Genomic DNA, 72,089 nt, shown 5'->3' with positions numbered 1-72,089 from the left:
TTCTCAACCACCTATTACACTTTTGAAGGCCCTGGAGTACCAGGACAATGGAATTTCCCATAAAATGACCCCATTTTGGAAAGCAAACACCCCAACGTATAATCTGTGAGGCATAATGAGTCTTTTGAATGGTTAATTTTTTTCCAGAAGTTTTTGGAATATGTGGAAAAAAATTAAAACGCATATTTTTTCTTTACACAAAATTGTCAATTTATGAGATATTTCTAACACATAGCATGTATATAGCAAAAATTACACCCCAAAATACATTCTGCTACTCCTCCCGAGTATGGCGATACCACGTGTGTAGGACTTTTACACAGCCTGGCCACATAGAGAGGCTGAACATTGAAGTAGTACGTTCAGGCATTCTAGGAGCATAAATGACAAATCTCATTTCATTCCTACCCATCACACTTTTGAAGGTCCTGGACCACCAGGACAGTGCAATTACCCACAAAATTACCCCATTTTGGAAAGCAAACACCCCAACGTATATTCTATGAGACATGGGCTGCAAATAGGTACTCGGGTACTCTGATGGGATGGAGATAGGTACTCTGATGGCCTGGTGACAGGTACTCGGGTACTCTGATGGCTTGGTGACTGGTATTTGGGTACTCTGAAGGGCGGTGACAGGTACTCATATGGACTGTGACAGGTACTTGGGTACTAAGATGAACTGTGACAGGTACTCGGGTACACAGATGGACTGGGACAGGTACTCGGGTAGACAGATGGACTGGGACAGGTACTCGGGTACTCAGATGGACTGGAACAGGTACTCGGGTACTCAGATGGGCTGTGACAGGTACTCGGGTACCCTGATGGACCGTGACAGGTACTCAGTACTCTAATGGACCGTGACAGGTACTCGGGTACCCTGATGGACTGTGACAGGTACTCGAGTACCCTGATGGACCGTGACAGGTACTTGGGTACCCTGATGGGCCGTGACAGGTACTCGGGTACCCTGATGGGCCGTGACAGGTACTCGGGTACCCTGATGGGCCGTGACAGGTACTCGGGTACCCTGATGGGCCGTGACAGGTACTCGGGTACTCTGATGGGCCGTGACAGGTACTCGGGTACTCTGATGGGCCGTGACAGGTACTCTGATGGACTGTGATCGACAGGTACTATGAGGGGTGGTGACAGGTCCTCTTTATTGGGGGGGGGGGGCAATCAGTATGATTGGTGTACACTGTAGGCGGTAACGAGATGTTACCGCAATCTCCTCCTCACACACGATCGGTGTGTGAGGAGGAGAACCCGGTAACATCTCGTTATCGCGGTTTGTTTACATTTTAGTGATCGGCTGTGAAAGGATCACAGCTGATCACGTGAGTAAACAGCTGGCCAATGGCTGTTTACCAGCGTCGGTGACAAGCAGTGTTCCCGGGGAACACGCCGTCACCGACGTGCACGCGCAGTGCGCTCATGATCGCGTGCATGCGCCATGCACAGTCGGGGTGTGACCATCTGTGATCGCGCGCATTCCCTGTTCAAACGGGAGGCCGTCATATGACGGCCTCCCGCCACAATAGGTTGCGCTGCCTGGCCGTCATTTGACAGCCGGCGGTCAGCATCTGAAAACTGGCCTGGTACGGGAAGGGGGTGTAAGTGCCCGGTATTGAAGTAGTTAAAGTGGCAATCGGCACTTCCATTAGGATCTGTATTCAACATTTACAGGCTGGAGCGGAAAGGTGCTTTAAAAGCTACAATAAAGCCTGCTGAAAGCTCTGCAAATGCTTGCTGCTCACACTGCTCTTATACAAGCTGAAGCCCATGTAAAACAGGCCTTGGTCTGCTGTAGGGTTGCCACCTGTCCGGGATTTACCCGGACAGCCTGGGTTTTGCATCATGTGTCTGGGTTTCTATGCCCCTGAAACCCAGACAAAATATTCAGACAGGAGCGTGGCGTGGAACAGGGCCTGACAGGAGGGTTAGGGGGCACTATGCGCCCTGCATTACTAGTCTCTTTGGAGCCCCCAGAGATGTCCCAAGTCTGTTATCCTATAGTGCAGGGGTGGGCAACCTGGGGCCCTCCAGCTGTTGTGGAACTACATTTCCCATGAGGCTTTGCAAGGCTGGCAGTTACAATTACTCCCAGAGGCATGATGGGACTTGTAGTTCTGCAACAGCTGGAGGGTTCCAAGGTTTTTTTTTAATTTGACAGATTCATCTACCTATTATTTCAGTGAGGTTCAGCATTCAAACTTTTCTGAAGTTCACTAAGCCCTGCCGGAACCAAACCCAGGGTAGTTTGGCTCATCACTACTCTTGAGACTGGTTCCTGAATGGGAGGGGTACAACTTGTGAATGGGAAAGGTTTGATTTCAGAATGAGAAGCATCTGATCCCTGAATGGGAGGGTCCTAATCCTGAATGTGAGGGGTCTGATTCCCTGAATGGGAGGGTGGGGGTCTGATTCAGACCCTGCTCTGGATTGCATGGTGCTGTATAAAGTAGTGCATGCGCTACTTTTGGTGCGGCCCGACGCGCTTTCAGCCCATTCAAATTAATAGGCTTTCTTTTCATTTGGTCGGTCCTAAACCACTGCAGATCGGGAACTTCCCACAAGAGCTGCAATTTTGGAGTTTCTCTGACCCAGCCGTCTTGCCATCACAATTTAGTCCTTGTCCAAGTCGATCGAATTTTTACGCTTGCCGATTTTTATTTTTTCCTGATTTCAACACGTCGACTTCAGGGACAACATGTTCACTTGCTGCCTTATTGTTATGGCTGATCAGTATATCATTTAATAGTTTTTCTTCAAAGCTGAACTCCAGGTATGGCTTTTTGCTGCAGTTACATTGGTCCAGCTTAGACCAATGTCTGTACACACAACCCATCCCTGTGGAAGCTGGAATTCAATGTAGTAGTAGTGTAGTAGTTTAGTAGTTGGAGCCGTATTCCGGGTCCCGTGCTGAGCGGCTGCCCTGCTGCATAGTGAACATGGGTGAGTTGCTTGCTCGGCACGGGTGCCATTCACAGAGCACCTTGCATTTTTTCCTCAATGAATACAAGACTTTCTCTGATTGGATGAGGTGGAGAGGCGATGTCACGATCTTCACGTCATCCGCTCTTGTCTCCGCCCCCTCCTCTCGTTTTCTGCAGTGGGTGGAGCCTGCTGGGTTCCTCCCACCGCTCTGATGATGTCATTACAAAGTCATATCTGGTGCACACGAAGTGGATTTATATCCTTTTATGGCAATTGAGGAAAAAATTTTATTTAACCACTTGCCGACCGCGCTATAGCCGAGTGACGGCTACAGTGGGGTCTCCACTTGCGGGAGGGTGTCTACTGACGTCCTCCCAGAACCACGCATCCTGCATGCTCTGTCCTTTTGGAAACGGCTGATTGCAGATTGGGGTAAACGGCCAATCACAGCGGCTCTTTACCACTTGATCAGCTGTGTCCAATCAAAGCTGATCATGATGCAAACACACTTGTTGGTTACTGGCATTTCCTCACGCTGTCACAGTGTGAGGAGATAGTCAGTAATCGGCAATGTCCTGATTATTCATGCAGCCTCATTAGTGCCCATTGGTGCAGCATATCAGTGCTGCCCATCAGTACCTGCCTTATCAGCGCACATCAGTGAAGGAGAAAAAAGTTTGCAAAATCAGTGCCTATCAGTCCAGCCTCATTTAGTGCCGTCTCAGTGCTGATTAGTGGCCATGAGTGCCGCTTATTAGTGCCCATCAGTACAGCCCCATCAGTGTTGCTTCATTAGTGCCTATTAGTGCAGCCCATCAGTGCTGCCTCATTAGTGCCCATCAATACAGGCCCATTAGTGCTGCCTCATTAGTGCTTATTAGTGCAACCCATCAGTGCTGCCTTATTAGTGCTCATCAGTGCTGCCCATCAGTGAAGGAGAAAAATTACCTGTTTGCAAAATCAGTGCCCATCAGTGAAGCCTCATTAGTACCCATCAGTGCTGATTAGTGCCCATCAATACAGCCCCATCAGTGCCTATTAGTGCAGCCCATCAATACAGCCCCATTAGTGCATCAGCGCTGCCTCAGTAGTGCCCATCAATACAGCCCCATCAGTGCTGCCCATCAGTGCAGGTGAAAAATTACCTGTTTGCAAAAAAAAAAATGTTTCGTTTGTTTAGCGAAAAATAAAAACCCCAGTGGTCATTAAATACCACCATTAAAAAAAGCGTTATTTGTGTGAAAAAAATATCATATGGGTACAGTGTAGCATGACGTCACAATTGTCATTCAAAAGCCTCGTACACACAATCGGATTGTTGGCCAACAAAACCGTGGAATTTTGTTCAAAGGGCATCGGCCCAAACTTGTCTTGCATACACACGGCCACACAATTGTTGGCCAACAAACACGAACGTAGTGACGTACTAGACGTACTACGAGCCGATAAAAAGGAAGTTCAATAGTCATGTGCCACCCTTTGGGCTCCTTCTGCTAATTTCGTGTTAGTAGAAGTTTGGTGAGTGTTGATTTCTGCTTTTCATTTTGTTTCTGAACGGCCGCTCGTCAACCAGCCATATTGCGGAATTGGAGGAAATAACATATTTATTATTGGCCTTGGAGTTATTGCTTTGACATTATTTTTTGGTTGAATAATGATTTGATTTGGTATATTTTCTATATTTGTGGATGCACATAATGCACTTTTTGGTTAAGTTCTATTGGCAGATATTTTAATGCACAATATAAAAAATTGTGTAGAATAATACTTGGCTGTGTGTTTTACTTCAAATGACAGTTTGGGAGTAGGCAGTTACATAAAAGAAAAAAAAAATACAATGTAAAATTAACAAGGGACACCAACATAGTTGTATCTTTGATCTTATAAACTACAGAATAATGGTGTTGTGGTAATTTGCCCAAATAAAAAAAAAAACATAATAATATTATTCTTGATATCACTAGAAAAAAAAAAAAAGCCTTGGAAAATTAGTTTGCAATAACTCCATCAGTATCACCAGCAAAGCAGCTTCATTATTATCCCATTAAGGCCGGGTTCACACCACAGCGATGCGGGAACGCCGTGAATCCGCGGCGTTTTCCCGCATCGCATGACTCCCGCCGGCAGTTCACACTGCCCTATGCGGACGGCTGGGAGTGTCAATGAAATGTTAATGACACCCCCAGATCCGTCCGCATATCGCAGTGCGATCTGCCGACTCGCACAGGAATCGGATCGCATGGTGTGAACCCCCATGCGATCCGATTCTGTTGCGGACCAAAAAAAGGGTCCCGTGCGAGTTTGCTGCGGGAGCGATGCGAATTCAGCCATACTATCTGTATGGCTGAACTCGCATCGCTACGGAGATCGGATGTGATTTGCACTGCAGTGTGGTGCGAATCACATCCGGATCTCCCCCCGCAGCAGTGTGAACCCGGCCTAAAGAAGAAGATAATTGTGCGCATTTCCACATTTCATAATTTAATTCTCGAATGTTAATTCCGCATTATGAACGCTAGTTTACAAGACCGACCGCTTCCGGCTCATCCTTGCTTCCGAGCATGCGTGTTTGTACTTTGGACTTTTGCCCGACAGACTTGTGTACACACGCTGTCCGCGGAAAATACGACAACAATCATCTGATGGAGTGTACAAACGGTCGGATTTTCCGCCGACATTTTGTCATCAAACATTGGAAAAATCCAATCGTGTGTGCGAGGCTAAAGTGTGACGGCGCTGAAAGGTAAAAATCGGCCTGGGCAGGAAAGGGGTGAAAGTGCCCGGTATTGAAGTGGTTAAATAAAGGTTTTGGTGGCCGGAGTTCAGCTTTAAGTTTCTATAAAGGGGGGCAGGGAATGCACAGACGTCTCTACCTGTTGACATGTCAAATGATGGCTGCGGATATAATTAGGATGTCAGTTCTTGGAGCGTCGGGAAAAGTAAACATGACACATCAACCATGGGGGGGGGGGTATCATTCAAATTGAACTTCCAGGAAAAGATTAACCAGCCTCTCCCTCATGGATCATTAGAGTGCTCATAACTTCAGATATATTTTGCATGTAGAGGTCTGAGCCCAGCGTTGGGTGAAATGCGTTAGCAGGAGGTTCCAGGTGGGGCTTGTCCTGGAATAATAAACGAATGCTGGACGTTGTGGTGTGCCGACGGCTGTTTTTTTCTTAGAATGGATTGTTCCTTGCTGGTGCATTTCGCTGGCGTTGCATATAAACGTTGCATACAAACGCACAGCGCTGTGATTAAGCCATGAAGGGGAAAGCAATTTTTATTATTTTTTAAGAAGTAGTTGTTTATAGCAGTGATTCTTAATCGCCGGGTCAGAGCTGCAGATCCCTTAACCTCTCACAGTGCCTCCCGGCTCCCATAGAGCCTCTCAACCTCCCACAATGCCCCCCAGAGAGCTCTAAGCCCCCACAATTCTGCCCAGCCACCTACAGCTTGCTGCAGATCTTTCAGCCCCCCTGTAGTGCCCCCCAACCACCAATAGTGTCCCACAATGTACTCCAGAGAGCTCTAAGCCCCCCACAATGCTGCCTAGCCACCAGCCCCACCGTAGTGCCCCCCCAACCACCAATAATGTCCCACAATGCACTCTAACCTATATCCATGTCCCCCAGCTCCCATAGTGCCCCCAGAGAGCCCTAATCTCCCACAGTACCCCCGATTCTGCATGTAGATCCTCCAGCCCCACCAGTTTTCTGAAGATCCTCTAGCCCCCCTCCCCCCACCGTAGTACCACCAACAATGGGCCCCAAGCCCCCTGCCCTAATTTTCTGCAGATCCTCCAGCCCACCATAGTGCTCCCCAACCACAAACAGTGTCCCACAACGCACCCGAACCTCTATCCGTGTCCCTCAGCTCCCATAACACTCCCAGAGAGCCCTAAACTTCCACAGTACCCCCCCACATACTGCTGTAGATCCTCCAGCCCCACCAGTTTTCTGAAGATCATCCCCCTCCTAGCCCCCCCACCGTAGTGCCCCCAACCACCACCAATGGGCCCCAAGCCCCCCGCCCTAATTTGCTGCAGATACTCCAGCCCACCATAGTGCTCCCAACCACCAACAGTGTCCCACAACGCACCCAAACCTCTATCCGTGTAACCCAGCTCCCATAGCCCCCTCCCCCAGAGAGCCCTAATCTCTCACAGTACCCCCCCCCCCCAATCTGCTGTAGATTCTTCAGCCCCGAAAGTTTTCTGAAGATCCTCCTAGCCCCCCCCCCCCAACCGTAGTGCCCCCAACCACCAACAATGGGCCCTAAGCCCCCCGCCCAGTCTGCTGTAGATCCTCCAGCCCCACCAGTTTTCTGAATATCCTCTGGCCCCCCAACAACAATGGGCCCTAATCCCCCAAAGTCCCCCCCCCTTATTTGCTGCAGATTCTTCAGCCCACCATAGTGCTTGCAACCACCAACAGTGTCCCACAATGCACCCAAACCTCTACCCGTGTCCCTCAGCTCCCATAGAGAGCCCTAATCACCCACAGTACCCCCCAGTCTGCTGTAGATCCTCCAGCCCCACCAGTTTTCTGAAGATCATCTAGCGACCCCCCCCCCCCCGCCGTAGTGCCCCCAACCACCAACAATGGGCCCTAAGCCCCCCCCCCGCCCTAATTTGCTGCAGATTCTCCAGCCCACCATAGTGCTCCCAAACACCAGCACTGTCACACAATGCACCCAAACCTCTAGCCCCCTCCAGAATCCTCGTCCCCCGCAGGGCCACCAAGTCTTCTCCAGAGTCCTCTTAACTTTTTCCCCAACCCCCATGCCCGCCCCCCAACACAATGACACCCAGCCCCATCCAGTGTGACTTTATTTAAAAAAAAAAAAAAAACTATTTTCCTATATACTGCACTTAGTTGGCGCTCTCTGCTGTTTACAGCTCCATCCAGAGCCTTCCAGCATTTCTGTTTCAATATGTTTATTGTGAATTTTTGAAGAAGCAGTAATAAACAAAAGAGCATAATCATCTCCTTGTGAGCCCTCACAGGGGCCACTCATCACAAATATAAATCCAAAGGGCTAACTATCACAATATATTCCTGATAAACACAGGAAAAAAAAAGGGGGAGATGAGCAAAAAATGGGATCTAGACTGATTCAGTGTCAAACAACTCGTCTCTTAATCATGGTCTGCAAGTAAGCCCTGTTCCTGCCACCCCCGTCCATGGGAGGTAGCAGTTTTTATTTAGAAATATGAGAGAGTACTAATGAAAGAGAAAAGAAATAGGGAACAGAAGAAAGAAGGGTAGAGAGAAAGAGAAGACAAAAAAAAAAAAAAGGGGGGGGGGGAAAGGAAGGGGGGAAAGCTCGGGCTCGGACGCCCCGCCAGGAGAATTCAGACCAAACCCAGGCATGCCGCTTGGAGCGTCGGGAACTCATAAGAGATCCACGGCTCCCAGATCTTCAGAAATTTAGCATGAGAATCATGGACAATACTGGACATACGTTCTTGAAGTAACATAGCAGTCATACGTGTCTTAACCCCTTGAAAATCTACCCGTGGTGACTTCCAGGCTTGGGCAATGGTCCGCTTGGCCGCTATAAATAGATAGGTAGCCAGCTTCTGTTGAGGGCTGCGCAGGCCAGGGACCGGGCAGTGTAGGAGAGCTAGCCTAGCGTCCCTTCGGATCGTTAGATGAAAGAGTGTCTGCAGTAAACCAAAGATCCTAGACCAGAACCCCACCAACCTTGGGCAAGCCCACCATGTGTGCATGACATCACCTCGCTGACCACAATTGCGGAAGCATCTGTCAGTACTCCCAGGGAATGCCCGACCGTGTGCCAGGCTCTGTTCCAATCCTCAGGGTCTACTGGGGCCTGAAGGTCGCCTTCCAGCATTTCAATACATATTTTGCATTCCCATACTATTATTGTCCAAGTATTGATTTTTTTTTTTTTTTTATTGATTTACTTTCTTCTTACTGATGGGGCATGGAAGGTTTTGGAAGGAGGTTATTGGGACTCAATAAGGTTGGGAATCCCTGGTTTACAGCACATGGTGCTTTAGCAAACTAAATGTCATTTAGTAAGGGAAGTTATATTTACTGTGCTGTATTTCAGGGGGAAAAAAAAATAAAAAAATCTTCCTGTGAGTCAGGGCCTTTCCCTGCGGCGGGGGTTAATGTTCTCCACTGGCACACACCGCTTAGCTTTTAATCACGTTAAGTGAGGACCTGTCATCTTCTCAAGTACAAAATGGAAAAAGTCAGTCCAAACATTTGCTGCTATTCATTGCATGTGACTCACAGAGCTCTATGTATGGAGGCGGCTGAAGTGTCAGCGCTGATAGAGAGAGAGAGAGAGACCGGTGATATTAACAGTCGCTGACAGCACCATAATAGGGGCCTTGTGTGCCCGGCTCCCAGATGTACCTGGCACTCCCAGTGCCACCCTCACCACCATCATCATCCTTCATTATCGAGAAGAGCGAGTTACTAATAAAAACGATAGGATTGTCCCTTGCACACCACATAATATAGTGGCACCCGCAGCAATCGAGGTCAACCAATCTTTGCTGTGTCCTTTGAACCCTTTAAGGCCTCATGCACACGAGACGCAGTTAAACGCGCGTTCAGATGCAGTTGGACAGTTTTTTCAATGTTATCCTATGTGTCCATGCACACAGTCTCGTTTTTTTCCGTTTATATGCAGTTGCGTTTAATCTCGATTTTCCAGAAGCAAAAAAATGCGTTCAGAAACAAAAATTTCTGCGCTTCAGACGCAAAACGCGGCTAAACGCGGCACTCGCGTTTAGCCGCGTTTGCGTTTATATGCGTTTTTAAAGGTGCACTTTTTTTTTACATTAAAAATCTCAAAAATGATTGCAAATGATGAAAAACCATTAGAAAAATATTTTAAACAATTGCAATTGCAAGTGGACAATCCGCAACTTGTGGCAAGTGACATGGCAGGTGGCAAGTGACGTGGCAAGTGGACAATTCAAAACTTGTGGCAAGTGACATGGCAGGTGGCAAGTGATGTGGCAAGTGGACAATCCACAACTTGTGGCAAGTGACGTGGCAGGTGAAGTGGCAAGCGACGTGGAAAGTGGACAATCCACAACTTGTGGCAGGTGACGTGGCAAGTGACCTGGCAGGTGACGCGGCAAGTGACTTGGCCGGTGATGTGGCAAGTGGAAAATCAACAACTTGTGGCAGGTGACTGGCATGTGACGTGGCAAGTGGACAATCCATAACTTGTGGCAGGTGACGTGGCAAGTGACCTGGCAAGTGGACAATCCACTTGTGGCAACTGGACAATCCACTTGTGGCAGGTGATGTGGCAAGTGACGTGGCGAGTGGACAATCCACAACTTGTGTCAGGTGACGTGGCAAGTGGACAATCCACAACTTGTGGCAGGTGATGGGGCAAGTGATGTGGCAAGTGGACAATCCACTTGTGGCAGGGGATGTGGCAAGTGACGTGGCGAGTGGACAATCCACAACTTGTGTCAGGTGACGTGGCAAGTGGACAATCCACAACTTGTGGCAGGTGATGTGGCAAGTGGACAATCCACTTGTGGCAGGTGACGTGGCAGGGGACGTGGCAGGGGACGTGGCAAGTGGACAATCCACAACTTGTGGCAGGTGATGTGGCTGGTGACGTGGCAAGTGGACAATCCACATCTTGTGGCAGGTGACGTGGCAGGTGATGTGGAAAGTGGTGTGGCAAGTGGACAATCCACAACTTGTGGCAGGTGATGTGGCTGGTGACGTGGAAAGTGGACAATCCACATCTTGTGGCAAGTGACGTGGCAGGTGATGTGGCAAGTGACGTGGCAAGTGGACAATCCACAACTTGTGGCAGGTGACGTGGCAGGTGATGTGGCAAGTGATGTGGCAGGTGATGTGACAAGTGGACAATCCACATCTTGTGGCAAGTGACGTGGCAGGTGACGTGGCAAGTGACATGGCAAGTGGACAATCCACATCTCGTGGCAAGTGACGTGGCAGGTGATGTGGCAAGTGATGTGGCAAGTGGACAATCCACAACTTGTGGCAGGTGACGTGGCAGGTGATGTGGCAAGTGACGTGGCAGCTGACGTGGCAAGTGGACAATCCAAAACTTGTGGCAGGTGACGTGGCAGGTGACGTGGCAAGTGGACAATCCACAACTTGTGGTAGGTGACGTGGCAAGTGAACAATCCACAACTTGTGGCAGGTGACATGGCAGGTGAAGTGGCAAGTGACGCGGCAAGTAGACAATCCACAACTTGTGGCAGGTGACGTGGCAAGTGGACAATCCACAGCTTGTGGCAAGTGGACAATCCACAACTTGTGGCAGGTGACGTGGCAAGTGAACAATCCACAACTTGTGGCAGGTGACGTGGCAGGTGACATGGCAATTGACGTGGCAGGTGATGTGGCAAGTGACGCGGCAAGTAGACAATCCACAACTTGTGGCAGGTGATGTGGCAAGTGACGTGGCAGGTGATGTGGCAAGTCACGTGGCAAGTGGACAATCCACAACTTGTGGCAGGTGATGTGGCTGGTGACGTGGCAAGTGGACAATCCACAGCTTGTGGCAGGTGGCATGGCAGATGACGTGGAAAGTGGACAATCCACATCTCGTGGCAAGTGACGTGGCAGGTGATGTGGCAAGTGGACAATCCACAATTTGTGGCAGGTGATGTGGCAAGTGGACAATCCCCAACTTGTGGCAGGTGCCGTGGCAAGTGACACGGCAAATGCAAGTGTACAACTGCTCTCTATGCTGCTGCTGCTCACTCTGATCAAAATAGCAGAAATAGTTAAAAAAAAAATGCTTTGAGAGCTTGGGGAGGGTCTACATGATGTTATCTTTATAAACGCGTTTAAACGCAAACGCGTCTAAACGCGGCATGCAAACGCGGCAAAACGCGCGTTTCAGCTTTTTTTTAAACAGAGGTTTCATCTGCGTCTTGTGTGCATGAGGCCTAACACTGCAGCGTTTAACCACTTAAGGACCAGCCTTGTTTTGGAATTTAGGTGTTTACATGTTTATAACAGGTTTTTTTTTTTTTGCTAGAAAATTACTTAGAACCCCAAAACATATATTGTTTTTTTTTTTTTTTTTCTAACACCCTAGAGCAGGGGTAGGGAACCTTTTTGGCTGAGAGAGCCATGAACGCCACATATTTTAAAATGTAATTTCGCAAGAGCCATACAATATGTTTAAAACAAATTTTTTATTTTTTTAATCGATTAATCGACTAATTTTAATTATAACTGTAATATCCACGTCATCTCCCCCACTGTAATATCCACATCTCCCCTACGATTGTCTGCTTGCTTACCACTACACAGGCAGGCAGATCCACGAGCAGTTGAGGCGGGTGATGATGACGTCAGCGCGCCGCTCACCTAGGCCGCCGCCGGGTGTACCAAGATGGCCGCAGCTTCGGAGCTAAGCCGAAGCTGCGGACTTATCTATGGGCTCAATCCACGGATCGGCACACCACGCAATCCGCGGATTGAGAGATGAGAGCCCGATGCAGCTATCAAAAGAGCCACAAATCCGGCTCGAGAGCCATAGGTTCCCTACCCCTGCCCTAGAGAATAAAATGGTGGTTATTGCAATACTTATTTTCACAACGTATTTGCGCAGTGGTCTTACAAGCGCACTTTTTATTAATAAAAAAAAAATTAAGACAACTGTAAATTTTAGTCAATTTTTTATATTGTGAAAGAGAATATTACGCCGAGTAAATTGATACCCAACATGTCATGCTTCAAAATTGCGCCCGCTCATGTAATGGCGACAAACATTTACCCATAAAAATCTCCATAGGCGACGTTTAAAAAATTCTACAGGTTGCATGTTTTGTGTTACAGAGGAGGTCTAGGGCTATAATTATCGCTCTCGCAATACCGATCGCGGCGATACCTCACATGTGTGGTTTGACCACCGTTTTCATATGCGGGCGCTACTTATGTATGCGTTCGCTTCTGCGCGCGAGCTCGTCAGGACGGGGCGTTTAAAAAAAAAGAAAAAAAACGTATTTTTTTTTTTTCACTGTTTGTTTAAAAAAATATATTCGGTCACTTAATCCTATTACAAGGAATGTAAACATCCCTTGTAATAGAAAAAAAGCATGACAGGACCTCTTAAATATATCTGGGGTCAAAAAGTCCTCAGATCTCATATTTGGACTAAAATGCAAAAATAAAAAATAAAAAAAAATTGTCATTTGAAAAAAACAGAAAAATCTTCCTTTAAAACAGGGATATGCAATTAGCGGACCTCCAGTTGTTGCAGAACTACAAGTCCCATGAGGCATAGCAAGACTCTGACAGCTACAATCATGACACCCAGAGGCAGAGGCATGATGGGACTTGTAGTTTTGCAACAGCTGGCGGTCCGCTAATTGCAGATCCCTGCTTTAAGAGGTATGGGTGGAAGTGACGTTTTAACGTCGCTTCCGCCCTCCTATGGTATGGAGACGGGTGGGGGCCATCTTCCCCTCACCCGTATCCATACCCAGGACTTGAAAGAACCCGATCGCCTCTGCCACTACCGACAGCTCTGGTAAGCAGCGGGAGGGGGTGGCACCTCTCCCGCTGCCGATAACGGTGACCTCGCAATGAATCCGCCGGAGACCACCGTTATCGTAAAGAGAACCGGCTCCTGAAAAGATGGATATCTCGGTTGTGGCAGCAGCTGCTGCTGTTACCAAGATCTCCCTCTTCAAAGTGCCGACGTGTATGTACAGGAGGCGGTCGGCAAGCGCTTAAAAAAATGCGGTATGCTTTTTTTTTTTTTATCGCATTTTATTGCGTTTTTCAAGGCGTCTTTGGTGCAACATCCACTTGTGATACTTGGATATTTGACAAAAAAAAAGAAATGCACCATGAAAAACACCGTAGGTGCGGTTTTGATGCGGTTGTTACATTTCTTATAGAAATCAATGGGAGGTGCGTTTTTGGTGGGCTTTTGAAAAGTGCACCAAAGATGGCCAAAATGGCAACAAGATTCCTTTATTTCCGCATATTCATAAAACTGATACAGCAGGAAGAGTGAGACTTCTAATGTGCTTTATAGAACTAGCACACCTATAGTGGGGATCGAAAGTTTGGGCACCCCCCCAGGTAAAAATGTGTATTAATGTGCATAACGAAGCCAAGGAAAGATGGAAAAATCTCCAAAATGGCATCAAATTACAGATTAGACATTCTTATAACATGTCAAAAAAAGTTAGATTTTTATTTCCATCATTTACACTTTCAAAATTACAGAAAACAAAAAAAATGGCGTCTGCAAAAGTTTGGGCACCCTGCAGAATTTATAGCATGCACTGCCCCCTTTGCAAAGCTGAGACCTGCCAGTGTCATGGTTTGTTCTCAATCATAGTCTGAGAAGACCAGGTGATGTCAATCTCAAAGGTTTTAAATGGCCAGACTCATCTGACCTTGCCCCAACAATCAGCACCATGGGTTCTTCTAAGCAGTTGTCTAGAAAACTGAAACTGAAAATAGTTGACGCTCACAAAGCTGGAGAAGGCTATAAGGAGATAGCAAAGCGTTTTCAGATGTCAATATCCTCTGTTCGGAATGTAATTAAGAAATGGCAGTCATCAGGAACAGTGGAAGTTAAAGCAAGATCTGGAAGACCAAGAAAAATATCAGACAGAACAGCTCGCAGGATTGTGAGAAAAGCAATTCAAAACCCAGGTTTGACTGCACGATCCCTCCAGAAAGATCTGGCAGACACTGAAGTTGTGGTACACTATTCCACTATAAAGAGATATTTATACAAATATGGTCTTCATGGAAGAGTCATCAGAAGAAAACCTCTTCTACGTCCTCACCACAAAAATCAGTGTTTGAACTTTGCAAATGAACATATAGACAAGCCTGAGGCATTTTGGAAACAAGTTCTGTGGAACGACGAGGTTAAAATAGAACTTTTTGGCCGGAATGAGCAGAGGTACGTTTGGAGAAGAAAGGGCACAGAATTTAATGAAAAGAACCTCTGTCCAACTGTTAAGCATGGGGGTGGATCAATCATGCTTTGGGGTTGTATTGCAGCCAGGGGCACAGGGAACATTTCACGAGTAGAAGGAAAAATGGATTCAATAAAATGTCAGCAAATTTTGGATGGTTACTTGATGCCATCTGTGAAAAAGCTGAAGTTAACCACTTGAGATCCGCGCTATAGTCAATTGACGGCTACAGCGCGGATCTCCTTTTCCGGGACTACGCTCTGATCGGCGAGTCTACGTGACTCGCCTGATCACCGATCCGTGCAAGGGGTCGATCCCGACCCCTTATCACGTGATCAGCTGTCAGCCAATGACAGCTGATCATGTGATATAACGGAGCCGGCAATCGGCTATTATTCCTCCTCGCGCTGTCAGCGCGAGGAGAAAAAAAAAAAAAGCCGATCACCGGCGGCCGTGATCGGGACATCAGTCCCGATCATGGCTAGCACTGCTAGTGCCCACCTGCAACCCTGTCAGTGCCCACCTGCCCCCTGCCAGTGCAACAATAAAAAAAAGTAAGTGCCCCCCGTCAGTGCCACCCAGCAGTGCCCACAGTGCCACCCAGCAGTGCCCACAATCTGCCTTAACAAAGGTGCTGCACCCGTGCCACATATCCGTGCCCATCAGTGTCATCTACCAGTGCCCAGCAGTGCCGCCCAGCAGTGCCACCTATCAGTGCCCATCAGTCCCATCTATCAGTGGTACCTATCAGTGCCCATCCGTGCCACCCAATCCGTGCCATCTTATGTGCCCATCTTTGCCCATCGGTGCTGCCTTATCTGTGCCGCCTTAACTATGCCCATCAGTGCCCACCAATGCAGCCCATCAGTGCCCACCAATGCAGCCCATCAGTGCCCACCAATGCAGCCCATCAGTGCCCACCAATGCTGTCAGCGCGAGGAGAAAAAAAAAAAGCCGATCACCGGCGGCCGTGATCGGGACATCAGTCCCGATCATGGCTAGCACTGCTAGTGCCCACCTGCAACCCTGTCAGTGCCCACCTGCCCCCTGCCAGTGCAACAATAAAAAAAAGTAAGTGCCCCCCGTCAGTGCCACCCAGCAGTGCCCACAGTGCCACCCAGCAGTGCCCACAATCTGCCTTAACAAAGGTGCTGCACCCGTGCCACATATCCGTGCCCATCAGTGTCATCTACCAGTGCCCAGCAGTGCCGCCCAGCAGTGCCACCTATCAGTGCCCATCAGTCCCATCTATCAGTGGTACCTATCAGTGCCCATCCGTGCCACCCAATCCGTGCCATCTTATGTGCCCATCTTTGCCCATCGGTGCTGCCTTATCTGTGCCGCCTTAACTATGCCCATCAGTGCCCACCAATGCAGCCCATCAGTGCCCACCAATGCAGCCCATCAGTGCCCACCAATGCAGCCCATCAGTGCCCACCAATGCTGTCAGCGCGAGGAGAAAAAAAAAAGCCGATCACCGGCGGCCGTGATCGGGACATCAGTCCCGATCATGGCTAGCACTGCTAGTGCCCACCTGCAACCCTGTCAGTGCCCACCTGCCCCCTGCCAGTGCAACAATAAAAAAAGTAAGTGTCCCCCGTCAGTGCCACCCAGCAGTGCCCATAGTGCCACCCAGCAGTGCCCACAGTGCCACCCAGCAGTGCCCACAATCTGCCTTAAAGGTGCTGCACCCGTGCCACATATCCGTGCCCATCAGTGTCATCTACCAGTGCCCAGCAGTGCCACCTATCAGTGCCCATCAGTCCCATCTATCAGTGCCCATCCGTGCCACCCATCCGTGCCATCTTATGTGCCCATCTTTGCCCATCGGTGCTGCCTTATCTGTGCCTATTTGTGCCGCCTTAACTATGCCTATCAGTGCCCACCAGTGCAGCCCATCAGTGCCCACCAGTGCAGCCCATCAGTGCCCACCAGTGCAGCCCATCAGTGCCCACCAATGCAGCCCATCAGTGCAGCCCATCAGTGCCACCTCATCAGCGCACTTCAATGAAGGAGAAAAATGACCCGTTTGCAAAATTTTATAACAAACTTTTAAACATGATTATTTTTTTGCATCTTTTTTTGTTTGTTTAGCAAAAAATAAAACTCCGAGCTGTAATTAAATACCACCAAAAGAAAGCTCTATTTGTGGGAAAAAAAATGATAAAAATTTCATTTGGGTACAGTGTTGTATGACCGCGCAATTGTCATTCAAAGTGCATCAGCGCTGAAAGCTGAAAATTGCTCGGGGACTGAGGGGGGTTTAAGTGCCCAGTAAGCAAGTGGTTAAAGAGAGGATGGCTTCTACAAATGGATAATGATCCTAAACACACCTCAAAATCCACGGGGGATTACATCAAGAGGCGTAAACTGAAGGTTTTGCCATGGCCTTCACAACCTCCTGACCTCAACATTATTGAAAATCTATGGATAGACCTTAAAAGAGCAGTGCGTGACAGACAGCCCAGAATTCTCAAAGAACTGGAGCACTTTTGTAAGGAAGAATGGGCAAAGATACCTCATACAAGAATTGAAAGACTCTGGCTGGCTACAAAAAGCGTTTACAAGCTGTGATACTTGCCAAAGGGGGCAGTACAAGATATTAACTCTGCAGGGTGCCCAAACTTTTCCAGACGCCATTTTTTTGTTTTCTGTAATTTTGAAAGTGTAAATGATGGAAATAAAAATCTATCTTTTTTCGACATATAAGAATGTCTAATCTGTAATTTAATGCCATTTGGAGATTTTTCCATCTTTCCTTGGCTTCGTTATGCACATTAATAAACATTTTTACCTGGGGTGCCCAAACTTTCGATCCCCACTGTATAGGTTCAATGTGCATCTAATGTAAAAGTAGTAAAGCATATACCCAACAATGAGTGCCAATGCATACAGATCATAACAAAGAACCAAAGTATGCATGCATAGGCAGAGTTTCATACAAAAATGTAGCATACAATGTGGTGCAACAATTACCGATGTAGGTAAGGAGGAAATGAAGGTCTCTAACTCAGTGTTTCAGAGTCACATACCCCTTTCTCAAAGGAGACCCTGAGGAAGGGGTATAGGACCCCTGAAATGTACATGCTATGTTCTTTTGCATTAAATGCACATTGAATCTATAGGTGTGAGTGATGGTTATGTGCCTATTAGTTTAAAGCAGGGGTCTCAAACTGGTGGCCCTCCAGCTTTTGTGAAACTACAAGTCCCATCATGCCTCCACCTGTGGGAGTCATGCTTCTGTCAGCCTTGCAATGCATCATGGGACTTGTAGTTTTGCAACAGCTGGAGGGCCGCCAGTTTGAGACCTTTGGTTTAAAGCTCAACTCCAGGCTAAAAATAAATAAATAAAAATTACCCCATGCAGTGGGGCTGTGCCTGCAAGGCAGGGGTTTTTTGTTTTGATAAAGGGAGCCAAAAATGATTTTACTTACTCCATCCTCCAAAACCCCCGTAGCTTCTTCTCCCCCACGCTCCAGTCATCTACGGTCCCTACGTCCTCAAGAGCAAAACCAGGGCCCATAATCATCCATTCGCTGAGGCTCCATTCACACTTGTGCAGCGTGTCATGCAACTTTGGACATCAAAGTCGCATGACAAAGTCGTTCCCCCATGCCCCTCCTGTCCCTTGTGCTGACCCGGATCTTTGGGATGGCAGCTCTGGCATCAATAGACCAGGAGCTCCATTGGTGCATTAAGGTTGTTCTCATTACTCCACTTAGACATATAATAAACAGACAACAGTCATAGAAGACCCCCCCCCCCCCCCCAACTACAGCCTCATCACTCCACCTAGACATAATAAACATGGACTACACAGTCATAGAAGACACCCGCACCCAACTATAGCCTCCTCACTCCACCTAGACATATAATAAACATGGACTACAGTCATAGAAGACACCCCCCCCCCCATCCAACTACAGCCTCCTCGCTCCACCTAGACATATAATAAACATGGACTACAGTCATAGAAGAACCCCCACCCAGCTACAGCCTCATCACTCCACCTAGACATATAATAAACATGGACTACAGTCATAGAAGACCCCACCTACAGCCTCCTCACTCCACCTAGACATATAATAAACATGAACAGCCATAGAAAATCCACAAATCATTTTATTTCATTTCAGCTCAGTGTGTAGAAATGTCAAAATTCACAGGTCAGTTTAAATTATATTTACAAACCTTCAATTCACTTAAAAAAAGTTTTTGTTTCGAAAAGTCATTCCTCTGTCTTCTAATATTTAAAAATACTGATAAAATCACTTTCTAAAGCGGAAATATATACACACATACCAGCTGATAAAAGTCTACACTTTAAAGGGTCAGTCCACCCAAAATTCGATATTTCCGTTGTCCTTGGGATACTGGCTTCTCGTGGACTCCATGGGTGATATTTGTTGCTCTCGAGTTCCTAGCTCTGCCCACCCATCATACACAAGATCTTACTGAGCTGGTTTTCTTTGTCATTGACCAGGAGCGAGTGCCATGCAGAGGGAGGCAGAGCAGGGAATTAAGAGAAGAAGATTCTGACCCCGGAGACCCAGAGGGATACAAAACTGCCAACATACGGAACGTAAATTCTGGATGGACTGGCTCTTTATTAATACTAGGTTATCTAAGAAGTCCTTTGTAACCCTTTACACTGCCAGCAGGGCATTATCGCATGATGGCGGAATAGAGGTAGCGCGTTCCCGTAGTGGCACCATTGCGTCGGAGTGATCTGGATCTGCGCACACGCTGTCCGTGACGCAAGTTCTTTTACAAAATACAAACTTAACAAAAACGTCTCTCGTCTTCTTCTTGTGCATAGGATGTGTTGTGACGACGGCTGTCCCGGGATCCTGCAGGGTTTATCGGCATTATATCTTGAGTATTGCACGGGGGTGTCTCGTCCCCCCCCCCCCCCCACCCATCCCCTTCTTCCCCGTCTCCACTTACAGTACTAGGAGCAGGGCAGGTGTTGTTTGAGCAGTTCACGAGTGGGTTGGGGTATTCTGTCTGGGAAGCGAACCTGAAACTCAACTATTAAATCGCCCCGTTGGGTGGGGACTTTCGGAAACGGTAGTCCTTCGCCCCGCAGGCGCTTCACCGTTGCGGGCTTGATGACGTCGCTGCAAGGCAGCGGGATGACCCGTCCGTCGATGGTGGGAATGTTGACGGTGCAGCCACAAAGAGCCTGAGGATAGAAGAGAAAAGACAATGGCGTCACACATAGGAAGAATCGTAATACATGGTTGTCAATGTCCTTTTATAAAAACAGAGCTTCACAAACATGGAGGCAACGTCTCGGCAGCCAATCTTGGGGCAGACCGATACATAATGGCGTATAATTAGCTGCTAGCAATAAATGTAAAATGTATTCTAATTGACTGCTATGAGTTAGTGCACCCTGGAGAAGCACTAGACCAGTGATGGCAAACCTTGGCACTCCAGATGTTTTGGAACTACATTTCCCATGTTGCTCAACTACTCTGCAGAGTGCATGAGCATCATGGGAAATGTAGTTCCAAAACATCTGGGGTGCCAAGGTTCGCCATCACTGCACTAGACCCTGTCAGGTTTTTATGATCAGGAGGAAGGCGGTCCCAATTATTCTATATAGAGCTTTAAATCACTAGAGGGATTACCAGGAGGAGGAAGGAGGTCCCGATTCCTCCAATTTATATATTTATCTATATCTTTATATCACTACTCGGGTCACCAGCAGGAGGTCACAATTCTTCTATATAGGGCTTTATATCACTAGAGGGGTCAGCAGAAGGAAGAAGGAGGTCCCGATTCCTCTATCTAGATCTTTACATCACTAGAGATCACCAGCAGGAGGAAGAAGGTCCCAATTCCTCTATATAGATCTTTATATCACTAAAGGAGTCAGCAGAAGGAGGTCCTGATTCCTATATACAGATCTTTATATCACTAGAGGGATCATAATCAGGAGGTCTTGATTCCTCTATATAGATCTTTATATCACTAGAGGGATAACCAGGAGGAAGGAGGTCCTGATTCCTCTATATACATCTTTACATCACTAGAGGGGTCATCAGCAGGAGGAAGGAGGTCCTGATTCCTCTATATAGATCTTTATATCACTAGAGGGGTCAGCGGCAGAAGGAGGTCCTGATTCCTCTATATAGATCTTTACATCACTAGAGGGATCAGCAGCAGAAGGAGGAAGGAGCTCCTGATTCCTCTATACAGATCTTTATATCACTAGAGGGATAACCAGCAGGAGGTCCTGATTCCTCTATATACATCTTTACATCACTAGAGGGGTCACCAGCAGGAGGTCCTGATTCCTCTATATAGATCTTGATATCACTAGAGGGGTCAGCAGGAGCAAAGAGGTCCCGATTCCTCTATATAGATCTTTGTATCACTAGAGGGGTCACCAGCAGATATTCCTATGTGCCAAGGACAGGTCAAGTCCCAAAAGAGGACACAGGGTGCCCCTAAGGATACAAAGGGTTATACAGGTGACCTGTCCTTGGCACGCAAGTCCTGGAAGAGGACACCGGGTGCCACGAAGGATACACAGTATTATAAGGGCGACTTGTCCTTGGCACATCAGAACATGTTCTTGCAGAAGACACCAGTGCCCTTATGGATACACAGTATTATAAAAGGAGACTTGTCCATGGCAGGTATAAGGTGCCCTTTAGGACAATGCTGTATATATTGCAGCGGGCAAGTTCTCCTCCTCTGTGATTCATGTGCCTCCCGCAGAGCCTGACAGACTATTCCTGGCACAGGAGTGCTGTACTAAATATGGCAACAGAGAGAAAAAATGTTCATCTGAGTATCCCGTGGGAGAATCGCTCTCCAATGCCATCACCTTTAATGGAGCAGAACTAGTCGCTGAGCAGCGGCAGTTTGCTTCTCTCCAGTTCAGGGGAACTGCTGGGCCTTCTGCCAGCCACAGCCTGGGCGTGATGGGATCTTGTAACTTCCTCAGTAAACGTTTGATTATTTTGACACTACATATTCTGCTCTAGCTTTAAGATACTCGGCACCTTTTTGTGATTGCCAAAATGGGCCGATCCACCCAAAAAGTGACATTTCAATTACAGGTGGACCGAATCCACCACCGGACTCCTGAGAACTCTGGCGGTGGGATCTCCCTGCCATAGACCTTAGGGGCTACATGCCCCCCCCCCCTCCCTCTTCTCCAAACTACTAAATAAAATAACATCAGAACTGCAACTGAGTGTGCAATCTCCTTGCCAGGTTCAACATTTCCCTAATCGTTAAGTGAATCCTTAAAGCAGAACTCCTGCCTCTGATGGATTAAAACTTCCACTTTAAGTAAAAAGAAGAGATGAACCTATACAGACCATACAAATTGGGGGCTCCTTGGAAACAATAAGGCTCCATGCACACTGAAGCTCAAAAAAGCTATCTCTGGACGCCAGATTGCTGGCAGAAAACACTGGTTGAAAAACCTGCTTTTAACAGCGTTTTATACTAGCGTTTATGAGCGTTTATGAGCGTTTTACAGCGTTAGCGCTAATGGGCGTTTTTTATAAAAATACACAGAGGACACTCCAAAAATCCCACAATGCATTGAAAAATAGAATGCCGAACACTAATGAACGAGCGTTTATGAGCGTTTACAAGCGTTTATGAGCGTTTATCAGCGTTTGTCGTTTTTTGGCGCTGAAAAACTGCACTTTGAACGCGAATTTCTGGTGTTCAGAAAAAAGCCCATAAACTCCACTGCTCATTAAAGCTGAAAAACGTCCATGTGTGCATGGACACATAGGCTAACATAGAGTGGAGTTTATGGGCTTTTACAAAAAACGCCCAAACTCCAATAAACTGCAGTTTATCAGCTTCAGTGTGCATGGAGCCTAACAACGCATGTGGAGAAGGGGGGTGGTGTTGCGCTCCTTATAATGTATTTTTCTTGTGATGTGTTACCACAATATTACCAAAATATCAATTATATACCTGACTGTTCTTTATCACAATTATCGGTAAGGTGCATAAGTGCAAAATCAGTAAAAAATCTAAATTACTTAGCAAATATGTTAAAAGAGCATAGTAGTTTTTCACTTGTGCAAACAAAAAGTAAAATAAACAATATCTAAGTGATATAAATATTATCAACATAAAAAGTGTAGCTATAGGTGGTTATATCGCTGTGCAAAGTATATAAAACATAGGTGAATGGTTCATACAGTGACTGATCTATAAACGAATAAAGCAAAACAAAATATAGTTAAAAATATATAAATAGCGTATACACAAAATATTTTCGATCGTCTAACTAAACAAATGTTCAGTGCGGTATTAGACTTTTGATCCTTAGTCCAATGTGCAATATTAGTGCAAACGTGCAAAGTGTTTCACTGGAACACTGTGTATCGCTGTCTTGGCATTAAAGTGACACTGTGCCTTTAAGTGCAGAAAATAGGATAAATCTTCAGTGTCACTGACACCCCTGGTAAAAGTAAATGATTACCTTACTGCTGTAAGGTAAACAGCATGTAGCAGAATAAAAGGAGGAGGGGGGGGGGGGGGGGTCCCTTCAACTCGATCTTTTCCTAGGTATTCGTTTCACTTTTAAGTGGAGCCAGGGGAATGGGGGGAGAGGTAGGGGTGATCCTTTTCTTCCTCTCTTTCCACTGGGTGCTTCAGATCATAGGGTTCTCAATGTACATTTAAAAGAGATAAAGGAGGCCCACCATAGTGTAGTATTTTTTAAATGAAAATAAGACTTTTATTTACATATATTAAAAAAACACTCATATTTTCGTGGAATTACAATAGCGTTGTAAAAACGAGCGCCGAGCTCGTGTCTCAGCGTCTGTTACGGTATCTGACTAGCCTCGGGTCCTACGCGTTACGTCACACACGTGACTTCAACTGGGATGAGACGCATGATGTGTGCAGGGCTTACAGCCTTCAGTGCAGCCAATCTTAGAACTAATGACGAGCTGTGTCTACAAGGACAAATAGGAGTGGGCCTGACCACCATTCTCTATAAGCCAACTTGAGTGGATTTCAAAGATTCAGCCTGGTGCTAGTTATGGGATTGGCCAACATGAATACTGAAAACCGTGAGAGTAGGACCGGCAGTGACAGTGCAGTCATCAATGGTGCTTGATGCTAAAAACTTTGCTTCTGCAGGTCTAACTGTTGCAGCCATCATTCATCTCCATTCTGGCTTCACTACTCAGTGAGTAACTAATTCTATAAAGTATGGGGACACCTGCATGTATTTGGTCCAGATCGGTGACTATCCCACTAGTGAAAGTGGGATAGGATGGACAACCTGGTTATCAATTGCAGCTCCCATAGCTGTACCCTTTAAAAAAAAAAAAAAAAAAAAAAAAGGGTAGCTATGGGAAACATCTGATCAATGAGCAAACTAAAACTGTCCAACCAATTGTCTTGTATTCCTGGTTGCTTTGTTTTGCCCCCTTCTGGACCAAATCTACTGAACGTCGGGCAGAAACTTTTTAGCAGCTTTAAAAATGATATTTCACACCTCCCTCCAATGTGGTCTTTTGCAGTGTAATGCTGCAACTCAGAATCGCTTTGTTCCCGATTATATAACTGGTGGCCGCTGTGCCTGCTCTTACCCTGCCACCATTCTTCACCCCATTGTCTATTTTTTTTACCAGCGTCAACGCAAGTCTGTCACAGCTGGCTGTACTGGAAAGACCGGGTATCTTAGACTTCAGTCTCCCCTGCCCACCTTCACTGTCTAACCTGATTACCAGGCCAGGAGATTCCTAATCTGTCCCACCTACCATGAGAAGAGAAAAGGGGTTTGGGACTTTATATGAGGACATTATAATGTACCTCCATCCCTGACATTTAAAGGGGGGGTCCTTTCATGTTGGTTCTTCCGCCTGTGTCATGGGGATCACCGCGCTCAACTCCCGGGGCTGATGATCCACCGGCCGGCCCCTACCCTCCACTACCCGTGCCCAGACTCATGACTGGTCTGCAGGTACTATTGTACTTGTACTATTCCTTTTAATTATTATCCTACCCAATACTTACCTTTTTAATGTTTCTATAGACATCTACACCGCATCTTCTCAAGAGTGAAAATGTAGCCATGAAACGCGTTGAGATATCTGATGCCTTCTATGCTACTTTCATATACTACTTATTACATGCTCTTGTGGATTCTACAAACTTAAATACACATTATTTCTATTACGGCAGAGACAGGCATTAATGAGTCTGGCGGTATTACGATGTTATTACTGTGATAGCATATTGACATGGCAACATAGTGATATTGTACTATGTTATAGTAAAACAAGGAAACTTTAATTCCATATTATATTGTATGTATTTTGCCACTATGCTTCATTCACTTTATGGTTCATCCACCAGATATCATTGTGCTGTGTTGCCTCCTTGGATGCATGTTTGATATAAAAGCATCAAACCTCGATTACCAGGCGTCAGGGCTGGCTTAGCCCTTCCTCCTCTGGGCTGGCCGCTCAGCTGTCGGCTAATTGCCAGCTCTCTTCCTACAGTTACCATCTGTTCCCGATGATGCTCGTCTGACCTGCCTATTTAAAGCCTTCCAGCTCACTTTTTCCTTTGCCTTCACGTTGGTCACATCACAAGGAACCATCTCCTGCTGTTTGTTTCAAGACTGGCTTGCTGACATCCCTCCTGGCTTCTTATCCTGCTTGCGGTTGCTCTCCTTAGATCCCTGATTTCTGGCCTGGCTGATTACCCAATCTGGTTAATGAACTTTGGACTGGCTGAGTACCCGATCTGGTTACTGAACTCTGGCTATGCTTGAGTACGCTTTTTTCTATTTACCTTTTTATTAATAAACAAGTGTGATTTGATTGCACTTCTGTCTCAGTCCGTTTCATGGTTTCTGACACCAGGCCAGGAGACTCCTAGTATGTCCCACCTCCCATGACATCAAGTCTCGATTACCAGGTCAGGAGACTCCTAGTATGTCCTACCTACTATAAGATCAAGCCTTGATTAACAGGCCAGGAGACTCCCAGTATGTCCCACCTCCCATGACATCAAGCCTTGATTACCAGGCTAGGAGACTCCTAGTATGTCCTACCTACTAGAACATCAAGCTTTGGTTACCAGGCCAAGAGACTCCTAGTCTCCAAATTGTCCAGACTTCACCTCTGAAACATCTCCAAAATACGCCCCTTTCTAACCGTTGACACCACTAAGAAACGTATTCACTCCCTCGTCATCTCTTGCCTTGACTATTGTAACTTCCTCCTCATTGGCCTACCTCTCCATAGGCTATCCCCTCTTTACTCTATCATGAATGTCACTGCCAGACTCCTCCACCTTACCAACCACTCAGTGTCTGCCATTCCTCTCTGCCAATCCCTCTACTGGCTTCTCATTGCCCAACAAATAAAGTTCAAAACACTAACATACAAAGCCATTCACAATTCGGCACCGTGCTACATCACCAATCTCATCTCCAAATATCACCCAAATCGTCCTCTCCGCTCCTCCCAAGACCTTCTGCTCTCTAGCTCCCTTGTCTCTTCCTCCCATGCTCGTCTCCAGGACTTCTCCAGAGCCTCTACCATCCTCTGGAACTCACTACCCCAAGCTGTCTGGTTATCTTCTTCTCTGTCCACTTTTAGGTGATCCCTGAAAACTCATCTCTTCAGGGAGACCTATCCTGTCTCCAGCTAACGACCGAATCTTCTACTCCCCTCATCAGTTCATCCCTCACAGTCCCTACCATTTTGTTTCACCAGCCTGACCCTCTTAGATTGTACACTTGCAGGAGCAGGGCTCCTCTAACCTTCTTGTTTTGTACTGTTGGTGTAGTATCTCCCTACATTGTAAAGCGCTGCGCAAACTGTTGGCACAAATCCTGCACCATCATCATAATAATAATAATAAATAATATTAGTCTGTCCTACCTACTACAACATCAAGATTTGATTACCAGGCCAGGAGACTCCTAGTCTGTCCCACCTACTATAACATCAAACCTTGACTGACAGGTCAGGAGACTCTTAAGCCTCGTACACGCGTGAACTTGTCTTGCATACTAACGGCACACAATTGTCGGCCAACAAACGCAAACATAGTGACGTACTACGTGGAATTTCAGCTCTTGAGAACCACCCTTTGGGCACCTTCTGCTAATGTCGTGTTTGGTGAGCATTGATTACGAGCATGCATATTTGTACTTTGGAATTTTGTGTGACGGACTTGTGTACAGACGATACGAAAATCTGACAGACAGTTGTCCACTGAAAATTTACTAGCTTGCCATCCAACATTTGTTGGTGGAAAGTTAGCCGACAATTGTCTGATGGAGCGTGCCAACGGTTGGATTTTAGGCAGTCTGTCATCACACAATTCCCGGAGGAGGCTTTAGTCTGACCCACCTAACATGACATCAAACCTTGGCTGACAGGCCAGGAGACTCCCGGTATGTCCAATCCACAAACACATCATACCTAGACTTACAGGCCAGGAAACTCCTGATCTGTTCCACCCACTATGACATTTTACCTGGACTGACAGGTCAAAAGATGCCTGGTGTATCACAACCACTAGAACCCCGCCCACACTGACGCCCATAGACAGCAACCATTCTCATTGCATGATGGGAATGGTTTGTTCTAACAATGTTTCATGTGTCCTCCCTAATACCTCCCACACGGGCCTGGGCAAAGCCATTTGCAAACTATGACATCATCGACTTTTCTAAGGTAGCTTAATAAAAGTTTAATTTTTTTTTACAGTGTACATAGGGACTGAAATTATTGGTGTAAATTAAAAACTATTCTGAGGTTTCCTTACTTTGTACCCAAAAGCCCCTTTTTTGGTGCAGTTCCTTCTATGGAACGTGCGTTTTTTTTTTTTTTTTGGTGTGTTTTACACATGCTGCCAATGAACCCTAAGCTGGTGCGTGTCTTTGCTGGAAAACCAGAACAAACCACACGCAGCAGTCGTGGCTTTTTCCTAACATGCAGATGTGACCAGGGACTTGGGACTAGGCACTCGGACCATGCGACCTTCATCCTCTACACAACGAGCCGGCTTTTCCCAGATCCCAGGAGAGAAATGTGGAGCAGCACAGACCGCGCACCTCCCCGCCCTGCCTTCCCAGCAGCTCGGGGTATAAATACACACACGGCTTTAAAAATAGCAACCATGGAGGTTCTGCATTCACCAGGTGGGAGAGGATAAAAGGTCACCGGGAATGGGAGGGGGGGGGGGGGGGGCGGGTTGGTTAAAGTTCTGAATTTACTGTTTATAGTCCGCTAGTATATCTGATTGCTGCAAGGGCTGAACCGGACGTGTAAATTTTCAACTACATGACCCCAAGGGGCAGAGAAATATCCCACAGCTACACGCTGGGATACAAGATAGGTTCTGGGAACTCTGTACATAAAAAAAGCTTAAAAATAAATAAATATATATATATAAAATTTATTGTGTGTGTGTGTATTAGGGCCGAAACAACTAATCGATTATGAAATTAATCGATTACTATTTTCATAATCGATTAATCGGCCACTAACATAATGGGGTTAAAAAAAACAAAAAAAAAAAAACACTAAAATTAGCCCTTTATTAGTACAAAAAGAGCAAATTGCTACTGTAAATATTACTTTCACTGCCCCATAGTAAAAAATTAACCCCTTAAAGTAGCGTTTATTTGCTCTTTTTGTACTAATTTTAGTTTAACCCCATTATCTTACTAAACATCTCAGGCCTTGGTCTCACCTCTGTGTTTTTTTATGCTTTTTGCAGAGACGCACTACAGTTCTTACTTCCTATGGGAAACGTTCACATCCGTGATTTTTTCAGCTGCTGTGTATTTGGAAAAGACGAGGACTTTTTCTTAACGCAAAACGGTGCCATTTTGGTTTTTTGATTCAATATACATCAATGGAGAAGCTGCAGAAAAGCATGTAATAATGCGTTTTTGGGGCAATTTATGTTTTTTAATCTGCCCAACAACAAATTGGGCAAAAATTTTTTTGTTTTTAAAAATGCAAATCGCAGTAAAATTACCTTTTTTTTTAAGGTTATTAACCGATTATTTGAAACAATAATCGGCCAACTAATCGATTATGAAAATAATCGTTAGTTGCAGCCCTAGTGTGTGTGTGTGTGTATAATTATATATATATATATATATATATATATATATATATATATATATACATACATACACACACATATATACACACACACACGCGTGCGCACACACACTTCACTAATTAGGAGGAAAAAAAAATCTTTGGAAACAGAATCATGTCATACTTCCCATGGAGCACATGCATATATGGCACCCAGAAGACGTATCAATAGAGCAGATACATCATATCTGCTCACTGGGTGGCCCTGCTTGGAGAAGCCACTTATGGCATGGGCAATAAAAGATATATGGGAATTTCTTTTTTCGTTGGATCATACTTACCTAGGTGGATGCAGCATCCCCCGCTGGCTCTAACACTGAGAACTGAGCGATCAAACTCTACCGATCACTCGGTTCCGATCACTCGGTTCCGATCACTCGGTTCCGATCACTCGGTCCTCACAGCTCCCTGAGCAGAGAGCCGGTGACTGGCAGTCACCGGCTCTCTGCTCTCCCCCCTCGCTCACTGGAGCGCTGGGCTACAAAGAGGGTGGGAGCGACCGGCTCAGCCTCTCAGTGGAGCCTGTCCAGGCATGTGGGTGGATCCTCACCATATTATTATTCACGATTTATATAGGCCACGATCCTGCCAGAGCCTGGATCGGCTCTGTGACATCAGCCAACAGCGGGGGTTCAGCCCACTGTCTGCTGAAAACGGGTCACAGGAGTGCAGAACGATCTGCATCCTGTGATCCACAGGGGAAGTACAACCAAATAATCTTTGGCTGCAAACTTCTCCTTTAATGTGGAATGGATTGGGATCAGGTAATGTATTAATGTAAATTGCCAATTAATGCCTTCTGTACATGCCCATATTGTCTTAGTCTTCTGTTAATCAACGCATGCCAAGTGGGCAGGTCAGACCAGGCGTTTGGAAATGCTCTTGTCTGCCCACTACAGCAAGCGGCGACGTAATTCAGAAGGCTTTTCCTAGGTACTACAGAGGGTATTAGTGTACGAAATGGGGAATGGCGACTTAACCATTCAACGGCCGCCTACCGCATATTTATCGTGGCAAGTCGGCTCTATTACGCGAAATGACGTACCTGTAGGTCATTTAGTGCAATAGCCACTGGGTGGCGCGCCTGCCCCAATTGGATGGCGGGGATGCTAATCAGCAGGTCCAGTGGACCCGATGTCTGCCGGCCATCCGCGATGGTTTCCCAGAAAAGCAAAAACATGGTCTGCCTATGTAAACGCGGCAGATCGCCGTTCTGACATGGAAGAAGATGGAGATCTTGTGTTCCTGCTAAGCAGAAACACTGATCTCTATCTTCATCCGGTCAGAACATCCCCCCACACAGTTAGCAAGCACCAGCTAGGAGCACACTTAACCCTTTGATCGCCCCTGATGTTAACCCCCTTCCCTGCCAGTGTCATTATACAGTAACAGTGCATATTTTTAACACTGATCACTAATAATGTGACTGGTCCCCAAAAGTGTCTGGAGTCTGATTTATCCGCCGCAATGTCGCAGTCCTGCTAAAAATCGCTGATCGCCGTCATTGCTAGAAAAAAAAAAAAGTAAAAAATAAAAATGCATTAAAAATATCCCATCGTTTGTAGACGCTATAACTTTTGCGCAAACCAATCAATATATGCCTATTGGGATTTTTTTTTTATACCAAAAATATGTACCAGAATATACAGTATATCGGCCTAAATTGATGAAGAAATTAGCTTTTTTACATTTTTTTTATTGGATGTGTCTTCTAGCAGAAAGTAAAAAAAAAAAAAAAAATATTATATTATATTATATTATATTATATTATATTATATTAATATATATTAATATATATTAATATATATATATATATATATATATATATATATATATATATACATACATATACACACAGTATTTTTTTTCAAAATTGTGACTTTTTTTGCTAGTAGCCTAAAAAACAAAAACCGCAGAGGTGATCAAATACCACCAAAAGAAAGCTCTATTTGTGGGGGGAAGACATCAATTATATTTGGGTATAACATTGCACAATTGTCAGTTAAAGTAGCGCAGTGCCGTATCACAAAAAAAAAATAAAAAAAATGGCCTGGTCATGGGGGGTGGGGGCGCGGGGTTTAAAACCATCCGGGGCTGAAGTGGTTTTTACTAGAAAATTACTTAGAACCCCCCAAACATTATACATTTTTTTCCCCCTAACACCCTAGAGAATAAAATGGCGGTTGTTGCAATACTTTGTCACACCGTATTTGTGCAGCGGTCTTACAAGCGCACTTTTTTGGGAAAAAAATAAAAAAATGTAATTTAAAAATAAGACACCAGTTAAGTTCGCCCAATGTTTTTTTTTTATATTGTGAAAAAGATAATGTTACACTGAGTAAATTGATACCCAACATGTCATGCTTCAAAATTGCGCCCGCTCGTGGAATGGTGATAAATTTTTACCCTTAAATATCGCCATAGGCGGCATTTAAAAAAATTCTACAGGTTGCATGTTTTGAGCTACAGAGGAGGTCCATTGCTAGAATTATTGCTCTCGCTCTACCGATCGCGGCGATACCTCATATGTGTGGTTTGAACACCGTTTTCATATTTCTTATTTATTTTAACTTTTATTTTTACACCATTTTAAAGAAAAAAAAAAAAAAAAAAAAAAAGAAGAAGAAGAAGAAAATTGTGTCACTTTTATTCCTATTACAAGGGATGTAAACATCCCTTGTAATAGAAAAAAAAAAGCCTGACAGGACCTCTTAAATATGAGATCTGGGGGTCAAAAAGACTTCACATCTCATATTTCCACTAAAATGCAATAACAAAAAAAAAAATTAAAAATAAAATACATTTTGTCACTTAAAAAAATGATCAAAAATAAAAATGGCCCTTTAAGAGCGATGGATGGAAGTGAAGTTTTGACGTCGCTTCCGCCCTGCATCGTTATGGAGATGGGTCATCTTCCGCTAACTCGTCTCCATTCCCAGCAAGGGTGAAGATCCGATCGCCTCTGGCGGCTCCGGTAAGCACCGAGAGGGGGCCCTCTCCCAATAAAAGTGATCTTGCGGCGAATCTGCTGCAGAGACCACTCTAATCAGAAAGCAGACCTCCGGCCAAAGAAGAGAATAGCAAGCTGCTGCCCTAACAATGATTTCTTCTTCAAACTTAGGACGTATATCGGCGTGTGGCGGTCCGGAAGTGGTTAAGGGGGTTGATTTACTAAAATTGGAGAGTGAAAAATCTGGTGCCGCTGTGTATGGTAGCCAATCAGATTCTATTGTAACCGTAATGTCTGCCCTAACATTGTAAAGTGCTGCACAAATTGTTGGCGCTATATAATATCTATTATTATTATTATTATTATAACTTCAGCTTGTTGAATTTTAAGCTTTGACAAAATTACCTGGAAGCCGATTGGTTTCTTTGCACAGCTGCACCAGATTTTGTACGCTCCAATTTTAGTAAATCAACCCCATTGTGTCCGCTCAATTTCAGCTCACTAAACCTGTATCTATTCAATGGGGACATCATAAAAACAGGCTTAAATGCCATTGTTAACCCAAAAACCCAACCGTGGCCCTGCTGTTACACAGTTAAACCATGACATCAATCTTGGAATATATTCAGTGACGGCAGATCTGTGAATCATTAGTCAGTTTCCACCCAAGGAAAGAATCGGTGATCACAACGGATCTCAATGCTGCCATGTATGACAGCTGTCACGTGCACACGCCTGCCACAGGGATGTTCAGACTCTGAAGCATACCAAGACATGCTGAGCCCACGTGTGTTCCTTATCAGCATTCTAATGCAGCAAGATTGCCTCGTCCAGATCAGCATTGCTTAAAGCAGAGTTCAAAAAAATAAAAAAAATAAAAGTTAGCAGCTACAAATACTGGAGCTGCTGACTTTTAATATATGGACACTTACCTGTGCTGGGTGCCCGCAATGTTGGCACTTGAAGCCGACCCGTCTCTCGGCCTCAGTGCAGGCGCTGGCATCTATACTAAGGGAAACGGGAAGTGAATCCTTACGGGGCCGGACATTGCGTAGTCTTTCCCCCGGAAGTGGGAGCAGATGCCTGGATTTGACATTTATCCGCTCCCCCCTTGAAAGGGTGCCAAATGTGGCAAAGGGGGGATCCAATCAGGGGGACGTTCCATTTATGGGTGGAACTCCACTTTAACCAGTTAAGCCCCCAACCATTTGGCTGGCCAAAGACGAGCACTTTATGCGATTCGGCATGGCGTCGCTTTAACTGACAATTGCGCGGTTGTGCGATGTGGCTCCCAAACAAAGTTTACGTCCTTTTTCCCCCCCACAAATAGAGCTTTCTTTTGGTGGTATTTGATCGCCTCTGCGGTTTTTATTTTTTGCGCTATAAACAAAAAATAGCAACGATTTAAAAAAAAAAAAAAAAAAAAAAAAACGCTTTTTTTACTTTTTGCTATAATAAAATATCCCTTAAAAACATACCAGTGCTGGGGGCGGGGCCAGAAGAGGATGATCAGGGGGCCACACAAAACGAACTGCACAGAAAAAGTAGCTTTACAAGCACTTTAAATACTATAAAACACGTACAGGTCTTGCCCCACCCCCAGCCAGTGAAAGGAGAAGCAGCAGACTGACCTCTCCTTTTATCATCATGTCCCTTGTTAGTACATAAGCGCTGCAGTATAACCAAATGGCTCACTGTGCTGCTTCTAACTTCCTCAGTCTGAGCTCTGCTGTTACAGAGTCTGCAAAAGGCTGATACCAGGACAAATTCAGGTACTTACATTGCTTGCATTAAAATAAAGACATTTAATAATATATTTATTAATATAGAAAGGCATCCATTTGTGTCGCTCATATCTGTCAGGAGTTCAGCTTTAAATGTGCAGTCTAAGCCCTTGTACACATGGTCGGACATTCCGACAACAAAATCCGTCGGATTTTGTCCGAAACTTGTGTTGCATACACACGGTCGGACAAAGTTGTCGGAAAATCCGTTCGTACGTAACGTGATGACGTTATTTCGTTACTACCGAACTACGTCAGGCTAGTAGCCAATAGCTTTGGTCTAGGAATTTGATCCGATCGGAATTCTCTACAAACGATCGGACAAAGTCCGATCGGATCATGTTGTCGGAAAGTTTTATAGCCCAGCTCTAAAACTGTCCGGATATTCCGACGGAGCCCACACACAGTCAGATTATCCGACAACACGATCCAATCGAACATTTTCCGTCGGAATGTCCGACCGCGAGTACAAGGGCTAACATTTAAAAGATTTAGGCCTACTTATTTTACTTTGTCTGAGCCTTACACTTTGGCTTGAAGGTCGGGGGGGCTCAGGGGTCACCCGAAGTCTGACAATTGCTGCCCTGACCTCACACACGGTCTCTCAGCCATATAAATGTCTCGGGAGGAGACATGAATATAAAGTGCACCACATTTAACCAAAATAACAGCCAACAATTTCTCTCCTTTAGTCCCCCCCGGTGCGGTCTAAGAAAGAAACGGTGTGGTTGCTATTATTGGCACATGCATCTCCTGTAATGAGAATCTCATTAATCCTGGGATTCCGTACCTCTTTTAGTGTGATCTTGGCAGTGTACACAATGTTTGACCCGTCTCTTTTGAAGTGTGCGTGAGGTTTGTCCTTCAGTAGGAACACAATGTCTGCGGGGATGTTTTCCGATGTGGCGTCGCCTTCTTTCGGGAAAGTGATCTTGGTGCCCTCTTTCCACCCTTTCTTGATGACCACGTTGAGAATCTTGTCCTCCGTTCTTACAGTGCGGCCATCTGGGTTCAGCCTCCGCCGCGTGATCTTCATGCGTTTTGTACAGCCGTGATAAATCTCCTCCAAGGACACTTTCAGCTCGTGAATCACTGGAGGGTCCTGCACCTTCCGGCGGTTGGGTATTTGGTCCTGGTGCCGCCGGTGGAAACCATTCACACCGTTGAAGCCGAAGTGGCTGAAGCTGCTGAAGGGGTCATCGTTCTCATCGTCGATGTCCATGTCTTCGTGGTCAAAGCCGTTGGCCATGCGTGTGCGATTGGAGCCGAAGAAGATATCAAAGGGGTTCGAGCCTCCAAAGAATGAAGCGAAGGTTGCATGAGGGTCACCATGGAACGTGTAATGGAAGGAGCTGCCTGTGTTACCAGACGAGCCACCTCCGGTTTTTAGACCTAGAAAAATGAAAGAGGAAATGGTGTTTAAAAATGGAGCCAGGGATTTATGGAAGAACAGGGTGGCATCTTCATAGTCTTTAAGAGTCGGTCCATACTAAAAACAGTACAAGTTGATTCTCATTTCCCATGTTTTTCGCACTTTAACCATGTAATATTTTGGTGCACATCTATCACAGTCCCACTACTTAACATTAACCTTAGCCAGACAGTTGTCACCAGAATAGGAGGTACAGGGAAATATTCCAATGGAGACACACGTTCGGTGTCGGAGCAGGATGTCCCCTCGCTGTACAGAGATTTCATTTACACTTTTTGAAAATGCAGTGATGGAAAAACTCCAAGGAAAACACCGGATGGGGGTGTTAACCATTTCCTACTCCAGCCTTTCATAAGCTTTTCAGCACAGAGGAACCCTTAGATAACTTTCTGGTCTAAAAAAATTACTAAAGCTGCAACTCATTACTACATAAAGTTTGATGGCCAATGGGAAGAATGCTCCTTACACTTGGTTATCTGAAAGAATTACCCCCTTATAGATGGCTAAAATGATCAGTGGGAACTTAGAGAAGCAGGAACTGCTCATTGCTCGAGGAAATCCTAGCAACCTCTGGAGGAACCCTAGTCGAAAAAAACTTTGCACTACTCTATCCCCCATGCTAAGTGGAAAAAGATTAGACTCTAGACACACTTTAAACCGGATTGTAGAAAAATCTACCCTTGTAAGGGTCCCCATCTCCACTGCAAAAGTTAAATGCTCATCAAGTCTTGGGGTAAAGGAATAAGTTGTAATACCTTATGCTCCACTCCGGCAGAATTTCTGCACGCTCCACCTCTCCTCAATGCTCCGAATTACGGCCGGGCCCTTGCTGTCCTCATGTATAATGCAGGATTATTGGTCTTGCATTGTACTTGATATCAGCATGCGACTGCCAACCAGAGAGCCTTAGTGAAGAGGCTTTGAGTGACTGGTCACACAGCATTGAGAAGAATAAGGTAAGTATTACAGGTTATTCCTGTGCCCCCATCCACCAATACTGTAATCCATGACCCAGCAACAACTGGCAACCAAGTCCTCCACTTTTCAATATGGGCAGGCAATCCTACCAGCAGCCATGTCCCACCCTGACTATGCTGGTCCTGCACTGATTACAGTTAAAGCATATTTGCGTCCGTGATAGCTTTATCAGGACTGCAGTTGTGATAACTATTCAAAAGAAGCCAGAAATGTAATAATCATACATAATAAATCATTACTAATCTACCATTTGAAAATTATATTGTAAACAAATAATTGAACAAATACAACAAATGTATGATTATAAAAAATGTTTTCGTACAGTTATCACAACTACAGTCATTTTCACGAGTCCTGATGAAGCCTAAATGAGAAACCCACGAGGAATGATAATTGCAAACTTATATTAGGCAAACTTGCCTGTATTATTATTATTATACGTGTAATATGGCCCTGCAGGTAGTTGATACAAAATATAACATTGTTATTATTGTTGTATATGTCTAAGGATTTATTATTATTCCTGTTTTAACATTTTGTAATAAAATTAGATTTTTACTTAAAATGTGTACTCTGTCATGCCAGGAAAGTCCGATATACACTTTTTCTTCTGGTTTATGAAATAATGGATGTTATAAACTTAATTCTAAAAGACAAACAAGGGACATTGCTAAGAAGTGGGGGAGGTGGCAGTTTCCTTTTTTCCTGCACCAGACCTATGCTTTGCCCAAGTAAGAGGAAATTTCCCTAACATGGATACAACCATAAAAACATGATACAGGCTTTAAATTTTCCCTACTCTATCCAAAGCTGAAAAGTCTTGGCTGTAGTTCCATCGTAACTTCACAGCCCTTCCACTGATAAGAAGTGACATGCACTTAGAAAGGAAATTTGATACATCGCTAATCTGCTCTCCAACACTGTGGTCAACATGCAAAGTACTCCAGTATATCCAGCGTTCCTCACCTTCCTCCCCATACTGATCGTACACCACCCTCTTCTTGGGGTCGCTGAGGACGTCGTAGGCCTCTGCGATCTCCTTGAACTTGTCCTCAGCGTTGGAGTCCTTGTTCTTGTCAGGGTGGTATTTCAGGGCCATCTTGCGATAGGCCTTCTTGATCTCATCCTCGTTGGCCCCATTAGGGATGCCCAGAATCTTGTAATAATCTTTTCCCATGTCCACTGTCTGAGGCTTCTGATCGAGAATCCTCGCCCCTGGAAAGATAACAGAGAGGTTAGGTGGATCAGTCAGATGTTTTCAACACTGGGGCCAAGCACAGCAAAGCTCATTAATTCCGTCACCCAAGAAGAATCTCAGATCTGGCACCTATTTAAGTGTACAAGTGGAACACAAATACTAAAAAGGCAAATCCTATAGGTCTGAATACACACTCACACAAAATGTCCCAGCACTCAGCAAAGAAGGAAGACTGAGAAGAAGAAGAAGGAAGACTGAGAAGAAGAAGAAGGAAGACTGAGAAGAAGAAGAAGGAAGACTGAGAAGAAGAAGAAGGAAGACTGAGAAGAAGAAGAAGGAAGACTGAGAAGAAGAAGAAGGAAGACTGAGTCTTCCTTCTTCTGAGAAGGAGAAGGAAGACGGAGGAGGAGAAGGAGAAGGAGAAGGAAGACGGAGGAGGAGAAGGAAGACGGAGGAGGAGAAGGAAGACGGAGGAGGAGAAGGAAGACGGAGGAGGAGAAGGAGAAGGAGAAGAAGGAAGACGGAGGAGGAGAAACAATAGCTCAACTTACTTAAGTATTTATTTCTAAATTGATGTGTGTAATTACTGGTAACCCTTCCTTAAATTGCCATTGTTCCCTGCATGCAAGTCATCAACTTCAGACCAGGGACAATCTGGGAAGTAATTAGAAGGTAGTCAAAGATACGTTAGTAGAGCCAAGAGCTGTAAAGTATATCTAAGCTCTTCCAGGTTGCCTGGGCCATTATTACAAAGAAAGAAGGAAAGGAAAGAAAGAAGGAAAGGAAAGAACCCACAGTACTATCACGCTATCCAACATTAAAATGCAATGACTGATTTACAGCAATTTAAAGCTGTTTTGGAAAGGTATGAGGTATATCCACATTAGAACGAAGTGATGTCACCAGTGAGCGCTGACACGACTACTCATCAGAAAAACAATCTATGGACATGCAAGGTTGGGAGACGAGTCCAAGAAATCATTTCACCTTTGTACGTCTAAGGCTCGTATTAATATCGGGTTGTTGATGCGACACTTGCACAGACTATTTCTGGAAAGTATTAAGTTAGTGATGATCGTTTAATGACTTATGCTGACAGAGCTCACAGCTTTATATAATCATGATACTACTGGTAGTGCAATGCGACACTCCAGAAATTAAAAAAGGGAATATGTTTCTGCGAGAATGTACTTAAAAATGTTAATAAGAGAATACAAATCTAAAAAAAAGTTATTTTTGTAGTTCTGGGTGGAAGCCATTGAGATTCTGTAATTAAATGTCATCTTTGCCTTCTATTGGGGCACCTCAAGTGAACAAGGACTTAAGTCAGTCCCCCAGCTCGGTCTTTGACGGGGCCCAGAGTCAGTCCCCCCCCCGGCTCGGTCTTGGACGGGGCCCAGAGTCAGTCCCCCCCCGGCTCGGTCTTGGACGGGGCCCAGAGTCAGTCCCCCCCCCCCCCCGGTCTTGGACGGGGCCCAGAGTCAGTCCCCCCGGCTCGGTCTTGGACGGGGCCCAGAGTCAGTCCCCCCCGGCTTGGTCTTGGACGGGGCCCAGAGTCAGTCCCCCCCGGCTTGGTTTTGGATTTAACAATTAAATTGCTCCTTTATAAATTTCCTGCTCAGTTTCTGTTCTTTTGGAACAACTGGGCACACCAATATCTTCCCATATATGAGAACTTTTGAGTGCAAGTGCCAGTTGTTCCCTTTTCTTGGGAGAATTATGTACTGCAGGTCATGTTGGGAAGAAGCCTGACGAAGATTGTGATGGTGTAGCACTTTTGGCTGTGGACTAGCACATTTCTCATTGCCCCTTACTGCCCATTTATTGGTCATCCAAATTGTTTGGATTATTTTTGGAGCATATATCAGAGCTTCTATAAATTGAAAACATTGTCAGGGAGTCAAACAATCCACTAGGTCCTAGAACTATGCCCCGATTCAATCGAAGCAATGGAACAGTTGAAAGAATAGCTTGCATAGGACTTCTTGGGGATGGGGGATGATTCATCGTTTACATTTTTTAGGTATTTTTCAACCCTGCAAGTGAGATCCAACCCTTTTTTCATAGAGGAGACAAGGAAGCACCAACCAATCTCCCCCAAATGAATTTCAACCAAAAATGCACAGAAAATTCCTTGCAAGGTTGCTATTAAAAATTCTTTAGATCATGATGCTGATTATTTATAGGCAACTAATTAAAGCACTAATTTTCTTAAATTAAGATTTGAAAACTGTAAAGATGAGTGTAAAGATGTACAGTTGTGCTCATAAGTTTACATACCCTGGCAGAACTTATGATTTCTTGGCTATTTTTCATAGAATATGAATGATAACACAAACATTTTTCACTCATGATTAGCGTTTGTCCGAAGCCATTTATTATTAATCAACTGTGTTTACTCTTTTTAAATCATAATGGCAACAGAAACTACCCAAATGACCCCGATCAAAAGTTTACTGGTGATTTTGTCCTGATAACATGCACACAAGTTGAAACAAAGAGGTTTGAATGTCTATTACAAGGTAACTATCCTCATCTGAGATCAGTTAGTTTGCTTGTAATTAGTGTGTATAAAAGGTCAGTGAGCTTCTGAACTCCTGACAGACCCTTGCATCTTTCCTCCAGTGCTGCACTGACGTTTCTGGATTCTGAGTCATGGGGAAAGCAAAAACAATTGTCAAAGGATCTGCGGGAAAAGGTAGTTGAGCTGTATAAAAACAGGAAAGGGATATAAAAAAAATATCCAAAGAATTGAGAATGCCAATCAGTAGAGTTCAAGCTCTAATCAAGAAGTGGAAAATGAGGGGTTCTGTTGAAACCAAACCACGGTCAGGTAGACCAACTAAAATTTCAGCTACAACTGCCAGGAAAATTGTTCAGGATGCAAAGAAAAACCCACAAATAACTTCAGGTGAAATACAGGACTCTCTGAAAACATGTGGCGTGGCTGTTTCAAGATGCACAATAAGGAGGCACTTGAAGAAAGATGGGCTGCATGGTCGAGTCGCCAGAAAAAAGCCATTACTACGCAAATGCCACAAAGTATCCCACTTACAATACGCCAAACAGCACAGAGACAAGCCTCAAACCTTCTGGCACAAAGTCACTTGGAGTGATGAGAGCAAAATTGAGCTTTTTGGCCACAACCATAAACGCTTCAGTTGGAGAGGAAACAACAAGGCCTATGATGAAAGGTACACCATTCCTACTGTGAAACACGGAGGTGGATCGCTGATGTTTTGGGAATGTGTGAGCTACAAAGACACAGGACATTTGGTCAAAATTGATGGCAAGAGGACCATTTGCATTCATCAGCCAGGAAGCTCTGCATGGAACGAACTTGGACATTCCAACATGACAATGATCGAAAACAAGGTCAAGTCGACCTGTCATTGGCTACAGCAGAATAAAGCGAAGGTTCTGGATCTGGAGTGGCCATGTCAGTCTCCTGACCTCAATATCATTGGACCACTCTGGTGAGATCTCAAAACATGCAGTTCATGCAAGACAGCTCAATAGTTTACAGGAACTGGAGGCTTTTTGCCAAGAGGGATGGGCAGCTTTACCATCTGAGAAGATAAAAAGCCTCATCCACAAATACGGTACCACAAAATACTTCAAGCTGTCATTGATGTTAAAGGGGGCAATACACGGTATTAAGAACTGGGGTATGTAAACTCTTGATCAGGGTCATTTGGGTAGTTTGTTGTGATTAAGATTTAAAAAGTAAACACGGTTGATATTAAATGGCTTCAGCCAAACATTAACCATGAGTGAAAGAAAAGTTTGTTTTATTCATATTGTCAGAAGAATGGCCAAGAAATTATAAATTCTGCCATGGTATGTAAACTTATGAGCACAACTGTACCTGAATGTAACTTTAGATAGTTGTAAGAGCGCCCATGGAGCCCTTAAACCTAAGAATCCAATTATACAAATACAGCCTTCAGTTTCTAAAGCCCTACTTGGGCTTTTGGCTTGGTATTGGCCCTTAAAGCGGTTGTAAACCCACTGATGTGTTTTTTTTGCTCACCTGCAAAGGAAAAGGCATAATGAGCTAGTATGCACTGCATACTAGCTCATTATGAAATACTTGCCTTCAAATGAGGCCCCGGCATCTGGCCCGATCCAGGCTGAGGGAGCTGACATGTTCCCTCGGCGTTTCTTCCGGGTATCGCGGCTCCGGCGCTGTGAGCGGCCGGAGCCGCGATGTCATCACTCCCGTGAATGCGCGCGGGAGATTTCTTCCCGGCAGGGTCCGGCGTCTGCCGGGCTTTCAGCCGAGAATCCCCTGTGCGCCTTATTATAGGCTTTCCTGTAGGTAAAAGTCCCAAAAAATGACTATACAACCACTTTAAGTATGATGGTCAGCTTTACTCGCCAACAGTTTTCATAATACATCACTCCAGAGTTTAACGTTTCTAAAGGACCTCATGAAGGCTTCTAGATGCCTGCAAAACTGTCATAAAGGCATGACAGGAGCACTTTAATCAGCTTGTGGGAAAACTTCTCATTGCCATCATTCTCAGGAAGACATCTGCCTATCTATGGCAAATAAGTTAGCCCTGCTGACAATGTAAATGCTTCCATTAATATAATTCTGCCGTTTCCTAGACACAGATCGACAGATACAAGTTATGCATGCATTACTGACAGATGGAGGAAATATACCTACCCCCGAAGTGGGCGGATAAAATTCCTAAGGTAATGCCCACTCTGAAAAATGTGGTCCTTCGCTTCTCCTGAGCTCCGTCCCCAATAGACTTGATAAAAAAATCGTTGCTGGCTTTTTGTTTGGGTTCACACTTAAACATGATTTGTGGGCCTAAGAGCTCGTTGGAGTGGGCTTCCCACTGCGGCGGTAGTATTGCAAGCTTCTTTCTAGGCTTTTTACACAGACATCTAGTAGAAGGAAACACAGTTTGTTTGGAAGCAAGTTGGACCCAGGTGATGGAAAGATGAGTCTTGACATGAGTGGAGGAAACATGTGATGAGGTGGCTACAAGATGGCGTTCACAATGGAGTTGTTTGTAGGACAAAAATATAACTTTAAACTCTGTAGGCTTAGGTTTAATCTTGGAAGTAGATCTCGGAGATATACGTGTTGAGAGGCTGGTAACCACCACACTTTAATTTCACCCAGGAACAACTTGTAGAGGCCTCCAAATCCCCATAGCAGGTTATAGGGATTCCTGAAGCTAATCCATCCTCATATGACTGGTTTCCGCTGAAAAAACAGTACCTCTGGGCCATCTGCCAGTACTTTTTATGTATTCTAACGCTGAACCTCTCTCTCTAATCTTTAAGGGCCGGTTCACACTATTGCGATACGAGAACCCTGCAAATCAACTGCGGGTTCCCGCATCGCAGATCTCAAACAACCAAAGAAATTAACATTAAATTGATCTTCTAGCAAATTTTTATTCTGTGACACTTATGAGAAGTCCGTGAGATGCCTATAACTAAAAACATATTAACCAAAAAAAAAAAAAATTGACAATGGCTTTGGGACATTCCAAGTGCGGGATGAAGATGAACCAAGCGATGAAGAGGACCGAATATAGGACAGATGCAAGTTAACCATTTACAAATGAGAAATATATTGACTTCAGAATGAAACACTACACAACATTTATCCTCAACATGCAACATTCAAGGAGGTACAAGCGAGGGGCCCCAAAAGGATTCGTTTTAAGTTTTGACTTGTCGAGAACTTTGGGAAAACTTGGGTTGTGTCACATGTCCCCCCATAGAACTACAGGGCGTTTTTTTGGGATCCAGAATGGGGAAAAGTGGTACGCAGATATACGAGTTAATGCCCCTTTAGGGTTCCTACAGTACAGCTATCCTGTTACTTTACTTATTATGGGCAAAGTACACAGAAATACAAAAGAAAAAGGCTCTCTTTAGGATCTTCAGACTACATATCTGTAGTAGTTACTAGCAAGTTATATAAAGTAACTTTACATTTCTGGAGCTTCTATACCTACACCCAGAACAAGTGAATTATACTTAAAAGTTCCACCCAAAAGTAGAACTTCCACTTTAACACTCCTCGCTCCTTTACATGCCACATTTGGCATGTATTTTTTTCAGGGGGGAGTGGGTACCAAGTTTTGACAGGTACCCAGCTCTCCCACTTCAGCTCTCGCTGCCTAGGCGACTCCTCTTCTCCCCCTCCCTCCCTGTAATCTTCTGACCATTCTGATTGCCCGGCCACTGAGAAGGCACAGTGCAAACGCGGCTGTGAAGCCGCAAGCTGTCAAAGCCGGGTGCCCACACTTGCAGTGCCGGCGCTAAGGAGAGGGAGAGGAGCGAGGCTTTGGGCGGACCGTGGGACAGATGAGTGTCTGTTTATTAAAAATCAGCAGCTACACTTTTTGTAGCTGCTGACTTTTACTAAACTTAAAGAGGAAGTAAACCCTGATGGGTTTACTTCCTCTTTCATTCCCTGCAAAGGCAAAGCATAATGGACTACTATGCATCGCATAGTAGCCCATTATGTGTCACTTACCTGACACAGGAGCCAGCGAAGTCGCCGCTGTCCCCTGTAGTCCGCCGCATCCATCTTGCTGGTGGCGTCTCGCAGCTCCGCCGCGGTCATTCGGCGAAGCCGCGATGACGTCACTCCTGCGCATGCGCACGGGAGTCGACACGCGCGGCAGCTCCATTCTTGGAAATGCCGCGCTGCTGTCTACGGCGCATGCGCCGTAGACAGCGGTGCCTGTTTTCGGGCAAATATCTCCTAAACCATATAGGTTTAGGAGATATTGCTTGGACCTACAGGTAAGCCTTAATCTAGGCTTACCTGTAGGTCAAAGTGGTTTGTAAGGGTTTACAACCACTTTAAAAAATGAATGGCCCTCCGCTTTAAAGCCCAATCCAGTAAAAAATGTATTTTGAATGCATTGTGCATCATTTACCCTACTACTCAGTCTTGATTCCAAACACTTCTTACTAACTCATGCAACAGCGTCATGCATCAAATTCACGGTTAACTGTATGAGTAAAGCCAATATCCTGTCCGGCAGACCAGATATTTTTTCTGCTTGCTTTCTCCTTGGGCACTGGACCCCTCATCGGCCCACCTTGAGTTCTCCTGCCTCTGGAGCCTATGAGAGAGGACCCAGCCTCTAGAAGTGTTCCCTCCATCAAGAATACGTGTGCACATCAAGCAGGTAGTGATGTGGAAACCCAAAGAAGGATCCCAGGAAGTAAACAGAAGAGAGGATTATCATGTCACTATGGCTTCACTTGTGGACACCCAAAAGGAGGATACCAGAAAGTAAAGGAGAGAAGGATCATTATGTGACTATGGATTCACTTAAAGGCCCATTCTCGGATAAAGCTAACTTTCTACCACCCCCTCTCTCTCTCTCTCACCCCCCTCTAACCTAGGATGACAGTCTTTAAATGACAGGAGTGGAGCTTTTGGGGGGGGGGGGGGGGCAGTGTGATGTCCCCCCCAAAAATTCATATCAAGCCCTTTAGGTCTGGTATGAATTGTACGGCTGACACCATGAAAACAAAAAGGCATGGGATCCTCTCCCAAATTCCATACGAGACCCTTTGAGTCTGGCACAGGGTTTAAGGGAGAACCTCATGCATAAAATCAAGTGAAAAAGTGTGAGGTCCCACAAAATCTACACAAGACATTTATCTGAGAATGCAGCCTGGGTTGCTAGCAAAGGGGGACTTATCGAAGAATGCCTCCTCTCTCTCCCTGAACCATACTAGGTCACATGCTCTAAAACGTGAGGGGGGGGGGGGCCATGCCAGGGGAGACACCTTGACACAGCACTCTCTCTCTCTTTGCTGATGAAGACAAAGGCCTCTTTCCCACAACCCTGGCCTGGTGGTTGTGGGGGTCTGTGGGCAGAAGTGAAGAATAAGCATCTGGATAATATATATATATATTTTTTTTACCAGCCATTATGTAGAGGGGGTTGCCAATATCCTGATTTTGGGCTTTAAATCTTTGTTTATATGTAGAAGTTTAGTTATATCAGAGCTGGAGCCATGTAACCAATGCTCCTTAAAAAAAAAATAAATAACAGCCGCACCCTTTGAGGTTGCCTCTAGTTGTCATCAATGGAGCTGGCTCTTTAAGGCTCGGTTCACACAGGGGCGACTTCGCCGCCTGACAAGTCGTGCTCCGTTCTGTACTATGGAACCGTTCTAATAGGAGCGACTCAAGTCGCTCCGACTTAGAAAAAAGGTTCCTGTACTACTTTTGCGGCGACTTGTATTGACTTCTATACAGAAGTCGTTTTGCAAGTCGCCGCTGATCGTGTGCAGGTCGCGGCGCTGCAAGTCGTGCCGCCCACTGTGTGAACCGAGCCTAAAAAGGAAAAAAAAAAAAATTCTATTGGGTCCTGTATTGAACAGAACAAGCTCATGAATTCCATATTATTTGTCTACCTCTGAGTTATACAGACATACAGGCATGAATTAAAGCTCTATTTATAAGCCTTTAATTACACAGGTCTACGAAGGCAGCCATATCTGCTCGTTATGTATGAATGCTGTTCTTCCGGTTCTGCATTAACATTGGAAAGCGGCATGCTGACTGCGTGGTGTAAAATACAGATGGGCCCTAAAGTACACCTTCAGATGCATTATTTATTGATAAGTAAGAGCGCCACATTAAAATCATTTATAAAGTGCATTCAAGACATTTTTATTAAATTTTTTTTTTTTTACAATACAGATAATAGTAGGAGCATCATAGTAAGCAAACTAAATGGCAGTTAATGCAATTTATCACAAAGAAAGCAACCATGCAGGAAATAATCGGAAAAAAATAAAAATAAAATTGACACCGTAATCCATGAATCGAAAAAATTATTTTTCCAGGTACACGGTTCACCAACAGGACCCAGCGAATACTTACAGAAAATATAGACTAGCTTCCCTTTAAGGCAGTTTTGCAGCTGTCAGTGGAGTTGTTGAGGGATAATAGCATGTTCTACACACTGAGCTGGTTGTTGGACAGAGTATGCAGGAATGTTCTAGACGGAGATCGGGAAGAACGGGGGGACCTCGCTCCTGTGGCTGAATGAATGGAAATGACTAACTCAGCAGAGGCTGATCACCGTCAACTGGGGAAAAAGGCAAATTTCAGCACTGCGCTCCTCTCCAGAGCAGACAGGTGCCAATTCTGCCCCTTATTAGTGGCACCATCATAATTACATATTTTTTTTTTTTTTGTCGAAAGTGTAACTAAAGTTTAAATTTTTTATATTTTAATTTTTAATATTTAAAAAAATATATATATATATTTCTATAGCACTTTTCTCCCCAGGGACTCAAAGAGCTTATTAAATTGGTCTTTTTTTTCTTCTTTTTTTAACTGATTGAACTACTAAGGATACTGAGAATCGCATAAAAATGGAAGAAAAGCCGAACTTTATCTACAGTGCATCAGGAAAGTATGCACAGCGCTTCACTTTTTCCACATTTTGTTATTTTACAGCCTAAAAAAAAAAAAAAAAAATAAAAAAAAAAAAAAAAAATGAATTCATGATTTTCCTCTAAATTCTATTGAGAACATGAAAGAGGTTTGTTTGAAATCTTTGCAAATTTATAAATACAAGAAAAAAAAAAAAAACAGACCACGTTAAAAAAAATAATCCCATTCACAGCCTTTGCTTTGCTGAAGCAGCTTTGGCACCAAATATACTAGCCTTGAGTCTTATGAATATGATGCTACAAGCTTGGCAAACCTATTTTTGGGCAGTTTCTCCCATTCTTCTTTGCAGAAACTCAAGCTCCATTAGGTTGGATGGGGACGTCGGTGCACAGCCATTTTTAGATCTTTCCAGAGATGTTCAAATCGGGTCCAAGTCTGGGCGACTCAAGGACATTCAGAGCTTTCCCGTAGCCACTACTTTGTTATCTTGGCTGTGTGCTTAGGGTCATTGTCCTTTTGCAAGGTAACCCTTTGCCCCAGTCTGAGGTCCAGAGCGCTCTGGAGCAGGTTTTCATCAAGGATGTCTCTGTACATTGCTGCATTCATCTTTCCCTCGATCCTGACTAGTCTCAAAGTTCCTGCCGCTGAAAAACATCCCCTCTGCATGATGCTGCCAACACCATGCTTCGCTGTAGGGATGGTATTGGCCAGATGATGAGCGGTGCTTGGTTTCCTCCAGGCATGATGCCCACTATTCAGGCCAAAGAGTTCAATCTTTGTTTCATCAGACCAGACAATTTTTGTTTCTCATGGTCAGAGTCCTTCAGGTGCCTTTTGGCAAACTCCAGACAGGCTGTCATGAGTCTTTTACTGAGGAGTAGCTTCCGTCTGACCATTCTACCATACTGGCCTGATTGGTGGAGTGCTACAGAGATGGTTGTCCCTCTCTCTCCCCTCTCTCTCTGTCAGAGTGACAATCGGGTTCTTGGTCCCCTTCCTGACTAAGACCTTTCTGCCCCGATTGCTCACTTTGGCCAGGGGGCCCACTCTAGGAAGAGTCCTGGTGGTTTCAAACTTCTTCCATTTAAGGATGATGGAGGCCACTGTGCTCCTTTTTATTAAAACCATATTTTAAAATCATTAAGCTGAATCTCTGAATGCTCTAATTAGAAATCCAATAACTTTTGTCTCTTTGAAGAAGCTACCATAGTGTAAACTCTGTTACATTCCTGCCTGGTTGTGGAAGCGAGTGATCCAGGCATGCCTGTTTTAAAGTTCAGAACTGACCTTTTTCATTAAAACTCATGGTAGCGGCTACTGTGTGTTTGTGTGTAAAGGGGTCAATTACTTTGTTAACTTGCCACATTAAAGCTAATTTTCAGCTTGGTGGTTCTTAGATTCTTGCCTCGCAATCCTCTGGTAGAAGAAGCAGGTAGAGATGAGCTGCTCAATGTCAGGGCTGGGCTCAGCCCTTCCTTCTCTGAGCTGGATGCTCAGCTGTCAGCTAATTACCAGCTCCTACCTCTCCACAGGTACTCAGCTGTTGATATTCTGCTCACCAGTCCTGCCTACTTAAAGAGGAAGTAAACCGTGATGGGTTTACTTCCTCTTTGATTACCTGCAAAGGTAAAGGATAATGGGCTACTATGCATCGCATAGTAGTCCATTATGTGTCAGCCAGTAATGTCACCGCTGTCCCCTGTAGTCCGGAACGTCCATCTTCTCGGTGGGTCTTGCTGCTGTCATTCGGTGGAGCCGCGATGACGTCACGCCCGCGCGCGGCTGTCTACGGCGCATGCGCCGTAGACAGCGGTGCCTGTTTTTCGGCAAATATCTCCTAAACCGTGTAGGTTTAGGAGATATTTCTAGGACCTACAGGTAAGCCTTAATCTAGGCTTACATGTAGGTCAAAGTAGGTTGTAAGGGTTTACAACCACTTTAAGCCGTCCAGCCCAGAGGATCTCTGCCTTCGCCTAAGTCAGTCAACATCACAGACACGCTCTTCTGCATTCCTGTTAAAAGAATTGCTTGGCTGACATCCCTTCTGGCTCCAGATCCTGCTTGCTGTTTTACTATGCTTATCTCCAGCTCCCTGATGTTTGGCTATTTTTTTTACTACGTTTGTTCTATTTACTTTTATCATTTTAAGTGTGATTTAACTGTCCTGTCTGATTTCATGGTTTGTGACTCTCAGTCACTGGTGTGTGTGAGTGAGTGAGTGACAGAAGCAGCTGAGTCATTGGTGGGAAAGGGGGGCAGAGAGAGAGAGAGAGAGGAGCAGCTCAGTCACTGCTGGGAAGGGGAACCGAGAGAGGTGAGCAGCTGAGTGACATTCCGGAGGTAAGCAGGAAGAGATAAGCAGGTAAATCACTGCTGGGAAGGGGAGCAGGAGAAGATGAGCTGCTGAGTATATGCTGGGAAGGGGAGGCAGGGGAATATAAGATGCTGAGCCAGCACTGGGTGAGCTGAGACAATGGCTGGACTTGACTTCTTCTATTGTGGACTTTGAGGCTGGGCTTACACCTACAACTGATGCTCCCAGCAGGGGTCATGTGCGTTCCCATTCACCGTTTCAGGTACGATTCCAGCCCAAATTTTTGGCTGAGTTTGGACCTAAAACAGACCAAAAGACGCACGGGGCTCCTGTGCAAATTCGCCCCAGAGTCACAGCGGAGATATGTGAACCGGCTCCATAGAGAGCCGGTCAAAATCTCCTGCTGTTGCGAATCGGATGCGTGGGAAACCCAGCCTTAATATGGATTTCTCTACAGTACCTGCAGCTAGAAAGGTTAGTGAGGGCTTGTTGCAAACCTAATTTATTGCTTGTTAAAAATATATAACTACTTAAATGAACATCCAGTTCTTTCATATGTGATCAGGTTTTTCCTGAATGAATCTTGCAGAATTTCTTCCACCATGTTGGAAAGCTCTGTGATGTATATCAATTGCTATTGAGAATGATCGCTCCTTATTATGCGATTGATGGCGCTTATGTTGGTTTTATACAGCACTAAAATGTTGCCTGGCTTTTTTTTTTCTTTTTTATGTATATAAAATGGAGTTTGTGAAAAATCTGAGCTGGATGAGAATAAACTGCTTTCCCTTGGCTCTGGCTGTCTGTCAGGCACTTAGCAGAAATTTCCACACACTGCATTCAATTATTAGCGGAAGCTGCATCACTTAATGGCTGTCCATGCTCAGTTAGCTTTAATTATCCGCTAATAACGTTGAGTTTTCGAATGGCTACATCTGCTGTGGGGATTTAATTTGCTTATAAACTTGTGTTAATTAGTTCTTCTGTAGCGTAAAGTTAAGAAGAGAGTTTCTTCCCACGTACATCAGCCGAGGGAAGGGAACGCAACTTCTTTTCAGGGGGAACATTCATGACACTGCTACAGGAACTGATGTCATCAGTGACATCATAACTCAAACCATCAATATTTACTGCTACTTTAGATGCTTGTTAAGGCAAAAACGTAATCCTCAAATCAATTGTCCAATTAAATATTAGAATTGGTGAAATGAGTGATCTATGCAATGCTGACGGTGGAATGGCTGTTAGTGGCATATGAGAATCTGCCGACCTTCTGGGATTTTTAAACTTTACTGCTCTAATGGCCCTTTGACACTTATTGTATGGACCCATGGATTTGCAATTTCTGACCAGTCCCCCGCAACATGTCTCCGGCCTCTCGCCAGTCTCCCGCAACATGTCTCCGGCCTCTCGCCAGTCTCCTGTTGTATGCCTGGGGTCCCTGACAGCATTCTGTAGCATTTCAGCCACTAAATATTAAGTGTGGCCCTCTTGGTGACGTCATGGGCTGCACTTAAGTCCACCATGTCAAAAAAGTTGACAACCACTGTCTTACAGTCTAAAGAATTTACAAAAAACGGTGAGAAACACAAAGAAAATACAGTGAGCGGTTGTGCATCCTGGCACATTATGGCAAGATCCTCCCCACCCCACATTGAAATGGGCACAGCAAAGCAATGGGTCAAAGCAAAGGTTTGCACTGGGTGCAGCAGTAGAGAGGGTGATCTAGTTGGCCTACCATGGGGGGGGGGGGAGCAAAAAGAAGGGCATTAATAATGTTGTGATGTTCTGCATAAGAGGAGGTGGGCCTGTGACACATGCTCTACAGAACTGCAGGCTCTGGAAAGTTTTGTCACTCTCCTTACTTTCTACAGGCCAATGCAAATTACTTTTCTTTTGCAGTGCGAAAAACAAAAAACACTAAGAGTGCCTCATATGGTCCCCTCCCAAAGAGATTGGACTCTTCCTTGACCTCCCTGGGGGGGCATGGCACACTAGTCAAGAGGCCTGGTGGATACTAGGTTTGGGGCTCTTCCGAACAGGAAAGACCTTTCCCTGACTGCCCTGGACGGGTGGCCATGGCACCCTCAGGTGCACCTAGTCAAGAGACCTGGTGGATAACGTTCCTCATGGGTCAGCCAAAGCCAACCAATGAATACTAGGTTAGGGGCTCTCCTGAAGAGGAAAGACCTTTCCCTGACCGCCCTGGACGGGTGGCCATGGCACACTCATGTACACCTAGTCAAGAGGCCTGGTGGACCCCACTCCACATGGTCAGCTGAAACAGACTAATGTATTAGGTTAGGGGCTCTCCTGAAGAGAGAACCCCCTAAGGCAGGGGAGGAAGGAATCTAAGGACCACACATCCCCTCCTCCCCCCCCTAGACATCTGAGTAGGCCTCCTACAATTCAAAACACTGACTTTAATGAACATCTGGTAAGTAACACAAATCTAAATTGCTCCCCCACATGGTGCCATACGATCAATGCATAAATAATTGTTCCAAAGAGAGAATTGTATCTTTTGTCGGATGGATCAATAAAAAAATAAATAAAAAAATTCATATTGATGAGAAAAGTATAGATCGGATCTAACCACCTTCAACTGAATTGATTCTTTTCTTGGTTAGGAACAACCACCGAGTGGAAGATTGTTTAAAAACCGATCAAATTAGGCTTTTATTGACTGTTCCACTTATGCCCACCTAAGACCAATCATGATCAGTAGTCTGGCAGGATCTCACTGCCATCCATCTGCAGAGCTCCTCATTTAGTCTCAGTTTTAGTCCTGGTACTTAGTAATGGCGGAAGGCGGCTTTGTCTGAGGATTATGCCCCCCCCCCCCCCCCCCAGGGAATGGCAGGGAAAGGGTTAATGTCCCAGTGCACTCGGTGTCCCTGTGCCGGGTACAGTATGTACCGGCGGTGAGCTGTGTGGGTGGTGGTACGGCACAGTTTGAAGGCTGCCAATGTTCTTTGCGGTACGTGGCCCGCTGTCACTCCCGAGTGCTTTGTGTAAAGCGGAACGCTCTTTTCGCTCGCGTTTACTGATTGACTCTTCTGTACATGACATTTAATCTGCTTATAATGTGCCTCCCCCCTATCAACAGGATAATGACATTTATATATAAAACCTTTCCGATTTCTAAACGTTCCTCTTTTTAGACCCCATCACTGGGTCCCTGTGCTTCTCTATACAATGCACGCAGTTTAATCTGCTTATAATTAAATTTCCTGCAGGCTTAGGCAACCTGGAGCCCTCCAGCTGTTGTGGAACTACATTTCCCATGAGGCATTGCAAGGCTGGCAGTTACAGTTACTCCCAGAGGCATGATAGGATTTGTAGTTCTGCAACAGCTGGGAGGGCCCCCAGGCTGCCTGCCCCTGATCTAGTGCTTTCCTCCTGAGCCGAGCTGTCCATGGCCCGTCCCCTTTTCATTCATTGGATTTCAGTTCAATCATGGGGGGCTCAGTGTCAACTGTGGGCATTACCCATGCAAATACAGCCTGCCTAGGAACGCCCCCTCCTCCAGACTGACACCCGCCCATCAAGGCACTTTGGTATTTGCATAACTCCTCCCAAGTGCCAGCCCACTGCTTGCCTCAGGGACTGCGATTTCAGGAAGCCATGTACAGCATCCTAATGGCCCCTCCCACCAGCCATGATTGGTCTCCGCCCACCAGCTATAATCTGCCTGCATTGCCTAGAGAAGCACAGAGACCCGGTGATGAGGTCACTGCAAATCTGAAAGGTTTTATATAAAAATGTCATTAGCACGCTGATGAGGGAGGGAGGCAGGAAAAATATAAGCAGATTAATATACAAATGACCTCGGGGCGGCTCTCATTCTGGGATGACGTCATATGACGTCATCCCAGGACAGCGGCTCTTGCGTGCGCGGCGCCCTGTTGCTAGGACACGGCGCGACCCCGATCTCTGAAAAGAGCCACGTCTGCGGCTCTTTAGCCATGTGATCGGCTGTGTCCAATCACAGCCGGTCACATGTAAATGTGGGTAATCAGTGCTCCTCGCCTCACACTGACAAGTGTGTGGCAAGGAGAGCCGATCAGCGGCATCTCCACGCAGGGGGACATCTACACATGTTATCAGGGCACTGATAATCAGTGCCCTGATTACAATATAGTGCCAAAAGTGCCAGCAATCAGTGCCTACCACTGCCCACAAGTGCCACCAATCAGTGCCCGTTAGCAATGCCAGTCAGTGCTGGCTATCAGTGCCGCCTATCAATGCCACCTATCAGTTATCAGTTTGGCATATGAGTGCCTCATCAGTGCCACCTAATCAATATTAGTGCCGCCTCATCAGTGCCCATAAGTGCCTCATCAGTGCCACCTAATCACTATTAGTGCCGCCTCATCAGTGCCCATAAGTGTGGCATACGAGTGCCTCTTTATCAATGCCACCTAATCATTATTAATGCCCATAAGTGCGGTATATGAGTGCCTCATCAGTGCCACCTAATCGCTATTAATGCCCATAAGTGCCGCCTCATCAATGCCCATAAGTGCGGCATATGAGTGCCTCCTCAGCGCCACCTAATCATTATTAGTGCCCATAAGTGCGGCATATGAGTGCCTCCTCATCAATGCCACCTAATCACTATTATTTCCGCCTCATCAGTGCCCATAAGTGCTGCATACCCGTGCCTCCTCATCAGCGCCACCTAATCATTATTAATGCCCATAAGTGCGGCATATGAGTACCTCCTCATCAGTGCCACCTAATCGCTATTAATGCCCATAAGTGCCGCCTCATCAGTGCCCATAAGTGTGGCATACGAGTGCCTCTTTATCAATGCCACCTAATCATTATTAATGCCCATAAGTGCGGTATACGAGTGCCTCATCAGTGCCACCTAATCGCTATTAATGCCCATAAGTGCCGCCTCATCAATGCCCATAAGTGCGGCATATGAGTGCCTCCTCAGCGCCACCTAATCATTATTAGTGCCCATAAGTGCGGCATATGAGTGCCTCCTCATCAATGCCACCTAATCACTATTATTTCCGCCTCATCAGTGCCCATAAGTGCTGCATACCAGTGCCTCCTCATCAGCGCCACCTAATCATTATTAATGCCCATAAGTGCGGCATATGAGTACCTCCTCATCAGTGCCACCTAATCGCTATTAATGCCCATAAGTGCCGCCTCATCAGTGCCCATAAGTGTGGCATATGAGCGCCTCCTCATCAGTGCCACTTAATCACCATCAGTGCCCAACAGTGAAGGAGAAAAATTACTGTTACAAAATCTACTGACAGAAACAAAGTTTTTGACCTTTTTTTTTTTTTTTTTCAAATAAAAAACCCAGCAGTGATTACATACCACCAAAAAACAGCTCTATTTATGTAAAGAAAAATGATAAAAAATAAAAATAAAAAATTAGTTTGGGTGCAGTGTAGCACGACCGTGCAATTGTCAAAGTGCGGCAGCGCCTGAAAGCTGAACCTGGGCAGGTAAGTGCCCTGTAGGCAAGTGGTTAAACTTCAGCACTAAATCCTAGGAGTCCGAGGAGCGAAGTGACGATTTTTCCCTCTTTGGCCAGAAAAGCCTGGAAATGGGAGAGCCTCCGCCTCCTCCCCCCCCTCCCAGCAGCAGCAGCTGACACATCCAGCCTGCCATGGAGGTAATTCCTGGAATTTCTCTCCCATGTGTCAGGCGGTGATCGGCGTACAGTACGTATCGCACTTGTTCGGCGTCTATTAATAACATTCCGGGGGGAAAACGTCTGCGGAGAACAAAAATCGGCGAGCCCCTCCCCCAAGGCTTTTTGCGGCGTGATGTACTGTGCTTGCATCTCAGCGCGCCGGAACGCTTCTCTCCAGGAACCCGCATTTATTAAATGCCATGAATCAGGGGACCGCAGCTGGGAACGTGACTCCGGCGCTGCCAACGCAGAGCGCTCCCCCTTCGCCGCTGCGTTTAAAAAGGAAACCGCTCCTCACTAACGATACTTCTACAAAATTCCAACGTTCTATCTCTGTTACCATGGCAGCAGCAATCTAAACTCTGCCTCATGCAATTGGCTCGCTGCTTTGCCCAGGCCTGGGTTGACCGTGTAATTATAACAAGCAACCCCCACCTGAAATTTGTACGTAAAAGCAGAACCACTTTAATGGGGCTCATTAAAAAAAAAGTAGAACTATCTTTTTTTTTTGAATAGAGAGCGCTGTTGGTTTCGATTTGTGTCTCATCAGGGAGATTTCCCTTTCCCTTCTGTCCCATAAACAAAACAGGAAGTGAGAGAAAATCCCTGCAAATTAAAGGATATATAAAGGTTAATTAAAAAAAAAAAAAAAAAAAAGGAGCATTTTGCAATACAAACTATTATTTTTAAATCCCAAATTTGGTTTGCGAGCGCCGTCTCACAAAACGAGCAGGATTCAAGCCTCTGCGGTGTGCAGTGGTGCGGGGGGGCGCCGATGACACTCGGAAACACTCCGTTCCCGAGTATTCCAGAGTAGGGTTGCACCGATAATAGTATCGGTGCCCATTCCGAGTATTTGCCCCGAGTCCTTGCAGGCTGCAGCGGAGGAAGGTTATGGGGCAGGGGTGGGGGGGGGGGGGGGGGGTCGCAGGCACAGCCATCAGAATCATTAACGGAAGTGACAGACCGAGCCTCCAACAGAGGATGTACACCCCTCCACTCGGCCTCAGTAGCCTGCAGTCACAAGGCAGCAGCAGACATCTTGTTACACCCAGCCCATATACTGTATGGGCTGGGTGTAACAAGATGTCTGCGGCTGCATTCTGACTACGTTTACTGAGGCCGAGTGCAGGGTGTATCAAGATGGGCGTTGCAGTGTACAGCTCACTCTTATCGATTTTATTGTAGTGCTGCAATTTTTTTCAGTGCCACTGCCTCCCAAACAGTTCCACCTACCATTGCCCATAAGTGCCACCTATCAGTCCTGCATATCAGTGCCACCTATCAGTCCTGCATATCAGTGCCCATCAGTCAGTGCCACCTATCAGTGCTCACCAGCGCTGCTGCATATTAGGGCCTCCTCATCAGTGCCAATGCCAGTTACAGTTCTTTATAATTATAAAGATATGGTTAGTCTGTATTGTGCTTTGTCACTTGACATTTAAAAAAAGTATCGGTACCCTATTCCACAGTCTCTCGGGGCCCCACCTCTGGCCACATGCATACAATAGAAGTCAATGCGGAAAGAATTATCTTCGTTTTCAATTACTTCTATGGGGAAACTCGCTTTGATATGAGTGTTTTGGATTACAAGCGTTCTCCTGGAAGGGATTATGCTTGTAATCCAAGGTTCCATTGTATATGTTTTGCCTTTAGTTACACTTTAAGCCAGGGGTAGGCAAGATTGGCCCTCCAGCTGTGGTGAAACTACAAATCCCATCATGCCTCTGCCTCTAGGAGTCATGCCTGTGGGTTGCCACCTCATCCCTTTAAACCTGAACACATATTAATTACACGGGTTCTCTGCGAGAGGCCGTACATACCAGGGGGAAGGGTTACCGTTCTGCCTCCTGCAGGGAACATTTGCCCTACAATATCAAATTTGACCACTAGATGGAAGCGGCAACATTTACTGGTTTTGCAGAAACTAGAAACTGTTCAGCTTTAATAAAAGTTCCCATTAGCCTTTAGTCTAAGGAAAGTCAACATGGGCACCCTGGGAGCTCAGACTCCAATCTTAGGAGACTGAAAGAAGGAACCAGCTATCAGAGCACATGTTGCACTAAAACTTGCATCCCCTAAATACAGCATCACTGGTGAGAATTACTTATTGTTTCCTACAGCCTAGCTCAGTGATGGCAAACCTTGGCACCCCAGATGTTTTGGAACTACATTTCCCATGATGCCCATGCACTCTGCAGCGTAGTTGATCATCATGGTAAATGTAGTTCCAAAACATCGGGGGTACCAAGGTTCGCCATCACTGGCCTAGCTTATTCAATATATTTCATATAGTACTTTTTATCATTTTTTTTTCCTAATAGTCCCCACCCCCACCCTGTTTTGTTAATAAAGATTCTTCCCCTTCGGGTTTAGCCGAAGGGGAAGAGAGGGAAACGTGGTAGTGGGGGACAGAACACAGACATATTACTGGGCACACATATGTATGGCGTATGAACAACTATCTGATGCCAGTTGTGCTTTAAGATCCATCCGTCACTGTGTGCAAGCGGTCTCTCCTCCCCTCCATGTGACAAACACGAGACCATCATCAGCTGGGAATACATCCCGATAAGGAAAAAGCGGAAGACCGGGGATTTTTTTTTGCTATTTGCAGCAATTGATGGCTGAGTGAGTCACTGATGAGAAGTGCGAGTCTACTGCCTACTACAAGCTGTCTGAATACAACCGACGTGAATGCAAAATGCTGCAATCTGCTTGAGGGCTGATTCACCCCCCCCGCCGGTGGCCCTGGAAGTTTACCACCAATCAGTATTTGTAGATTAAACACTTCTTGGTTAAAAGATGCATTTAGAGGAAAACAGTCTTTAAAATGGAAAAAAAATAAAAAAAAAGTGAAAAAAATATATACACAAAAGCAATATATAAAATAGCTGGCAGCAAGCACCATGGCATTTATCCTGAGCCCTGAACCCCGGTGCATTCAGTATACAAACCATGAATTGTGCTGCAAGCCTGAACACTCTCGCTGGCATCTCTATACTGGAATTTTTTATTTCAGTAATAGTGCAGCGGGCAATCTGACACTGACATCTCCAGTGACAACAATACAGTGATCAGTGCCAATACACTGTCACTGGCCGGGAAAGGGGTCACATCTAGGAGTGATCAAAGGGTTAAATGTGCACCTAACGATGTGTTGTGTGTATTATGTGCTGCTTTTTACTAATGATCTCTGTGGGATAAGGAACACAGGGTTCCTTCCCTCTGTGCAGAGCTCTGTGTTGATTGTCAACACAGAGCTCTGGGCTGTGATTGGACACAGCTGATCAGCAGGTCCCAGCCATGAATCATTGGCTGGGACCTGCTGACAAACTCCCGCTGTGCCCTAAACTTGGAAGCAGGCAGCGACATAGCAGTACGTCGCTTTGCCTGCACGGGCCGCCTGTCTGCAGTACATTGCGGATGGGCTGGTCCTTTAGTGGTTCATTATCGTTTATGAACACCCCCTGAAAACTCCACCCTGCCTGCAGCCTCCTGGCACATGTCGCATGAGGCTGAAAGACCAGTCCCACCTTGCCGCTCAAACTCTCACATGCGCAATGGGGAGTCGGTTGCGATTCTTCCAGAAGTCACAGCCGGCTCCCATATACATGATGGCGCACCAGAGACCCGGTACAATAAGAAGCGGCTGTGAGAAGTCAGTATTGACTCCAAGCACTGGTAAGTACCCAAGAACCTGAGTTCCTAAGTCTGTATGCCTGCTGTGCCCATAATTAGAGGTTCCCACCATCCCTGTGCTGTGTTCCCAGGTCTGTACAAATACTGTGCCCACTATGAGGGGTTCCCACCACTCCTGTACATCTGCTGTGCCCATTAGGAGCGGTTCTCACCATTCCCGTACTGAGTTCCCAGGTCTGTACACCTGCTGTGCCCATTATGAGGGGGTTCCCAGGTCTGTATACCTGTTGTGCCCACTATGAGGGGTTCCCACCATCCCTGTGCTGGGTTCCCAGGTCTGTACACCTGCTGTGCCCACTATGAGGGGTTCCCAGGTCTATACACCTGCTGTGCCCACTATGAGGGGTTCCCAGGTCTGTACACCTGCTGTGCCCACTATGAGGGGTTCCCAGGTCTGCACACCTGCTGTGCCCACTATGAGGGGTTCCCAGGTCTGCACACCTGCTGTGCCCACTATGAGGGGTTCCCAGGTCTGCACACCTGCTGTGCCCACTATGAGGGGTTCCCAGGTCTGCACACCTGCTGTGCCCACTATGAGGGGTTCCCAGGTCTGCACACCTGCTGTGCCCACTATGAGGGGTTCCCAGGTCTGCACACCTGTTGTGCCCATTATGAGGAGTTCCCACCATCCCTGTGCTGTGTTCCCAGGTCTGTAACACCTACTGTGCCCATTATAGAGGGGTTCCCACCATCACTATACTGAGTTCCCAGGTCTGTACACCTGCTGTGCCCATTATAGAAGGGTTCCCACCATCCCTGTGCTGGGATTCCAGTTCTGAACACCTGCTGTTCCCATTATGAGGGGGTTCCAACCATCCCTGTTGCATTTCCTAATACATGTCAATATAAGAATGCAATTGGAGGGGGTGGCCAAAAATCCAGCAGGGGTTCGAATATGTTAGCTATGACTAGGCGCTAAGGAAACGTGAAATTCATCGAAAACGACACAGAGGGGAACAGCATGACCAGCTAACAAGCTTCATGTTTTTATGGACTTGCTGAAATAAAAAGGTGATTTTTACCGGACATGCGGCCAGCCAGAATTCCGTTTTTGCATATGGGGTGGGAATTATGGCAGCCGAGTCTCAGCAGTAGCATTCCCAACCAATATTAGGATCCAAAAAGGTAAATCAAATCGATTAGACTCCATCTCATAACTGAACCTCATGTTGGGATGGACTGGTCCTTTACGTTGGTGGTGGTGGTCAGAAATCATCCCAGCTAGACTGATCCAGGCTTGAAGTTCCATAATGACCGAGGTCATAGACTGACCAGCGAGGACTTATTTTGGTGCATGTTTGGACTCATCAACACAACTAAGCAGCAGGGAAAACGCATGGATTTCTTTTCCTGAGCTGGGATTCTGGGAATAGCAGGAGGAGGAGGAGGAAGTACATTCCAGGGATGGATATAGGACACACAAGCCGCAGGATCTCAGCTGGGGTGGGGGGGGGGGGGGATTGCAGGAAGCTTCTCCATGTCATTGTGCATTCTTCTAGGGCTTGTATTACTGTGCGTGTCAAGAACAGAGTGCCCCTTCAAGCGCCAATCACGAAAGCATTAATTAGTGCCAGGCTAAATTGGCACCTTACACCCTTCCCCAAGCTACCTACAATCTGGATAGCACAGGCTGCTGGAGACCCAATAAGGAAAGCCAGCATTATGCTCACCCAGCTGGAGAACAGACTGCTTGGAACCGGCAGCCGGTCCTGTCCGATCCTTGCCATTAATACCACACCATCCAGACAGATTGCTCCGCCAGGCTGTAAAGCCCACGCTGGCCCGTTCCTCCCAAATTTGAGACCCTCATTGAAACAAGAGGAACCTTGCACTCAAAGGGTTAACTGTGACACCCACCCAGATCCAGAAGCATTACATCATGGCCCAGAGCCCCCCCTAATCCATGAATGCCTTTGTCCTAGTTTCCATCATGTTTGATTAGAGGGTATACAAGGGCTTGATGGCTGAAAACATTTCCTACTCCTGATTGCTCAAAGGGCAATTTGGTGCCATGACAGCGATGCCGGCTTTCCCTATCAATGAAGCCTGGTACGAGCCTGTCACGTTACTAAGAATGAACTCCAAGCTGAGGACATGGTGGAGGGGAGGCAGCACAAGCAGGAGAAAGCGGTAAATCACACCATTTCTTGACCCAAGGCGCCGCTCAACCAGGGTGCCATTGTTCCTGGGCACCGAGACAAGACAGGGGGGCACTGACCTAGAACAGACAAGGCACAATTCCCTTTAGGAAGACCCATATATCATGTAAGCCAGCAGCAGAGGCTTCAGCATGCTGGGTTAAGTCAAATGTTTTATTGTGAGGGTTAAATCTGTAAGAGTGGAGGATTTAGCCGTCTTCGAGGAACAGATACAGGCAACCATCTAGGTGCCTGCAAACCCCCCACCATGTTGGAACTCATAGTTCACACCGATGGTCACAGACTGCTGGAGAGTCCCTCACGAAGGAGTAAGGTAGGTTGGGGGGGGGGGGGGGGGGGGTCACAGAGTCAATGACAATCAGTGCTGACAGCAATGTCCTATAGTCACCCCATTTGCCATTATTAATGCCAATCTACAGTTTGGAAGGGTTTCTGGGTTTTCTCCAATTAGATCCTCTAGCATAGTCAAAGCTCAAAGAGCAACCAAAGCTGCAGGGCTCCATCGGGGTAATATCCATTGACACCTGATAAGAACACAAAGTGAAGATGCCGGATCAGCAAGAGGAAGAAACAATGAGAATATTTCATCATACATGAACTGCCAATCACATGGGGCAGCCAAGTTGTCCGTTGGCAGACTATTGGGGGGGGCGCGTGCGGTCACTGGAGGCTTCTGTCACTGGGCAGCAATTATGGAGGGGTCAGGCCAGGACAGAAGAATAAAGGGATCATCAGACAGAAGGTGATAAAGGATGATTGGGATAAGGTAGGTAATATAGGGGCTCCGCCACTGGGAGTCCATGGGTAATATAGGAGCATTGCCATTGGGGGCCCATTGGTAATAGAGGAGCTTTGCCATTGGGTGTCCATGGCTAATATAGGGGCTTTGCCATTGGGGGGGGGGGGGGCAAAGGTAATACCGGGGCAATGCTATTGGGTCCATGGGTAATATACTGGCTCTGTAATTGGGAGTGCATGGGTAATATAGGGGCTTTGCCATTGGGGTCTGTGGGTAATATAGGAATTCCACCACTGGGAGTCCATGGGTAACATAAGGGCTTTGCCATTGGGGGGTCCATGGGTAATATAGGGGTTCTGCCATTTGAGGTCCATGGGTAAAATAAGGGATCTCTGCCATAACACACCATACAGTGTCCAACATAGCTAACTGTGGAAGGGCAGATCATGCCATGGAGTTGCCCAAGCACCTTTGGTAAGTTTGTGAAGGTAGTTATTATAAAGGGCGTAGGCTAGCCAGAAGAATGAAGAGCCTAGATAAGGGGTAATAAGAGGGTCTGTGCCCATATATAAGAGGGCTTAAGACTGCCCAGTGGAGGGAGGACAAGAGCACCCCAGGAAAAGCTGGGAGGGCAGCTATTATAGAAGGGTTAAGTCAGGGCAGAAGAATAAAGGGCAGGGACAGAGGTTGATAAGGGAGATTGAAAGAAGGAGATTGAAGATATACGAGGAGGTTCTGCCAGAAGACACAATAGAATGCCCATTTCAGTCAGTCATAGGGGTAAATTGTGGCATGGGGGTCGTCCACTGATTGAGGGGGGCAACAGAACCCTTGGGACATGTGGAAGGGTAGCTATTATATAGGGATCAGGTCAGGGCAGAAGTAAAAAAGGGCAAAGTCAGAGAGTGATAAGAGGCATCTGGGGACTGACATAATCTGCCATAAGACATTATGGAATGTACAGCATAGCCAGCCGTGGAGAGCAAAACTAAGAGGGCAGCAGCACCCATGTCAGCTGGGAGGGTAGCTATTCTATAGGGGTCAGGTCAGTACAGAAGTATGAAGGGCAAGGTAAGAGGGTAAGAAGGGGGATCTGGGTACTAGGGTAATAAAAGGGGGCTCAGCCATAAGATACAGTGGAACCCTTAGCATAGCCAGCCATAGAGGGGCAGATGATGCCATGGAGGTGATCAGCAGTAGGAAGCCAGAAGCACCTTAGAAAAAAGCTGGGAGGGCAGCTATTATAGAAGATGTATATCCAGGAAGACTTATGAAGGGAAGGAAAGATGATAAGGGGTCTCCTCCATAAGACACAATGGAATATCCAGCATAACCAGTCAGGGGGGCAGATCATGCCATGGAGGTGATCAGCAGTAGGAAGGCGGGAGCACCCTAGAAAAAAAAATTCTGGGAGGGAAGCTAAGAAAGGGTTATATCCAGGCAGAAGTATGAAGGGAAGGACAGATAAGAGGGCTCCTCCATAAGACACCATGGAATGTTGTCCAGCCTAGCCAGGCATAGAGGGGTAGATCATGCCATGGAGGTGATCAGCAGTAGGAAGGCAGAGAAAAATTCTGGGAGGGCAGCTATTATAGAAAGGGTTAGATCCAGGCAGAAGTATGAAGAGAAGGACACATAATAAGAGGGCTCCTCCACAAGACACAAAAGAATGTCCAGCATAACCAGTCATGGAGGGGCAAATCTTGCCAGGGGCAGGAGCACCCATGAAAAAGCTGGGAAGGCAGCCATTGAGGGTCCCCTGAGTACAACAACCCATGGTGCAGATATAGGGGGTCCAGGAGGTAAACACATTTCGGGGGGGGGGTCACCAATAGTACACAAGGGTTCTGACATCATAGGCGAGGAGCGTCCACCTAGAACTGACCCCCCCAAAAGCACATCCACTTTTCCGGAAGGGTCCTGGTTACAATGGTGGAAGGTGTCTGGGGTTGTCACCAGCCTCACCCATGACAAGGGAAGGGTATTTATTATAGTGGGGTGGTAAGACTATGAGGACCTCTGTACAAGTAAGGAGATCATCAAAGTTGGGGGGTCTCGAAGATTACCAGCACCCAATGAAGGAGGAACGTTGAAGGTGATGGGACGAAGAACATGGGGCTGGGGCAGCAGAGAAAGTTTTGGAAGAGGGGTATGGACACAGACATGGGGGGGGGGGTCATGAAGAACCATTTATGGTCCCAGTACAAGGACGATCGGCAGACCCCCCACCCCACGAGTAACGAGGAACCTCACCATGAAGGATACAAATTCACAGCCAACAATTAGAACATTGTGATATTTATTTTAAAGAAAAAAAAAACTCTTGATACTTTCCAACTTGGTTGTAACTCATGGCTATCCCACCAGAACTATCACTACCCCATATAAAGAGTATAAGAGAGCAGCACTGAGGCTCCACACTGACCCCAGGCAGTCCAGGTCCCTCTGGGGGCCCCGGTCCCCTCACACAGGGTGACACACACTCACAAGGGGCACAGTAGGGGGGGGGGGGATGACGGGTAATGGTATGCAGATGAGCCGGTGTACAAAACACATTTGGGACATGTCACGCATGCGCAGCTCTCCTACCTGTCCGCCGCACGGCTGCCTCCTCACTCAGCGCCCAACTGAATCCAAACGCAGAGCGGGAGCCTGTGTAACCGGCATCTAGGTGACGTCACGGGGAACCCGCCCCCGCACCGCTCTCTCACACACATGCATACCTTGGCCCCCCCTCTAGCGCCATTACCATTGGGCGCTCGCTGTCCAACCTCCACCAATAAGCTGGCGGCGGACTCCCAGCCGTCCCAGATCTGTCAGTCACCCCCCCCCCAGAGGGCGGGCTTAGTCTAGTTTTTTTAATTCTGAAACCCTTTTCACGCGCCTCCGCCGATTGGCATTTTACAAGACACCGGAAGCAGGCTGAGTGCTGATTGGCCGAGCCTTTACCGTTAGCGCTCCGGCTGGTTGGTCGATGCGACGTCATGTGACCTGAGCCTGTTGCCCTGGTGATGGCGGTATTGGTGCCATGCCAACTGAAGAGAACCTCTCATTGATCTTTTTTTTCTTTTTTTTTACGTTCAAAAAGCTTTATTGTGTATTACAAGTCGAGATAAACATCCAACAAGCCAATCTCCATATCATTGATCATTTTTATAACCACTTGCTTATAGCAGGGGCGGATCCAGAGTCTCGGGAGGGGCACTGCTACAAAATATGTTTTTTTGGAGGCAATTTATCGGGAAATGGCTGGTATTGGCACTTCAATCATCACGGCACCACGGTTGTTATGGTGTCAGGATGATTGAAGCGCATTATTTCTATTATTACATTGTTATATAAAAATAAATGGTTCAACTCACCATAATGCAGAATCAGTGGGAGCCCTGAGGGTGTCCCTTGCCACACACTGCACATTGTCACTTGCCACGTCACTTGTCACCAAATGCAGATTGTCACTTGCCACGTCACCTGCCACACATTGCGGATTGTCACTTGCCACATCACTGCTACTCATTGCGGATTGTCACTTGCCACGTAGCCTGCCACACATTGCGGATTGCCACTTGCCACGTCACTGCCACACATTGCGGATTGTCACTTGCCACGTCACTGCCACACATTGCGGATTGTCACTTGCCACGTCACTGCCACACATTGCGGATTGTCACTTGCCACGTCACTGACACACATTGCGGATTGTCACTTGCCACGTAGCCTGCCACACATTGCGGATTGCCACGTCACTGCCACACATTGCGGATTGTCACTTGCCACGTCACTGCCACACATTGCGGATTGTCACTTGCCACGTCACTGACACACGTTGCAGATTTTCACTTGCCACGTAGCCTGCCACACATTGCGGATTGTCACTTGCCATGTCACCTGCCACACTTTGCGTATTGTCCCCAGAGTGAAATTAGGCAGCAGAGAGATAATGTAATCTCTCTGCTGCCCACTGCTTCCCGCACAGTGAGGGCGGAACTGCAGAGATGCAGGGCAGTGAGAAATGATGTCATCTCCCTGCTCCCCTGCTCAAACACTGAGCTGCCCAGCTTCCCCCCCCCCCCACTCACCTGCGTTGTCACCCACTGAGCCGCCCGCCCGGAACGACACCCGTGGAACCGCCCACGGGCTGTCACCCGCGAAGCCGCCCACCCGATCACCCGCGGAGCCACCCGCATTTTCGGAGGGGGCAATTGCCCTGTTGCCCCCCCCCCGATCCGCCCCTGGCTTATAGTGGGCACTTAAACGCCCTTCCTGCCCAGGCCAATTACTTTACATGACGATTGCGCCATCATGCTACACTGTACCCAAATGGATTTTTTTTAAGCATTTTCACACAAATAGAGCTTTTGGTGATATTCAATCACAGCTGGGGTTTCTATCTTTTGCTAAACAAACAAAAAATGACAAGAAAAGAATGGGGGGGCCAAAAAAAGGGAGCTGGGGAGTCACCAACCCCTGGGACTTTTAGGGTATTAAATCACACAATTAACAAAAAAGTAGATAAAATCTTATAATTTTATTCATATTGTACAAAGCAATAATATAATTCAAACATTCATAAAAACAGATTTGCCCATTCAGGCGTAGAAAGGCATTTCAAGGTTACCCGACTTGGTGACTCGCCAGCTCCCTTTTTTTGGCCCCCCCATTCTTTTCTCTTTATTAATTATTGGGACGTGGTATCCATGCTGATTTGACTCCTGCTCTCTCAAAAACTTTTTTCTAACATGTGAAACAAAAAATGACAGAAACATTTGAAAAACAAAACAAAACATGTTTCATAGTTTGTTATAAAATTTTGCACACAGGTAATTTTTCTCCTTCATTGATATGCACATATGAGGTTGCACTGATGGGCACTGATAAGACGGCACTGACGAGGCAGCACTGATTGCACTGATGGGCACAGATAAGACGGCACTGATGAGGCAGCACTGATGGGTCCTCATAGGTGGCACTGATGGGCACTGGTAGGTGACACTGATGGGCAGCACTGTTGATGAGGCACTTATTTCTGACATTGATAGGTGGCACTGTGGGCACTGATGGGTGGCACTGTGGGCACTAGTAGGAGGCATTGTTGTGCACAGGCAAGTGGCACAGGTGGGCACCGAAGAGGCGGAAGGTCCACACTGTCATTCGGCTATATCGCGGATCTGAAGGGAATAACATCAGGTTTCCTTACACCCCTTACATCAGGTGTCCCCCAGTGGAGCCTCTCCCTACATCAGGTGTCCCCCTTACATCGGGTGTCCCTCAGTGGAGCCCCCTTTACATCAGGTGTCCCAGCAGCGGTGCCCCCTTACATCAGGTGTCCCCCAGTGGAGCCCCCCTTACATCAGGTGTCCCCCTTACATTAGGTGTCCCCCAGTGGAGCCCCCCTTACATCAGGTGTCCCCCAGTGGAGCCCCCCTTACATCAGGTTTCCCCCAGTGGACCCCCTTTACATCAGGTATCCCCCAGTGGAGACCCACTTACATCAGATTTCCTCCTTACACCACCTGTCCCCCAGTGGAGCCCCCCTTTACATCATGTGTCCCAGCAGTGGTGTCTCCCTTAAATCAGGTGTCACCCAGTGGAGCCCCCCATTACATTAGGTTTCCCCCTTACATCAGGTGTCACTCAGTGGAGCCCACCCTTACATCAGGTGTCACCCAGTGGAGCTCCGCCTTACATCAGGTTTCCCCCTTACATCAGGTGTCACCCAATAGAGCCCCCCCTTACATAAGGTTTCTCCCTTACATCAGGTGTCACCCAGTGTAGTCCCCCTTACATCAGGTGTCCCCCAGTGGAGCCCCCCTTACATCAGGTTTCCCCCTTACACCAGGTGTCCCCAGTGGAGCCCCCCTTATATCAGGTGTCCCAGCAGCGGTGTCCCCTTACATCAAGTGTCCTCCAGTGGAGCTCCCCCTTACAACAGGTGTCACCCAGTGGTGCCCCCCTTACATCAGGTGTCCCCCAGTAGAGCCCCACCTTACATGAGGTTTCTCCCTTACATCAGGTGTCACCTAGTGGAGCCCCCCTTACATCAGGTGTCCCCCAGTGGAGCCCCCCTTACATCAGGTTTCCCCCTTACACCAGGTGTCCCCAGTGGAGCCCCCCTTATATCAGGTGTCCCAACCGCTGTGTCCCCCTTACTTCAAGTGTCCTCCAGTGGAGCTCCCCCTTAAAATAGGTGTCACCCAGTGGTGCCCCCCTTACATCAGGTGTCCCCCAGTGGAGCCCCCCCCTGACTTACATCAGGTGTCCCCGCAGCGGAGTCCCTGCCGCCATTACAGAAGACCAGAAGTACTAACGGGTCACTTGCTGAGGCCGGGAACAAACAAGAAGCGGAGCCGGCCGGGTGGCTGCCAATAGAAATCGTGTTGCCACCGACCCCCGGCCCCGCGGCCGATCCCACAACAGGTCACAGACCGGCAGCAGGCCGTGGAGCGGGGGGTCAGCGGCAGCTCAGTTTCTATGGGCACCACCCGTCTGGCTCCGCCTCTTGTTGTTCCCCTCGGCGAGTGACTTGTTACTTCTGGTCTTCTGTAAAATGGCGGCCGGCGGAGACATCTAATGCTGGCTGCAGACCTCTACCGGTGGCGACGAAAAAACGGGAAAACACGGATTTCCCGGGACATTTCCTGGGAAACGCTAAAAGCGAGACAAAGGTCTAAATCCCGGGAATGTCCTGGGAAATTCAGGAAAGTTGGCAAGTATGTAAAGTGGGGAACACACTATAAGAAAATTGGGCAAACGTTCGTCCAATTTTTCTTGATGATTGACAGCAAATCGGAACCGATGAAAGAAAATTCGTAAAAAAACTCATGAATATTCTCGTACGACAAAGGCTTTTTTTGTTGTTTATTGTTTCTGATCATGCGCAGTCTTGCTTTTCTGATTTTCCTTGTACAGAAATCGTACGGAAACTGTACACATTAGATGAAAATCGTTCGTTCTGTTCCCGCACGAGAAAAATTTTAGAGTTTGTCCGTTCGGGAATTTTCAGGCGAAAATTCGGAAATGGCTGTGGAAAGTTGTGTACACACTATACAAAAATCGTACGAAAATACTTTGGATGAAAATGTTTGCTCAATTTTCTTATAGTGTGTATCAGCTTTAAGTATCAGGTAAAATTTTTCCGTTTTCCTGGATCACTTCATGCCTGCCTAGCCGATATGGCGGCCCAAGCTCTCTCCAACACCACAAAAGGCAGCTTTCCAACTCAGCCATCCATTCTGTGGGCTCCTCTCACATCCCACATGAGACTGCCCCAACACGGGCTTCCCTTTCCTTTTTCTTCTGCTGCATATTTCTGTCCTCCTGGGACTAGTCCCATCCAGTCCTGTAGCCACCTCTATTGTGCTAGAATGGGTTTTTGTTAGTGTAGGAAAATTGTTTAGGCTTGGCTGGCAGCCAAGCTTGTGTTTTTTTTCTGGGTCAGGGTGAGTGATTCAGGGAGGGTTGGATGACTCACGGGCAGCATCTCTGAAACCTCCCACTACTTCTAGAACTTACTTAAAACTTCCAGAAGAATGGGAGTGGAGATGAGGAGGAGCTGTCTGAAGTGTTCTGAGGGCCCTGACCAATCTCCAACGGATGGGCTGGCAGGGGGCAGGCCCCCTCAAATACTCAGGTGGAGTTGGGGTGGAAAGCGGAGATGGACTGTAAAGCCCAGTACACACAAGAGAACTTATGTCCGACAGACTTCCGAAGGAGTTCTGCCGGAGTTCTGCCGGAGTTCCGACAGAGTTCTGATGGACTTTTCGACTGAGCGGACTTGGCCACACACAATCACGCTAAACTCCGACGGATTGGAATGTGATGACGTACGACTGGACTTGAATAAGGAAGTTCATAGCCAGTAGCCAATAGCTGCCCTAGCGTCGGTTTTAGTCCGTCGGAATAGCATACACACGAGCGAATTTTTCGGAGGGACCGGGTCCGGCGGAGTTCCGTCGGAAAAATTTGAAGCATGTTCCATATTCTAAAGTCCATCAGACTTTGGCGAATCAAAAGTCCGTTGCAGCCCACACACGATCGAATAGTCTGACGGAATCATTCCGTCGGACTTTGGATGTTCAAAAGTCCGCTCGTGTGTACGCGGCATTAGAAGGCTGTCGTATAGACCCTTGAGGGTATCCCACTAATCTGGTGCGGAAGGGACCCTCTTCCCGACACAGAGGTGTCCTGACCAGAGAAACAGGAGCAGGAGGAGGACAGCAGGAGAACACTGCCAGGCAAAGCTCCAGGGAAGAAGTCGTCCAGGTGGGCTGATGAGTGTTACAGTCAGAGGACTGAGAGGCATGCCTGAGAGGACTGGGTGAGAGCAGTCTGAGATGGATGGAGATTCAGTCTGGGAGGACTGTGGAAGATTAGCCAAGAGGCCTGGAGAAAGGGGCAGCTGCAGTCAGGTGGGCTGGCAGTGCCCGAAGAGGTGGTTCTGGAATCAATAGCCACTGGAGTACAGCTGAGCTCTAGGACTTTGCTACACAACCAAGGGGCCCGCGGTCCCTGCCTGTAAAGGGCATGTGCTACCAATCTAATGCCGTGTACACACGATCAGAAAAAACGTGGATTTTTGTTCGAAGGTTGTTGGCTCAAACTTGTCTTGCATACACACAGTCACACAACTGTTGGCCAACAATTCCGAACGTGAGAACGTGGTGGCATACAAGACATACAACGAGCTGAGAAAAAGGAAGTTCAATAGCCAGTGCGGCTCCTTCTGTCTGATTCCGAGTATGCGTGAACTTTTGTGCGTCGGACTTGTGTACACACGATCGGACTTTCCGACAACAAAGTTTTGTTGGCGGAAAATTTGAGCACCAGCTATCAAACCTTTGTTGGCGGAAAGTCCGACAGCAAACGTTCGATGGAGCATACACACGGTTGGACTTTTCGACAACAAGCTCACATCCAACATTTCCCATCTGAAAATCTGACCGCGTGTACACGGGATTACAGCGCCAGCTGGTCCCGAGAGTTGTAGAGCTTCAAGCAAGTGTTGTGCTGGAGGAAGCCGAGGAGTGCAAATAGCTGTACAGAAGAAGTTTGTCCCTGAAAAGTTCTACTGAAGTCAAGTGGGGATCCCATATCACCCTTCTCCAAAAACAAAGCACTGGACTGTTCCTTGCCTCACAGTATGGAGCTCAGGTAGATCCCTGGTAGACCTATTATAGTAAAATATTGCAGAGTTTGATTGTTCTGCGGCTTGGCTATACCATTATTCGCAAGCTTTGTTTTTAACAGATGTCTTCTAGCTGGTGGTTCTAGTGCGCTTGCTTATTCATTTTTGTGTTGGACTGCTGTCCAGGACTTGGCTGGGTCTTCTTTGATCCAGAAAACCCAAATAAATATCTGTGCCAGCCTGTTTTGTTGTATCCATCAGTCTCTTGAACGTTTTTACCGCTGACTCTGCTTTAACGGTGCTTTGAGGACATCACGGTGATGAGGTCTGGTGTTGAAAATTCCACATCTTATTCGACTGCTTAAATTCGTCCAAAGTAAACTGCCATATAGGAGAATATTATATCGGGGATGTCATAATTTCCAAATTTGGCTTTGAACTTTTTTGATGGCAGTTTTTGACTATGCGTCTTGTATATAGTTATCTTCCCAGGAGCTTGGCCAGTAGTCCACAATTATCATTCCAGTGAAACATATCTATACCTATTCGTGTATTCTGGACCAAGGCCTATCCAGACTTGCATGTGTTTGCACTTTTCTTGTAGATCACACCATGATGCACATACACTATATTGTCAAAAGTATTGGGACACCTGCCTTTACACGCACACGAACTTTGATGGCATCCCAGTCTTCATCCGTAGGGTTCAATATTGAGTTGGCCCACCCTTTGTACCTATAACAGCTTCAACTCTTCTGGGAAGGCTGTCCACAAGGTTTAGGAGTGCGTCTATGGGAATGTTTGACCATTCTTCCAGAAGCGCATTTGTGAGGTCAGGCACTGATGTTGGACAAGAAAGCCTGGCTCGCAGTCTGCGCTCTAATTCATCCCAAAGGTGTTCTATTGGGTTGAGGTCAGGACTCTGTGGAGGCCAGTCAAGTTCCTCCACCCCAAACTCACTCATCTTCATGGACCTTGATTCGTACACTGGTGCGCAGTCTTGTTGGGACAGGAAGGGGCCGTCCCCAAACTGTTCCCACAAAGTTGAGAGCATGAAATTGTCCAAAATGTCTTGGTATTCTGACGCCTTAATGCCGCGTAAACACGGTCGGAATTTCCGACAACAAATGTTCGATGTGAGCTTGTTGTTGGAAAATCCGACCCTGTGTATGCTCCATCTGACATTTGCTGTTGGAATTTCCAACAATTCCAAGCGTGTGTACGCAAATTCCACGCATGCTCGGAATCAAGCAGAAGAGCCGCACTGGCTACTGAACTTAATTTTTCTCGGTTCTTCGTACGTGTTGTACGTCACCGCGTTCTTGACGTTCGGAATTTCCGACAACATTTGTGTGACCGTGTATATGCAAGGCAAGCTTGAGCCAACATCCTTCACAAAAAAAATCCACGGTTTTGTTGGCGGAATGTCCGATCGTGTGTACGCGGCATTAGATTGATAGCACATGCCCTTTACAGGCAGGGACCGCGGGGGCCCTTGGTTGTGTAGCAAAGTCCTAGAGCTCAGCTGTACTCCAGTGGCTATTGATTCCAGAACCATCTCTTCGGGCACTGCCAGCCCACCTGGCTGCAGCTGCCCCTTTCTC

The 72,089-nt window shown here is 46.4% G+C and overlaps 1 protein-coding gene across 2 annotated transcripts; it reads right to left on the bottom strand.

Annotated features, from left to right (window-relative positions):
- Positions 1-18,988: 18,988 nt before the first annotated feature.
- Positions 18,989-64,091, bottom strand: DNAJB5 (DnaJ heat shock protein family (Hsp40) member B5). 2 transcript variants are annotated; one of them, XM_077463155.1, is made up of 5 exons: positions 63,951-64,078; positions 42,043-42,269; positions 37,136-37,384; positions 34,550-35,151; positions 18,989-20,069 (listed from the first exon to the last, which is right to left on the bottom strand). In XM_077463155.1, exons 2-5 carry the CDS (start codon positions 42,179-42,181, stop codon positions 19,836-19,838), a joined length of 1,224 nt encoding a protein of 407 aa, XP_077319281.1. In that variant the 5' UTR covers positions 42,182-42,269; positions 63,951-64,078; the 3' UTR covers positions 18,989-19,835. The 2 variants fall into 2 exon arrangements, with proteins under 2 accessions (XP_077319281.1, XP_077319283.1); XM_077463157.1 differs by lacking the exon at positions 42,043-42,269 and having other exon boundaries at positions 63,951-64,091.
- Positions 64,092-72,089: the final 7,998 nt, after the last annotated feature.

This window comes from Lithobates pipiens, unplaced genomic scaffold (assembly GCF_037356315.1).
Source record: "Lithobates pipiens isolate NorthernLeopardFrog02 unplaced genomic scaffold, aLitPip1_a1.2 Scaffold_3, whole genome shotgun sequence".
Classification (NCBI taxonomy): domain Eukaryota; kingdom Metazoa; phylum Chordata; class Amphibia; order Anura; family Ranidae; genus Lithobates; species Lithobates pipiens.
This window is presented reverse-complemented; position numbering and strand designations above follow the sequence as displayed.

Coding starts and splice junctions, on each gene's coding strand:
- DNAJB5 (XM_077463155.1), bottom strand. CDS start 42,181: ATGTTTAAGTGTGAACCCAAACAAAAAGCCAGCAACGATTTTTTTATC. Junction 35,152..37,135: donor CGATCAGTATGGGGAGGAAG/GTGAGGAACGCT, acceptor TCATTTTTCTAG/GTCTAAAAACCGGAGGTGGC. Junction 20,070..34,549: donor CCAAGATCACACTAAAAGAG/GTACGGAATCCC, acceptor TTCTATCCTCAG/GCTCTTTGTGGCTGCACCGT.